Source organism: Cherax quadricarinatus, chromosome 82, assembly GCF_038502225.1.
Source record: "Cherax quadricarinatus isolate ZL_2023a chromosome 82, ASM3850222v1, whole genome shotgun sequence".
NCBI lineage: Eukaryota > Metazoa > Arthropoda > Malacostraca > Decapoda > Parastacidae > Cherax > Cherax quadricarinatus.
Window position 1 is genome coordinate 17,765,278 of NC_091373.1, and position 66,218 is coordinate 17,831,495.

At 39.7% G+C, this 66,218-nt stretch overlaps 1 protein-coding gene and 1 long non-coding RNA gene across 2 annotated transcripts; one reads left to right on the top strand and one right to left on the bottom strand.

Annotated features, from left to right (window-relative positions):
• The first annotated feature begins 36,355 nt into the window (after nucleotides 1–36,355).
• Nucleotides 36,356–41,003, top strand: LOC138855141 (uncharacterized). The gene is made up of 2 exons (XR_011394300.1): nucleotides 36,356–37,072; nucleotides 40,234–41,003. It is a non-coding gene; the product is annotated as an uncharacterized lncRNA (long non-coding RNA).
• A 2,047-nt stretch (nucleotides 41,004–43,050) lies between these two features.
• Nucleotides 43,051–56,374, bottom strand: LOC138855140 (long-chain fatty acid transport protein 1-like). The gene is made up of 4 exons (XM_070102619.1): nucleotides 54,730–56,374; nucleotides 48,305–48,422; nucleotides 47,155–47,298; nucleotides 43,051–43,315 (listed from the first exon to the last, which is right to left on the bottom strand). Exons 1-4 carry the CDS (start codon nucleotides 54,829–54,831, stop codon nucleotides 43,161–43,163), a joined length of 519 nt encoding a protein of 172 aa, XP_069958720.1. The 5' UTR covers nucleotides 54,832–56,374; the 3' UTR covers nucleotides 43,051–43,160.
• Between the last annotated feature and the right edge of the window lie 9,844 nt (nucleotides 56,375–66,218).

Below are 66,218 nucleotides of genomic sequence, written 5' to 3' on the forward strand. Positions count from 1 at the left end.
CCTTGAAATTGAGCTCAAAGTAGCAGAAATGTTTGATTTTTACCAAACTTCAAAAGTAAACAAATCGTGCCAAGCGTGCAATACACGTCAACTGGTGAGTCTAATATTCTTTCACAAGTGCAACAATAATATTTATACCATTTTTTACACTAATGCAGTAGTCTGCATAACAGTAAATCTTATATTTTTTGTGAGAATAAAAATTCAAAGTGGAAAGCAAAAGAATATAAGAGGGGCCTTGAGACGTGACTAATGACTAGAGGAAATGTCATTTTAGTGCCACGAATGTCTTTCTTGTTTATTCTGGACCCTATTCGGAAATTGGCATCTTTTGAAATTTGTGTGAAATTGGCAAAATTGCTAAATTCTGACCACTGTACTGGATAGTTGAATTTCATAAATGGGTGGTTTCTTGCACCCATTCGATAGAAAAAATGGAGTTCTAGCGAAATATTCATGTTTTTTGTCGACTAGTACAGTGAAATTGGCCGAAAATGGGGCTCAAAGTGGGCAAAATCACCGACCAGTATGTTTTAAATAAGTGACCCACTGATCAGAGCAGATCGACTGGTCCGGACCCTTGACTGGTCCGAACCCTTGACTGGTCTGAACCCGGGACTGGTTTCAAACAGTTTCGTTGGACAATAAAGCAGACTGTAAACGGATGGGGTTGTAGGCGCCCTTATAAACACAAACATTAAAAATCAGGAACGTGACGGTAAGCTGTCCAATATACAAAAAGAGTTAGAAACAGAAATACAAATAGCTAGAGCTTCATTTAAGGTTATTAATATAATATTCAAGAGGTTGCTAGTAGAATTGCAGTAAATCAACCATTCAAATCATTATGAAGCTGTGTGTAGTCTGTGGTCAGTCAAACAAACGGGCTTCCACATGGATAAATTGTCATTTTTGTGGAAATTGGTGTCACGCCCCTTGTGCAGATATCCCAGAACTAGCTACAAGCAGTATTAAAACAGAGAAGTGTTTCTGGGTATGCCCAAATGAGGAAAATCTGTGGACTAAAATCACAAGGGTATTAAAAGAGGACAACATCAAAGCTGCTTTCATAGAAAACCTGGAAGCTTTCTACAACAGATGGGAACATAAAAAGTCTGGGCTGAATGGTACTGCCCTTGATACTGGCCATGTAGTCACAAACTGTAAGGCTGGAGGTGATGTCCTGGGAGACAGTAATAGTAAAGCTGGAGGTGCTGTCCTGGGAGACAGTAATGGTGAAGCTGGAGGTGCTGTCCTGGGAGACAGAAATGGTGAAGCTGGAGATACTGTCCTGGGAGACAGTAATGGTGAAGCTGGAGATTTTGTCCAGGTAGTCCGGAATTATACGCAGGAAGGAATACATATAAATGACCTCATAGGGGACAGGAGCCATAGTAGGGAAACAAGTGTAGTCAAAGATAAGATAAAACCAATATTGCAAACTAGAAATACCGCAGGAAATAGCAAACAAGAGGACTCCAATAGCAATAGTGAGGATAAATTACCAAAAACAACTGGTGGGAGCTCCATTGTTGGTGCTAGGGAGGATAGAAGTAAGACAGGGAAACATGCACCAACAGGGAATACAGTCACAGAAACCCAAGGCAAGCGGAAACCAAGCCTGTGCACATACTATGCACTTGGTATCTGCTGGCATGGGATATCTGGAAAAACAGATGGGACGTGCAACTATGACCACCCTAGAAAATGCCATGCCCATATGACAACAGGAAAATGCAAACTCCCTTCCTGTAAGCTTTTTCACCCTGAAATGTGTACCTCTTCAGTACAGGAAAGACTGTGCTATAACTTAAATTGCCAGGCATACCATCTAAAGGGGACAAAAAGATACAAAACATCCAGGCCATGGGAAAACCTGGGTAGCCACAGCCACTCAAGAGGGAGAGGTTTTTTAGTGCCAGGAAGGAAAAAAAACTGGCAGGAAATGGCAGAAATCGTACACCAAATCCAGTCATTCCTGGAGTGGAACCACAGTCGATGGCCTCCACTCCAAACCAACAGATACAGATACTAATGCCGGAAAAAAAATCCCCCCCCAGTACCAACAATACCACCAGTCCGATAACATTCTTCTTTGCAAATATACAGGGTCTAAAGCCAGCAACAAACAACAAAATACCTTTCATCCGTGGACTGCTTGCAGAGGCAAAGGCAATGTTCGCGGCTTTCACTGAGACCCACATAAAGGATCACTTGGACAATGAAATATGGATCCCAGGTTACAACCTATACAGATGTGACAGAGTGAACAGGCAAAAGGGGGGGGTTGGCCTGTACATTGCAGAGTCACTTGTTTGCACAGAACTGCTTAATGCCTCAAATGACGTAGTGGAAGTTTTAGCAGTAAAGGTCGAGAACCAAAACCTAGTCATTGTGGTAGTCTACAAGCCTCCGGATGCAACATCCCAGCAATTCCAGGAACAGCTGTTAAAAACTGACCACTGTCTGGAAAATCTTCCAGCTCCTGCACCCAACATCTTGCTCCTGGGGGATTTCAACTTAAGGCACCTAAAATGGAGGAATATAGCAAATAATATTGTTGCAGTAATAACACCAGGAGGCAGCTCTGATGAAAACTCACACTCACACGAGCTTTTAAATCTCTGCACAAAATTCAATTTAAACCAGCAAATAATAGAGCCTACTAGACTGGAGAATACACTAGACCTCATATTCACTAACAATGATGATCTGATAAGAAATGTCACCATATCAAAAACAATATACTCAGATCACAACATAATTGAGGTTCAGACATGTATGCGAGGAGCCCCAGACCGACAAAATGAGACTAGTCACGAGGGAGCATTCACCAAATTCAACTTCAATAACAAAAACATAAAGTGGGACCAAGTAAACCAAGTCCTAACCGATATAAGCTGGGAAGATATACTAAGCAACACAGACCCAAACTTATGCCTAGAACAGATTAACTCGGTGGCACTCGATGTATGCACAAGGCTTATTCCTCTAAGAAAAAGGAGGAGTAGATGTAAAATAGAAAGAGACAGGCGCTCCCTTTACAGGCGACGGAAAAGAATAACAGAGCGGCTAAAAGAGGTCAATATATCTGAAATGCGCAGGGAGACACTGGTCAGAGAAATAGCAAGCATCGAACTTAAGCTAAAAGAATCCTTTAGGAGTCAGGAATCGCGGGAAGAACTAAAAGCTATAAATGAAATCGAAAGAAACCCAAAGTATTTCTTCTCCTATGCCAAATCAAAATCGAGAACAACGCCCAGTATTGGGCCCCTACTTAAACAAGATGGGTCCTACACAGATGACAGCAAGGAAATGAGTGAGCTACTCAAGTCCCAATATGACTCAGTTTTTAGCAAGCCGCTAACCAGACTGAGAGTCGAAGATCAAAATGAATTTTTTATGAGAGAGCCACAAAATTTGATTAACACAAGCCTATCCGATGTTATCCTGACGCCAAATGACTTCGAACAGGCGATAAATGACATGCCCATGCACTCTGCCCCAGGGCCAGACTCATGGAACTCTGTGTTCATCAAGAACTGCAAGAAGCCCCTATCACGAGCCTTTTCCATCCTATGGAGAGGGAGCATGGACACGGGGGTCGTCCCTCAGTTACTAAAAACAACAGACATAGCCCCACTCCACAAAGGGGGCAGTAAAGCAACAGCAAAGAACTACAGACCAATAGCACTAACATCCCATATCATAAAAATCTTTGAAAGGGTCCTAAGAAGCAAGATCACCACCCATCTAGAAACCCATCAGTTACACAACCCAGGGCAACATGGGTTTAGAACAGGTCGCTCCTGTCTGTCTCAACTACTGGATCACTACGACAAGGTCCTAAATGCACTAGAAGACAAAAAGAATGCAGATGTAATATATACAGACTTTGCAAAAGCCTTCGACAAGTGTGACCATGGCGTAATAGCGCACAAAATGCGCGCTAAAGGAATAACAGGAAAAGTCGGTCGATGGATCTATAATTTCCTCACTAACAGAACACAGAGAGTAGTCGTCAACAGAGTAAAGTCCGAGGCAGCTACGGTGAAAAGCTCTGTTCCACAAGGCACAGTACTAGCTCCCATCTTGTTCCTCATCCTCATATCCGACATAGACAAGGATGTCAGCCACAGCACCGTGTCTTCCTTTACAGATGACACCCGAATCTGCATGACAGTGTCTTCCATTGCAGACACTGCAAGGCTCCAGGCGGACATCAACCAAATCTTTCAGTGGGCTGCAGAAAACAATATGAAGTTCAACGATGAGAAATTTCAATTACTCAGATATGGTAAACATGAGGAAATTAAATCTTCATCAGAGTACAAAACAAATTCTGGCCACGAAATAGAGCGAAACACCAACGTCAAAGACCTGGGAGTGATTATGTCGGAGGATCTCACCTTCAAGGACCATAACATTGTATCAATCGCATCTGCTAGAAAAATGACAGGATGGATAATGAGAACCTTCAAAACTAGGGAGGCCAAGCCCATGATGACACTCTTCAGGTCACTTGTTCTATCTAGGCTGGAATATTGCTGCACTCTAACAGCACCTTTCAAGGCAGGTGAAATTGCCGACCTAGAAAATGTACAGAGAACTTTCACGGCGCGCATAACGGAGATAAAACACCTCAATTACTGGGAGCGCTTGAGGTTTCTAAACCTGTATTCCCTGGAACGCAGGAGGGAGAGATACATGATTATATACACCTGGAAAATCCTAGAGGGACTAGTACCGAACTTGCACACGAAAATCACTCACTACGAAAGCAAAAGACTTGGCAGACGATGCACCATCCCCCCAATGAAAAGCAGGGGTGTCACTAGCACGTTAAGAGACCATACAATAAGTGTCAGGGGCCCGAGACTGTTCAACTGCCTCCCAGCACACATAAGGGGGATTACCAACAAACCCCTGGCAGTCTTCAAGCTGGCACTGGACAAGCACCTAAAGTCAGTTCCTGATCAGCCGGGCTGTGGCTCGTACGTTGGTTTGCGTGCAGCCAGCAGCAACAGCCTGGTTCATCAGGCGCTGATCCACCAGGAGGCCTGGTCACAGACCGGGCCGCGGGGGCGTTGACCCCCGAAACTCTCTCCAGGTAAACTCCAGGTCCAGGTAATGCGTAAACATCGCCGAGACCGCTAACTTTGCGAGAGCATAATTCCGTAAGTTTTCTATCAAATTTTAAACTTTTGGTGTCTTTATGATCGGGAAAAGATTCTCTATCTTTTCATCAGAGAATTTTTTTTTTTTTTTTAAATTTGGCCGACCCTGAGAACGAGTTTCGGAGAGGGCCTGTCGACCCTCAATTCTTCACTGTCTATGTACTCCTTGAATTCCTTCACATATTTTTCAGCCGCTTTTTGGTCCGAACTGGCAGCCTCACTATGCCTTATCACACTATGTATGCCACTACAATTCTTAAATCTTTCAAACCAACCTTTGCTGGCCTTAAATTCACTCACATCACTAGTTGCAGGCATTTTTCTAATTAAATCATCATGCAACTTCCTAGCCTTTTCACATAGGATTGCTTGAGAGATGCTATCTCCTGCTATCTGTTTTTCATTTATCCACACCAGTAACAGTCTCTCAACATCTTCTATCACTTGCAATCTCTGTTTCAAAAACAAACTTGCATCTTTTGCAAGAACAGCTTCCTTGATTGCCGTTTTGTTGGCCAAGATAATAGCGATGGTTGATTGGGGTTTGGTATACAACCTGGCCAGCTCCGAGACACACACTCCACTTTCATACTTAGCAATTATCTCTTTCTTCATTTCCATAGTAATTTTCACCCTTTTTACCACAGGGTTGGCACTAGAAGCTTTCTTGGGGCCCATGGTGACTTATTTTGCAGTTAAAAGCACTAAAAACACTGTGATAATATGAAATGTACCGAATGTATGCTTAGATGCGACTGCACTGGCTGTTTTGTAAACACTGGCACCCACGGGGCAGCTGAGGCCACGCGTGGGACGCGTCACAGACAAATCACGTAAGGCAAGTTTTTTATCGTGAGGCGAGGCAAAATTTTGCGTTCAAATGCTTCGTATGGCGGATTTAATGTAATGCGATGTGTTCATAAGGTGGGGTCCACTGTATTCACTTTTAATTTTCTTCTTTTACATGCCCTACCAAATTCATCCACCAACCTCTGCAACTTCTCTTCAGAATCTCCCAGAAGCACAGTGTCATCAGGAAAGAGCAACTGTGACAACTCCCACTTTGTGTTAGATTCTTTATCTTTTAACCCCATACCGCTTTCCAACACCTGAGCATTCACTTCTCTTACTACTCCATCTGTAAATATAATGAGCAACATGATGACATCACACATCCCTGTCTAAGGCCTACTTTTACTGGGAAATAATCTCCCTCTCACCTACATACTCTAACCTGAGCCTCACTATCCTCATAAAAACTTTTCACTGCTTTCAATAACCTACCTCCTGTTCCATACATTTGCACATCTGCCACATTGCATCCCCTATCCATCCTCTCATATGCCTTTTCCAAATCCATAAATGCCACAAAAACCTCTTTACCCTTATCTAAATACTGTTCACCTATATGTTTCACTGTAAACACTTGGTCTACACACCCCCTACCTTTCCTAAAGCCTCCTTGTTCATCTGCTCTCCGTCTTACTCTTAATTCAATAATAACTCTACCATACACTTTACCAGGTATACTCAACAGACTTATTCCCCTATAATTTTTGCACTCTCTCTTTTATCCCTTTTGCCTTTATACAAAGGAACTATGCATGCTCTCTGCCAATCCCTAGGTACCTTACCCTCTTCCATACATTCAGGGCCAGATTAAGAAGTCTCCGGGCCCTAGGCTATTCAGATTGGCGGGGCCCCTTTGAGTTACGGGTAAGTGAAGCGACCCCTTCCAGCTTGGGGGTGGGGGGGTCGGTGTGAGCCTGTTTAAGGTCTAATTAAATACATTCTGGCTATTTAGATTAAATTTAATAGGGAAAGTACATCAAGACAACCAAAACCATTTACCAACAGCCATCATAACTATATTGTTAAATCATGCATTTTAAAGAGAATAAACTCAAGACAGCATAGTATTACTAGATTAGGCTATTAAAGTAGTGACATCATGTACCTATTATATTCAGCATAACCACTACAGCACTATTATTCCCTTTATAAATCACTGACCATTATTGTTATCATTGCATCATGCATAAGACTATCAAATCATATAAACTACAGAAAATTGGAGAGGAATCATCCATACTCACCCATTAACAGGAAAACACAGCTGTTCTGATGTAAACAAAGGCGTGTTGAGTGTTGCCATCTACGGTTAGGTTTATTTATTTTTATTTTATTTTATTTCATTATTTATTTTTGTTTTGATTTATTTTTAAAAATAAATTTTACTCTCCAAACACTTGAACTTTTTAGGTAGGAACCCCTTTGCACTTGCACCATGTGCGCAGTCTTGGATGAGCCTCTGAACCCCTTGGACCGCGGGGCCCCCAAATGCACGGGGCCCTAGGCAAATGCCTAGTTTGCCTATGCGGTAATACAGCCCTGCATACATTTATTAAATAATTGCACCAACCACTCCAAAACTATATCCCCACCTGCTTTTAACATTTCTATCTTTATCCCATCACTCCCAGCTGCCTTACCCCTTTTCATTCTACCCACTGCCTCATGAATTTCCCCCACACTCACAACTGGCTCTTCCTCACTCCTACAAGATGTTATTTCTCCTTGCCCTATACACGAAATTACAGCTTCTTTATCTTCATCAACATTTAACAATTCCTCAAAATATTCCCTCCATCTTCCCGATTCCTCTAACTCTCCTCTCCTATTTTTAACAGTTAAATCCATTTGTTCCCTAGGCTTCAACTGACATGTAAGTATAATTATCAGAGCATATATAAAATATGAAATAACTTTTAAAAACACTTGAAATTTTGGAGTTCCAGACATAATGTAGAGACATAGTGCTTACAGAGCTCACGGAGAATGTAAACAAACCGGGTGGGGAGTGGTAACTGTATTAGAAAGTCAGGTGGGGGAGCCGTATAGAGAGTTTTGGTCATAATTTGAAATGAGTGCATTAGCAGAATGCCGTAAAGCGAAACGCTGTAATGCGGGGCCCTACAGTATACAGCGGAACCTGTTTCTGTATGCCCTGGTTTTTGCAGAATTTGGTTTTTGAAAAGCTGCAAGACCTTCAACTGGAACAGCAACAGACCACAGCTGAGGAAACTCCTTCAGAGAAGGAAGAGGAGAGAGGAAAGAATGTGACTTCTTCAGTGATTAAGGACATGTGCACAAAGTGGAATGAGTTCCAAAATTTTGTGGAGAAATATCACTAAGAAAGTTGTTGCAAGCCGTGTCTGCAGCATGTTCAATGACAATACCTTGTCTCATTTTAGGCATATCTGGACCTCTCTGGACAGATTTTTTTGTGCAACAGGGGTCCAGTGACTCTCAAGCTGGTCCTAGTGCCAGTAAAAGACAAAGAAGGGAAGTAACCCTAGATAGGGCCTTGATATCTGAAGTCCTTATGGAGAGGGATTCCCCTTCCAAACAATAACCTCTCCTCCTCCCTATCCCCTCCTCACCATCTTCCATATTCTAACAAGAGTCTTCAATAAAGGTAAAAGTGATGTTAAATGTTCATTTATCCATTACATCAGTCATTTATATTTATTTCTCATTGTTTTTGGTATGTAAAGCTATAGTTATTCTCTATAAAATGTATCTCTTGTAAATATTTTTGGGTGTCTGGAACGGATTAATTATAATAATAATAATAATATCTTTATTTACTACAAGTACATGTACAAGGTATACAGTCCTAGCTGACAACAATGATAATACTACTATATAGAAACTCCCTTGTTATGCTCTGCATTTCGGGCAAATTAGGTCAGTGTCCCAGGATGCGACCTACACCAGTCGACTAACACCCAGGTACCCATTTTACTGATGGGGAACATAGACAACAGGTGGAAAGAAACACGTCCAATGTTTCTACTCTGGCTGGGAATCGAACCCGGGCCCTCGCCGTGTGAAGCGAGAGCGTTAGCCACCATGGGAAATATTGCTTCAGTTTTTGTACAATTCAGTTTTTGTCAGACTTTCTGGAATGAATTAATCACAAAAACCAAGGTTCCAGTGTGTGTGTGTGTGTGTGTGTGTGTGTGTGAGTGTGTCTATATATATATATATATATATATATATATATATATATATATATATATATATATATATATATATATATATGTCGTGCCGAATAGGCAGAACTTGCGATCTTGGCTTAAATAGCAACGCTCATCTTGCCATATAGGACAATTGAAAATTTGTGTATGCAATAATTTCGCCAATATCATTCTGAACCTAACGAAAAAAATATATTTCACTGTGTTTGTTTAGTATTAAATTATTGTAAACAAATCTAAAATATATTTAGTTGGGTTAGGCTAAAATAAATTGCGCTTGTTATAATAAGGTTAGGTAAGTTTTCTAAGTTCCTTTTGGTGCAAAATTATAAATTTTTACATCAACATTAATGAAAAAAATATATCTTTATACGTATAAGAGAAAATTTTAGAAAGGACTTAATTTTAAATGAGTTCTTCCTAATTGACCAGTTTTACATATTCGGCACGACATATTATATATATATATATTATATATATATATATATATTATATATATATATATTATGTATATATATATTATATATATATTATATATATATATATTATAAACACGCTAGATAACAGGGATATCTTGCTACTCCTACTTACACTTTGGTCACACTTCACAGACACGCACATGCATATATATATACATACATCTAGGTTTTTCTCCTTTTTCTAAATAGCTCTTGTTCTTCTTTATTTCTTCTATTGTCCATGGGGAAGTGGAAAAGAATCTTTCCTCCGTAAGCCATGCGTGTCGTATGAGGCGACTAAAATGCCGGGAGCAATGGGCTAGTAACCCCTTCTCCTGTAGACACTTACTAAAAAAGAGAAGAAGAAAAACTTTATAAAACTGAGATGCTTAAATGTGCGTGGATGTAGTGCGGATGACAAGAAACAGATGATTGCTGATGTTATGAATGAAAAGAAGTTGGATGTCCTGGCCCTAAGCGAAACAAAGCTGAAGGGGGTAGGAGAGTTTCAGTGGGGGGAAATAAATGGGATTAAATCTGGAGTATCTGAGAGAGTTAGAGCAAAGGAAGGGGTAGCAGTAATGTTAAATGATCAGTTATGGAAGGAGAAAAGAGAATATGAATGTGTAAATTCAAGAATTATGTGGATTAAAGTAAAGGTTGGATGCGAGAAGTGGGTCATAATAAGCGTGTATGCACCTGGAGAAGAGAGGAATGCAGAGGAGAGAGAGAGATTTTGGGAGATGTTAAGTGAATGTATAGGAGCCTTTGAACCAAGTGAAAGAGTAATTGTGGTAGGGGACCTGAATGCTAAAGTAGGAGAAACTTTTAGAGAGGGTGTGGTAGGTAAGTTTGGGGTGCCAGGTGTAAATGATAATGGGAGCCCTTTGATTGAACTTTGTATAGAAAGGGGTTTAGTTATAGGTAATACATATTTTAAGAAAAAGAGGATAAATAAGTATACAAGATATGATGTAGGGCGAAATGACAGTAGTTTGTTGGATTATGTATAGGTAGATAAAAGACTGTTGAGTAGACTTCAGGATGTACATGTTTATAGAGGGGCCACAGATATATCAGATCACTTTCTAGTTGTAGCTACACTGAGAGTAAAAGGTAGATGGGATACAAGGAGAATAGAAGCATCAGGGAAGAGAGAGGTGAAGGTTTATAAACTAAAAGAGGAAGCAGTTAGGGTAAGATATAAACAGCTATTGGAGGATAGATGGGCTAATGAGAGCATAGGCAATGGGGTCGAAGAGGTATGGGGTAGGTTTAAAAATGTAGTGTTAGAGTGTTCAGCAGAAGTTTGTGGTTACAGGAAAGTGGGTGCGGGAGGGAAGAGGAGCGATTGGTGGAATGATGATGTAAAGAGAGTAGTAAGGGAGAAAAAGTTAGCATATGAGAAGTTTTTACAAAGTAGAAGTGATGCAAGGAGGGAAGAGTATATGGAGAAAAAGAGAGAGGTTAAGAGAGTGGTGAAGCAATGTAAAAAGAGAGCAAATGAGAGAGTGGGTGAGATGTTATCAACAAATTTTGTTGAAAATAAGAAAAAGTTTTGGAGTGAGATTAACAAGTTAAGAAAGCCTAGAGAACAAATGGATTTGTCAGTTAAAAATAGGAGAGGAGAGTTATTAAATGGAGAGTTAGAGGTATTGGGAAGATGGAGGGAATATTTTGAGGAATTGTTAAATGTTGATGAAGATAGGGAAGCTGTGATTTCGTGTATAGGGCAAGGAGGAATAACATCTTGTAGGAGTGAGGAAGAGCCAGTTGTGAGTGTGGGGGAAGTTCGTGAGGCAGTAGGTAAAATGAAAGGGGGTAAGGCAGCCGGGATTGATGGGATAAAGATAGAAATGTTAAAAGCAGGTGGGGATATAGTTTTGGAGTGGTTGGTGCAATTATTTAATAAATGTATAGAAGAGGGTAAGGTACCTAGGGATTGGCAGAGAGCATGCATAGTTCCTTTGTATAAAGGCAAAGGGGATAAAAGAGAGTGCAAAAATTATAGGGGGATAAGTCTGCTGAGTATACCTGGTAAAGTGTATGGTAGAGTTATTATTGAAAGAATTAAGAGTAAGACGGAGAATAGGATAGCAGATATACAAGGAGGCTTTAGGAAAGGTAGGGGGTGTGTGGACCAGGTGTTTACAGTGAAACATATAAGTGAACAGTATTTAGATAAGGCTAAAGAGGTCTTTGTGGCATTTATGGATTTGGAAAAGGCGTATGACAGGGTGGATAGGGGGGCAATGTGGCAGATGTTGCAAGTGTATGGTGTAGGAGGTAGGTTACTGAAAGCAGTGAAGAGTTTTTACGAGGATAGTGAGGCTCAAGTTAGAGTATGTAGGAAAGAGGGAAATTATTTCCCAGTAAAAGTAGGCCTTAGACAAGGATGTGTGATGTCACCGTGGTTGTTTAATATATTTATAGATGGGGTTGTAAGAGAAGTAAATGCGAGGGTCTTGACAAGAGGCGTGGAGTTAAAAGATAAAGAATCACACACAAAGTGGGAGTTGTCACAGCTGCTCTTTGCTGATGACACTGTGCTCTTGGGAGATTCTGAAGAGAAGTTGCAGAGATTGGTGGATGAATTTGGTAGGGTGTGCAAAAGAAGAAAATTAAAGGTGAATACAGGAAAGAGTAAGGTTATGAGGATAACAAAAAGATTAGGTGACGAAAGATTGAATATCAGATTGGAGGGAGAGAGTATGGAGGAGGTGAATGTATTCAGATATTTGGGAGTGGACGTGTCAGTGGATGGGTCTATGAAAGATGAGGTGAATCATAGAATTGATGAGGGAAAAAGAGTGAGTGGTGCACTTAGGAGCCTGTGGAGACAAAGAACTTTGTCCTTGGAGGCAAAGAGGGGAATGTATGAGAGTATAGTTTTACCAACGCTCTTATATGGGTGTGAAGCATGGGTGATGAATGTTGCAGCGAGGAGAAGGCTGGAGGCCTTGGAGATGTCATGTCTGAGGGCAATGTGTGGTGTGAATATAATGCAGAGAATTCGTAGTTTGGAAGTTAGGAGGAGGTGCGGGATTACCAAAACTGTTGTCCAGAGGGCTGAGGAAGGGTTGTTGAGGTGGTTCGGACATGTAGAGAGAATGGAGCAAAACAGAATGACTTCAAGAGTGTATCAGTCTGTAGTGGAAGGAAGGCGGGGTAGGGGTCGGCCTAGGAAAGGTTGGAGAGAGGGGGTAAAGGAGGTTTTGTGTGCGAGGGGCTTGGACTTCCAGCAGGTATGCATGAGCGTGTTTGATAGGAGTGAATGGAGACAAATGGTTTTTAATACTTGATGTGCTGTTGGAGTGTGAGCAAAGTAACATTTATGAAGGGGTTCAGGGAAACCGGCAGGCCGGACTTGAGTCCTGGAGATGGGAAGTACAGTGCCTGCACTCTGAAGGAGGGGTGTTAATGTTGCAGTTTAAAAACTGGAGTGTAAAGCACCCTTCTGGCAAGACAGTGATGGAGTGAATGATGGTGAAAGTTTTTCTTTTTCGGGCCACCCTGCCTTGGTGGGAATCGGCCAGTGTGATAATAAATAAAAAAATATACAGTGGATCCTCGGGTAACGCCTTTAATCCGTTCCAGGGAGCTAGCCTTTAGCCGATTTAGCCTGTAGCTGAATTAATTTTCCCCATAAGAAATATTGGAAATCGAATTAATCCGTTCCAGACGCCCAAAAGTATTAAATAAAATAATTGTTTTTTTTACATGAAATATACATTTCCCTACAGAGAAAACAATGATACATGCACAATAAACAATACTGAAATGACACTTACCTTTATTGTGGACTTGTTGATGAGTGATGAGATGGGACATTGTTTTTATTGAACACTCTGGGACATGCAGGGAGTGTAGCTGGCATGCAGGGAGTGTAGCAGGCATGCAGGGAGTGTAGCTGACATGCAGGGAGTGTAGCATGCATGCAGGGAGTGTAGCAGGCATGCAGGAAGTGTAGCAGGCATGCAGGGAATGTAGCTACGAGTTTTTCCTTGAATTTTATTGTGTTTCTTTCCTTCCTTATCACAGGGCTGGCACTAGAAACTTTGTTTGGGCCCATGGTGGATTATTTAGCAGTTACAAGCACTAAAAACAATGGAATAATAAAAAATACATATCACACGTATGCGTGGAATCATTTGCAACGGCTTGTTAACAATGGCACACTGGCTGTACATGAGTCATGGAGTTTTCGGGCCGCTCAGGCAGCACGGACACATTCGGGACGAAAGCCCTTAACTGAGTTATTTGGTGTTAGCCGAGCCAATATTTTCAAGCCAAAGTGAGCCATTATCCGATTTTGGCACTAACCGATGACACCTTTACCCAAGGGTTCATTGTATGTATAAGTATATATATATAAGAACATTAGAACATAAGAATGGAGGTACACTGCAGAAGGCCTACTGGCCCATGCAGGGCAGGTCCTCATCAAAACAACCTCTACCTACAACTACTCAAGAAATAACTCCCATACATAAGAACATAAGAATGGAGGAGCACTACAGAAGGCCTATTGGCCCATGTGAGGCAGGTCCTTATCAAAACGACCTCTACCTTAAGCTACCCAAGAAATAACTCCCGTACCCAATGACACCAATCAAACCCAGCCCCTCCCACTCATATATTTGTCCAGTCTCTTCTTAAAGCTACCCAAGGTCCTAGCCTCTATCACCCCACTGGGAAGACTGTAGATGAATGGTTCAGAGAACCGACATGTTGATAAATTAGACACATGTGCAACTCTTGGGTATCTTTATTGAGGAAACGTTTCGCCACACAGTAGCTTCATCAGTCCATACGTAGGAGAAACTTGAAGAACAGGAGGAGAATGAGGTAATCATTCCCTCAACCTTGAGTCGATGTGTTCAGTCCATCAATCTTGAATAGATTGATGGACTGAACACATCGACTCAAGGTTGAGGGACTGATTACCTCATTCTCCTCCTGTTCTTCAAGTTTCTCCTACGTATGGACTGATGAAGCCACTGTGTGGCGAAACGTTTCCTCAATAAAGATACCCAAGAGTTGCACATGTGTCTAATTTATCAACTGGGAAGACTGTTCCACACATCTACAACTCTGTTAGAAAAGCAATACTTACCTTTGTCCTTTCTAGATCTAAATTTATCCAACTTAAATCCATTATTTCTGGTTCTTACCTGGTTCAACACATTCAGTACTTTATTAATATCTCCTTTGTTTATACCCGTCATCCACTTATACACTTCAATGATGTCTCCCCTCATTCTATGCCTCTCCAGAGAGTGGAGATTTAAGGCTTTAAGTCTATCTTCATACGGGAGGTTCCTTACACAGTAAATCATTTTAGTCATTCTTCTCTGTATATTCTCTAATGAGTCTATATTTATCCTGTAGTAAGGGGACCAAAACTGAACAACATAATCTAAATGAGGCCTCACTAGTGATGTATAGAGCTGTAAAACAACTTTTGGACTTCTGTTACTTATACTTCTTAAGATAAATCCAAGTAATCTGTTGGCCTTGTTGCGCACACTAAGGCACTGCTGTCTTGGCTTTAGATTTCTGCTTACCATGACTCCCAAGTCTTTTTGACATTCTGTATGATCAAGCTCTACTTCACCTAGATTATAGGTTTGAGGGTTATTTTCATTACCAAGGACTAGTACTTTACAGTTATCGACATTGAACTTCATCTGCCATTTTTCAGACCAAGACATTAATTTGTCCAAATCCTCCTGGAGTTCATTGCTATCCTCCTCAGAGTGAATTATACGGCCTATCTTTGTATCTTCAGCAAACTTACTCATGTCACTCATATTCCCTTCATCAAGGTCATTAATGTAAATTATGAACAAGAGAGGGCCTAAAACTGATCCTTGTGGAATGCCACTAGTGACTAATCCCCATTCAGATTTCACTCCATTAATGGTAACTCTGCTTTCTATTGGTAAGCCATGCCTCTATCTATGCTAGAACTTTACCTCCTATACCATGAGCTGCCACTTTTCTTAAGAGTCTCTTGTGAGGTACTCTATCGAAGGCTTTACTAAAATCCAAATAAACAATATCATATTCCTTATCACTGTCAACTGCCTCAAATGTTCTATTGAAGAACGTCAGTAAGTTTGCCAGGCAGGAATGACCTCTCATGAATCCATGCTGAGATTCATTTATCAAGTTATGCTCTTCAAGGTGACTTCTAATAATGTCAGCTATAATTGATTCTAATAACTTGCCCACTATAGATGTCAGGCTTATTGGACGGTAATTTGAAGGAACAGACTTATCCCCTGATTTGAATATAGGAACCACATTAGCCATCTTCCACAACTCTGGCACAACACCGGTAAGGATGGACGCATTAAACACACTTGTTAATGGCTGACCAAGCTCCATTGTGAAAATTTGTCTGGACTGCCTCCAAGTGAGTCGCCTACCCTGGCAAACTCTGTTGACACCGAGCTCTGAGGTCAGTACCTCAGCCTCACAAGTGACTTATAGGACAGATTTTCACAAATGATTGATGTTGCAAGAAACTCGCCTGCATGCACGTATAAAGGACTAACTTACTTGGTGTTGCAGCATATATCCTGATCTTCAACCTCCCTAAGCTTAGCCCCTTTGGACTTCCCCTCAGAAACCACGTGCAACCGGGAGCCTTAATTCCTGCAATATTCAATCATATTAGTGACCTGCCTGCACCTCAGAAATTCCTATATCCAAGAGGGTGTGTATCCCCTAGTATAACTATGCAGGAATGGACACTAGCTTCTAAGTAGACAAGAGATGCTGGTATGTACTGGGCATGCACTGCCAGCTGCACAAAGGCCTACAGTTCAACTCACTCACAGCTTTCCCCAGAGACTGGCCAGAATCCTACGAAAGAGTGGAGGTCTTGTCTTACTGTATGGGCCTGATGGAGGAGGTCATCTACGGTACATTGAGGTGCCTCTACCAGATTTCCCCAGGTCTCAAATGTGAAGACACGTGGGGGGTGCCATCTGCTGATCACGGCACGTGTTGTCCAGTTGGTGTCTGTCTAAAGAAGAATGAGCTGGTCTCTTCCAGACCCACGCCTCGTCATTCAAACTAGGGCTGCCAGTTCTCCCTATCTAACTTAACCTAGTGTTTGCCTACATTATCGGCCTATTACTACCTATGTTAAGGTCTTAGGTCTACATTATTATCTACAGTTGCCTTAATAATCCTAATACATGTATTAGTGTACTAACAGTGACAAATGAAAAGACTCTGTCTCCCTACGACCCCCGTTGGGGAGGGGAACCTTTACCAGCGTTGTCATCGCCTTGACTTACACGATGAGCTATGCAAATCGTGTAAAGATCAAACCAAGAAATGGAACCGTTGATGATTCAACGAAGATTGCTCTTGCAACTGTTGTTCAGGGAGCACTAGAAGTAAAATTCAATACCATATTGTCACTGAAAGAAGCATTCATTGTTGTGTGTCACGATGATGCTGAAGCAGAGAAGCTACTCACTACAGAAGCCATCACTACTCTTACTACTCAAGGGTTTACTGTTACGTCATCTGCCCTCAGGGCAAGGAAATCAGTACAGTGGACCCCCGGTTAACGAACTTTTTTCATGCCAGTAGTATGTTCGGGTGCCAGTACTGACCGAATTTTTTCCCATAAGGAATATTGTGAAGTAGATTAGTCCATTTCAGACCCCCAAACATACACGTACAAACGCACTTACATAAATACACTTACATAATTGGTCGCATTTGGAGGTGATCGTTAAGCGGGGGTCCACTGTATTCCTAAAAAACTGGACAAGATTCTGACGTCTCAAACACCTGCTGAACTCAAGTCATCCATCGAGATGCAAAATACTTGGGCTACTGTTGACAGCATTACAAAAATCCCAAATGCAACGTCCATGATCAAGGTCACCTTCACCAACGTGAACATGGCTGCCACTGCACTGAACGAAGGTCTTGCTGTCTACTACTACTACATCAGCCCTACCTACATTGAAGCAGAGAGATATCACTACATCCAACATTGCTGGAACTGTTATTCATACCATCACACCACTAAAGCATGTCCAGTAAAAGACAAGAAGTTCTGCACTACATGTGGTAGTGAGGGACACACCTTCAGTTCCTGCACCGCTGCTGCTCCAACACAACCAGCGTGCTTAACCCTTTGACTGTCACAACCCCCAATCCTGAGGTGTCTCCTGGTGTCGCAAAATTTAAAAAAAAAAAAAATTATTTTTTCTTATGAAATGATAGAGAATCTTTTCCTGATTGTAATGACACCAAAAAAACGAAATTTGATGGAAAACTGACGGAATTATGCTCTCGCGAAGTTAGCGACCTCGGCGCTGTTTACAAATCGGCGATTTCGCCCACTTTGAGCCCTATTTTCAGCTAATTCCATTATTCCAGTCGCCCAAACTCATAGCTATTTCTTTAGAACTCTATTTTTTCTATCAATTGAGTACAAGAAACTGCCCATTTACCGATTTCAACTACCTAATAATGTGGTCAGAAATTTGCAATTTGGCCAATTTCACGAAAACTAAAAAATATGACAATTTCAAAATAAGGTCCAGAATGAACAATGCAGACATTCCTGGCTCTAAAATAACATTTTCTTTGTTCATCAGTCATGTCTCCAGGCCCCTCTGATCTTACTCTTGCTTTCTATTTTGAATTTTTATTCAAACAAAATATAGAAGACTTACTATTATGCAGACTACTGCAATACTGTAATAATTGTATAAATAACATCAACCCATTCATGACTGCATATTAGAATGGCTAGTTGGACATTTATTGGACAATGGCATCATTTGTTTACTTTTGAACATTGGCAAAAATCAAACATTTCCCCAACTTTGAGCTCCATTTCTAGGTTCTTTTTATAGTAAAATCAATCAAAATCACCTCTATTTCTATAATATGTTTTCCATTCTATCAAATGAGACCAAGAAAACGAGAATACAACAATAAATACTATACGAAAATAGACCACAAAGTCGGCATTTTAATTAAAAAAAACGGTCGGAGTTTTTTTTTTCTCATTATGCACTGCTTGCTCCAGGATTTTTTTAATATGGTGCACACTGACCACACAGACCCATTCTCTCACATGTGGGCCTACCAGCTTTCTCCTGCTTGATTTGAAGCCGCTAGAATTTATGAGTATAAATACATCAAACACGGTACCTCGTAAGACGTATATATACGGCCGCGACAGTCAAAGGGTTAAACTGCAAGAGTAATGATCACCATACACTGGCAGCAAAATGTCCTACAAGAAAGGATATTATGAAGAAAACACAAGATGCAGCAAAGAAAAAACCTACTAGCAACACTCCAAAGTATGCAGCAATTGCAAAAATACAAGCAGACACTACAAAATTACTTCAAGCATCTACTCAGCCCGCCTCCACCACCACCACTACCATCACTCCTCCAACATGTGACGTAACGAAGATTCACTACTGTCTACTATACGCTCATATGCAAAACATGGCTGTACCTGGATCATTTAACTCTACCATCAACGAGTTATTTGCATTAAATAACATGCCTTCATTTACATTTCCAGCATCTCCACCTTCTGAAGAAATTCTCAAATTCACCAAAAACTTAATCGCCAACTCTTCTGCAGAAGTTCCATCAACACCACCAACTAGTGACGTCAATCCAACAATGACCAATGAGAAGCCTCCACCGCCACCACCTCTCACTGAATCCAACCAATCAGAAGCCTTACCACCAGAAACATCTTCTAATTCGTCTACTGAAGTTGAAAACGAAGCAACACCACCTTCCTCTACTCCACCACCGCCTTCTCTACTTAGCTCACGTCGATTACCTGGAACACCATGGGTTAAACACAAAGGACTCATATTCTACACCACGAGGCTATACCCTGCAAGCATGACTCGCCTAGAACTCATCCAACATCTCCAAGACAACACTGTATCGTACCAAAGCGAAGAAAGACCATTCCCTACCTACAACCAGATACTCCAACTCCAAACCAACGAATACTACGACAGCTCTCCCATAAGTGTGATACAACTCTCTTGAAAACAATTTACCGCACTGATAAACGGTTTAAGACCATAACCAACTCATCCTGCTTGCTGCCTTCTGACACTCCCAGCTCCTGCTGCTGCCTTCGCCATCCTCTCCTAGTGAGCCAAGCAATGACATCAGTCAAGCCTCTCTATCTACGTCTCCAGTACTTTTGTACCACATGTCCCAAAGTGGTTGGGCCACTTGCCTTGATTCCTCCTCTTCCCCTCCTCACCATCCTTTTCCAGTTATTTCCATCCTTCCTTATCCTTCTTCCTTCCCATCTTACGACAGCTCTCGTCGTCCTCGATTCAATTCGATTCGTACTAACAGTAAACTACCTACTTCTTCCCTGAAGGGTAAATCTATAAATTAAAAGGTACCTGCCATCCACGCCAAACCGGGAGAGAATGTTTGTGTTTGGGGTTGGGTGTAAGGGCCACCCAGCTCAGCCGTTCCATAACGGCCATGCTGGGACCCCTTTGTATGCCGTGTCTGTCCTGTGGAGCTTTAGGGACCAAATAAATTTCCACATCCATCTTGCATTCCTTAAGTACCCTGGAAAACAGCTCATCGGGTCCCGGGGACTTATTTTGCTTCAGTTTGTCTGTTTAATAACCATGTCCCTCGTGACAGTAATATTAGTTAATTTAAATTCATCAGGAACTAAATAATTGTTAATTACTGGAATCTCATTCACATCTTCCTGTGTAAAAACTGACAAAAAATAGTCATTAAATAAGGAACACATTTCCAGTTCGTTATCCGTCAGCTGTCCATTCCCAATTTTCAGAGGTCCTACTTTTTCCTTCATCTTCGTCCTATACACTTGAAAGAACCCCTTTGGATTAGTCTTTGATTCATTAGCAACTCTAATTTCATAGTCACTTTTAGCCTTTCTAATTTCCTTTTTTATTTCTCTTTTAAGCTGAACATATTGGTCAGTAAGGTTAACCTCTCCTCTTCTTATGTGCCTATAAATTCCCCTTTTCTCCCCTAATAGATGCTTTAGCCTACTGTTAACCCATTTGGGATCGTTATTATTAGACCTAATTTCTCTCTGGGGAATGTATATACTCTGGGCACGGTGTACATTATTAAGAAAAAAATCATAAAAGCAGATCCCTTCATAATCATAAGTATGATCATCGTCAATAAAATCATTAACTAGATAACCCCAATGAAGATTAGACAGGTGTTCCCTAAGTCCATTATAATCGGCAGAATGGAAATCAGGGATTTTTACTGTATTATCATTATTCTTGCATTCCCAGTTAATGCTAAAAGTGATGGATTTGTGATCACTTGCACCAAGCTCTTCAGTGATCTCCAGATTATTTACAAGTGTTTCCTTATTTGACAAGACTAGGTCTAGCAAATTATTACCCCTGGTAGGCTCTGTTACACACTGCTTCAGAAAACAGTCCTGAACTGTTTCCATAAAGTCACTGGACTCTAGATTACCTGTCAAAGAATTCCAGTCAATTTGGCTAAAGTTGAAGTCCCCTACAATCACTATGTTATTGTGTCTAGAAGCCCTAACAATTTCGTCCCAAAGAAGTCTCCCTCTATCGTGATCCAAGCCAGGAGGTCGGTATATTACACCTAGAATTAGTTTTTCTTGACCCTCTACAAACTCTACCCAAACAGATTCTGTTACTGTTCCATCTATTTTTATACCAGTTTTTATGCAACAATTAATATTTTCTCGAACATATAATGCAACTCCTCCCCCCTTCCCATTGCATCTATCCACATGGAACAACTTAACCCTTGAATATTACACTCAGCAATGATATCCCGACTCTTTAAATCATACCACGTTTCAGTTAATGCAATGATATCAAAGTTCCCAGCACATGCTACCAAACGTAGTTCATTAATTTTATTTCTTGCACTTCGACCGTTAGCATAAAATACCATCATATGTTTTTTCTTCTGCACATTTTTCCTATTCAACTTTGTTTTTACACAATTTCTGAAATTATCATTATCCAGAGTTACTCCATGACAGTTACTATTAAGATTCTTAATATCAGAGCGTAAGTCAATATATCCATACTCATTATTTATCATTTCTAAACCCATACCTCTAACTAATCCTAGTTTAAAGTCCTAACAACCCCCTCAACTGAGCTAGCAAGAAAATCCACACCTGCCCTGGATAAGTGAACCCCATCCCTGGCATACATGTCATTTCGGCCATAGAAGTTGTCCCATTTGTCAATGAATGGTACTGCATTATCCTTACAGTATTTATCCAGCCAACAATTAATACCAATTGCTCTGGACAACCATTCATTACCAACACCTCTTCTTGGCAAAATGCCACATATAACAGGGTGTCCCCCTTCTTCCTAATTATGTCTATAGCTGTCCTGAACTTTCTAACTAAATCCTCACTTCTACGCTTGCCTACATCATTGCTTCCAGCACTGAGGCAAATAATAGGATTGATCCCATTACTGTTCATGATGTTGTCAAGCCAGCTAACAATGTCCTCCATTGTGAAAATTTGTGTGGACTGCCTCCAAGTGAGTCGCCTACCCTGGCAAACTCTGTTGACACCGAGCTCTGAGGTGGGTACCTCAGCCTCACAAGTGGCTTATAGGATAGATTTTCACAAATGATTGATGTTGCAAGAAACTTCTCTGCATGCACGTATAAAGGACTAACTTACTTGGTGTTGCAGCATATAACCTGATCTTCAACTTCCCTAAGCTTAGCCTTAGCCCCTCTGGACTTCCCCTCAGAACCACGTGCAACCGGGAGCCTAATTCCTGCAATATTCAATCGTTATTAGTGTCCTGCCTGCACCTCAGAAATTCCTATATCCAAGAGGGTATGTATCCCATAGTATAACTATGCAGACACGGACACTAGCTTCCAGACTGCCCTGAGACACTGGTACTTACTGGGCATGCACTGCCTGTTGCATACCGGGCCCACAGATCAACTCACTCACAATCTCCCCAGACACTGGCCAGAAATCTATGAGATAAAGTGGAGGTCTTGTCTTACTGTATGGGCCTGACGGAGGAGGTCATCTACTGTACATCGAGGTGCCTCTACCAGATTTCCCCAGGTCTCAAATGTGAAGACACGTGGGGGGCGCCGTCTGCTGATCACAGCACGTCTTGTCCAGCTGGTGTCTGTCTTAAGAAGGACGCTATTGTGTCTTTGAGACCCGCGCCTCGTCATTCAAGCTAGGGCTGCCAGTTCTCCCTAGCTAACTTAACCTAGTGTTTGCCTACATTATCGGCCTATTACTACCTATGTTAAGGTCTTAGGTCTACATTATTATTATCTACAGTTGCCTCAATAATCCTAATATTAGTGTACTACCAGTAAAACTACCTACTCCTTCCCTGAAGAGTAAATCTATAAATTAAATAAATGCCTACCAACAATCGCCACCCCCCGGGGAGAGAAATGTGTTTGTTTGGGAGGGTTTAAGGGCCACCCAGCTCAGCCGTTCTATTACGGTCATGCCGGATCTGTCCTGTGGAACTTTAGGGACAAAATAAATTTCCACATCCTTCCACCAGCGAAGGTAGGCGCTAAGTCTAAATCAAGTTCACCTTCCGCGAGCCCCCACAGCGGACCCTGGACATGAGTGCCATCCGGCCACTCTCGTCGAGCAGACTCCGGTCTAACTTCATCCGTCCAGTTTCCCCTGTGTGGACCTCTGGGGGTGTAAACTTGTTGGTTCCGGTGGTCTTAGCACCCTTTCCTTTAACTTTAATGTCTTTCGTATGTCTAGCCTTGACTGAGCGGCTCTGTACTTTCCCACCCAGTGGCCCACATGCCTTGGTAGCCTTTCCTCCCACTGTTACGGGGTTCCCTGGATTTAAAGGCAATCTATCTCCCTCTTTACGTACCCTGTAAAAGTGTTTTCCCAAGGTGGCCGAGTGTTCGTCACTCCCTACCTGGTTCAGCTTCCCTGGCGGTTCATCGTGTATACTGGTATTCATTATCACTACTCCCCCAGCTATCATGGGGACAGCTTCTCCTCTATCTGGCATGGCAGGGAATTCAGGTGGAATCCTGCTGCCTATGATGTATCCTACTGGGGATCTGTATAAACCAATTCCTTCCTTAAACGTCCGTCGTGTAGACAGGAAGTCATCTATATGATTGGCTCCCACCAGGATACCTACATTTCTGACTGTGTCAGTGGTAATTCCCTGGTCTGCCAGCTTCACGTCAAGGTCTTTCAATCGCTTAGCTGCTGCAGCAAGACCTCTTGCTGTAATTGCCGTGGGTAATGTCTCTACCACCAAGGCTGTAATGTCTCTGCGATGTCCACCTAATTTGACTCTGACATCCACCACATCATAAGATTTGGGTGGGACCTGACTTATAGCCCCTCCCAACATCATACTAACTTTCTTTGTGGCCTTCAACTTTAATTTAGCCACCAACTTCTTTGTTATCAAGGATACTTGTGCTCCTGGGTCAAAGAATAATCGGGTTGTTTCGGACCTGTGCCCATTCACAACCTTTGCCATGACTGTAGGTAGGGCAGCACCTCCGTGATTCTCACTCGGATTAGAGACTTCACTCCCACTAATCACGCTGGCTACCATTTCAGGCTCGGACTCACTTTCTATCTCTACCTGAGAGATATCCCTACTAGCCTGGGGTTCCCTTAAATTATTGGGACATAGTGCAGTATGGTGCTTACCTTTGCAACAGACTCGACACTCACTGAGCTGGGTGCCACAGTCTCTCGCAAAGTGTTCCCCACAACACTTGAAACAGAGTCTCAACTCCCTTAGTCTCTGTTGCCTACTGCTCAGTGTTATATACTCCGAGCAACTCGTGCTAGTGTGTTCGCCTTCGCAGAACACATATTCTGGCATGAGCACCTCTGAAGTTCTGCTTAGAGGTTCTTACCTTAGAAACTTCTTTACCATAGTACACTCCAACGTTAGTCGTATGAACTTTAGACTGATCTCTCGAGATCTTTGAGTGACTGTCTTGGTTTTTATGTGGTGATGGTGGTGGCTCTTCTCTCACACCTATACTCAAATAAGAAACGAGATCTCCCAACCCATCAACAATTTGTTTTACCATGAACCTATTCGTCCGATATTTTAAGTGTAATTCATGCACTGTAGTGCTAGCCAGTTTCCTCTGAATCACCTGGCTAAGGACCCATTCTGAATCATCCTCATCATGCAAATCTCTGAAACTGTTTGTCAAGCTCATAATTTCAATACGGAACTTCTCTAGGCTTTGACGGTCATGTCAGCAAGCCTCTAGATTCAACAACCTATAAAGTATAGCTACCTTTATCTCCTTAGTGTTGCCAAACATGTCTTCTAATTGGTCTTTGGCATGTTGGTAATTAGTGTCAGTAATCTGGTAGTGCCGGACCAGGTCTAAGGCTTTACCCTTGAGCTGCGACCGCAAATACTGCAACTTGACGGCATCTGACAAATCGTTCCTGTCATCTATCTGGGCTTTAAACTGATCCCAGAAAGCAATGTACTCAGGGTTCCGTCAAATGTCGGTAAATTCAACTGGGGCAACCTGGGCAACATATTGACAGGTGTGTGGCTGTTTGGGGTACCTGCGGTGTTCAACACCACCCTTGGAATACTAGCCTTTAATGTACTTAACTTATCTTTGTACATATTCATCTCCTGATGACAATCTACATCATCCTTAGTGAATTCGTCCAGAGCCTGCTGAAGACTACCCTGGGATTCATTATCCTCAATAGCCTGTAGCTCATATGCTGAGAATGCTTGTTCATAGGCTTCCCATTTTTCCCCCAAACTCTTCAAGCAGTCTTGCAAATCATCGCAGTCTACATTACTGCGTTGGCAAGTAGCCTTGCACCTGTTACGCGTTCTGTTCAGATGCCCTTTGTATGCCGCTACTGATCGTTTTAATTTTGTTAACACTGAACCAGACTCTCCTGAACTCCCATCTGCCATTGTCGAAGTTTAATGAGTGTGACACTAATTGTACCTTACCCAGTCCACCCCACAGCACGTCACAGTGTTAGGTAGGAATGAACGAGTCTCAAGGCCTCTCAACAAGCTTAACAATTCCCTTTGTTATATTGACTCTACTCTGACTTAAAATGTACACTGTTAGCTCTCAAATCCCAATCAAAATGTGTATCGATGTGAAAGCTTAACCTAGCACTTTCCTGTACAATGCCAGCAAATAATTACAGGACTTAACCTAGTCTCAGGTACAATTCACAAATCCCACATTAACATGAATCAAAGACAATGAAAATCACACAATAAAAAGTGCAGTATACAAATTAAAATCACTTGGTTAACACAAATAAATTCAACAAATCAACTTGTGAAACAGTAAATGAATAATGTATGTAAACAGCTTGGCCTAACTGCCCAGTTTACTCTGTCTAGCATGGATGGTTGGATAAGGTAAATCCTAACCTAGCTAGTGTGCTATAGCTTAAACCTGGCTTTATAACTCCCTGTAAATAATAACTAGGTTAAATCTGTCCTAGCTACTATAACTGTTGTAAATATTGCACAAGCCTAGCCTAACTGTGGCTACCTTGCAAATCCACTGGAAGTAATCAACACACAAGTCTCCTACTCTGGATTACTTGTAATCACTGTAAATAATTAAATTCACAAGCTTCTCTAGCCTACCTGGCCTGCCTGTAAATTACTGCAAATAACAACTTCTGTGTATAGTCAGCTTGGCCTAGCCTCTGTGTAACTCTGGGCCTAAGTGTGCTAACTTAACCTAACTCTGTTAAACTGGTTCCTAACTGTGGCCTAGCTATGATAGCTTAACCTAGCTATTCCACATCACGGTTTTCGAAGGACCACTTTTTTGAAAATTTGTGTGGACTGCCTCCAAGTGAGTCGCCTACCCTGGCAAACTCTGTTGACACCGAGCTCTGAGGTGGGTACCTCAGCCTCACAAGTGGCTTATAGGATAGATTTTCACAAGTGATTGATGTTGCAAGAAACTCGCCTGCATGCACGTATAAAGGACTAACTTACTTGGTGTTGCAGCATATAACCTGATCTTCAACTTCCCTAAGCTTAGCCTTAGCCCCTCTGGACTTCCCCTCAGAACCACGTGCAACCGGGAGCCTTAATTCCTGCAATATTCAATCGTTATTAGTGTCCTGCCTGCACCTCAGAAATTCCTATATCCAAGAGGGTATGTATCCCCTAGTATAACTATGCAGACACGGACACTAGCTTCCAGACTGCCCTGAGACTCTGGTACTTACTGGGCATGCACTGCCTGTTGCACACCGGGCCCACAGATCAACTCACTCACAATCTCCCCAGACACTGGCCAGAAATCTACAAGATAAAGTGGAGGTCTTGTCTTACTGTATGGGCCTGACGGAGGAGGTCATCTACGGTACATCGAGGTGCCTCTACCAGATTTCCCCAGGTCTCAAATGTGAAGACACGTGGGGGGCGCCGTCTGCTGATCACTGCACGTCTTGTCCAGTTGGTGTCTGTCTTAAGAAGGACGCTATTGTGTCTTTGAGACCCGCGCCTCGTCATTCAAGCTAGGGCTGCCAGTTCTCCCTAGCTAACTTAACCTAGTGTTTGCCTACATTATCGGCCTATTACTACCTATGTTAAGGTCTTAGGTCTACATTATTATTATCTGCAGTTGCCTCAATAATCCTAATATTAGTGTACTACCAGTAAAACTACCTACTCCTTCCCTGAAGAGTAAATCTATAAAATGCCTACCATCAATCGCCATCCCCCGGGGAGAGAAATGTGTTTGTTTGGGAGGGTTTAAGGGCCACCCAGCTCAGCTGTTCTATTACGGCCATGCCGGATCTGTCCTGTGGAACTTTAGGGACCAAATAAATTTCCACATCCATCCCAGCCCCAGGAAAGCAAACCCTCTGTCTCCTAGTCATATCCTTCAAGCAGAACGCCCTATCCATGTATCTAACCTGGCTGTCCCCAACAACAACAATATTCTTACCTTCCTTGGTGTCATTCGTCGTGACATTCCCAGTAGTCGACTCACATTTGTCGGGTAGCATGGAGAATGCATTAGATGTTTCCACAGCAGTCTCTTCCTTCTTCATCGTTTCTGTCTTTCCATTCTTCTTGATCGTCAACTTCGTTCCATGCTGTCCAGCCACTGACCATGTTCCCTTCTTGACCTGAGGACTCAAAACAGGAGGACTACTACGAATCCTCTTGTTTTCCTCAGTCAATCGCCGTATCTCCATCTTCGCTACTCTCAATTCTTCCTTAAGTTGCTGGTAAAGTTGCTCAACAGAGGGCATCTTGGTTCAGTCCACGGAGAGCACACAAGACACTTCTTCACAGAGTTAAGTACAGGTCACCACTGAGTTAAGTACAGGTCACCAATCAAACCCAGCCCCTCCCACTCATATATTTGTCCAATCTCTTCTTAAAGCTACTCAAGGTCCTAGCCTCTATCACTCAACTGGGAAGATTGTTCCACGCATCTACAACTCTGTTAGAAAACCGGTACTTACCTATGTCCTTTCTAAATCTAAATTTATCCAACTTAAATCCATTATTTCTGGTTTTTACCTGGTTCGACACCCTCAGTACTGTATTAATATCTCCTTTGTTCATGCCCATCATCCACTTATACACTTCAATGATATCTCTCCTCATTCTACGTCTCTCCAGAGAGTGGAGATTTAAGGCTTTAAATCTATCTTCATACGGTAGATTCCTTACACTGTAAATCATTTTAGTCATTCTTCTCTGTATATTCTCTAATGAGTCTATATCCATCCTGTAGTAAGGGGACCAAAACCGAGCAGCATAATCTAAATGAGGCCTCACTAGTGATGTATAGAGCTGTAAAATAACTTTTGAACTTCTGTTACTTATACTTCTTGAGATAAATCCAAGTAATCTGTTAGCCTTGTTGCACACACTAAGGCACTGCTGTCTTGGCTTTAGATTTCTGCTTACCATGACTCCCAAGTCTTTTTCACATTTTGTATGATCAAGCTCTACTTCACCTACATTATTCGCTCGAGGGTTATTTTCATTACCAAGTACTAGTACCTTACAGTTATCGACATTGAACTTCATCTGCCATTTTGCAGACCAAGACATTAATTTGTGTGTGTGTGTATATATATATATATATATATATATATATATATATATATATATATATATATATATATATATATATATATATATAGTGTTAGAGTGTTCAGCAGAAGTTTGTGGTTACAGGAAGGTGGGTGCGGAGGAAGAGGAGCGATTGGTGGAATGATGATGTAAAGAGAGTAGTAAGGGAGAAAAAGTTAGCATATGAAGTTTTTACAAAGTAGAAGTGATGCAAGGAGGAAGAGTATATGGAGAAAAGAGAGAGTTAGAGAGTGGTGAAGCAATGTAAAAGAGAGCAAATGAGAGAGTGGGTGAGATGTTATCAACAAATTTTGTTGAAAATAAGAAAAAGTTTTGGAGTGAGATTAACAAGTTAAGAAGCCTAGAGAACAAATGGATTTGTCAGTTAAAAATAGGAGAGGAGAGTTATTAAATGGAGTTAGAGGTATTGGGAAGATGGAGGAATATTTTGAGGAATTGTTAAATGTTGATGAAGATAGGAAGCTGTGATTTCGTGTATAGGGCAGGAGGAATAACATCTTGTAGGAGTGAGGAAGGCCAGTTGTGAGTGTGGGGAAGTTCGTGAGGCAGTAGGTAAAATGAAGGGGTAAGGCAGCCGGGATTGATGGGATAAAGATAGAAATGTTAAAAGCAGGTGGGGATATAGTTTTGGAGTGGTTGGTGCAATTATTTAATAAATGTATGGAAGAGGGTAAGGTACCTAGGGATTGGCAGAGAGCATGCATAGTTCCTTTGTATAAAGGCAAAGGGATAAAGAGAGTGCAAAAATTATAGGGGATAAGTCTGTTGAGTATACCTGGTAAAGTGTATGGTAGAGTTATATTGAAAGAATTAAAGTAAGACGGAGAATAGGATAGCAGATGAACAAGGAGGCTTTAGGAAGGTAGGGGTGTGGACCAGGTGTTTACAGTGAAACATATAAGTGAACAGTATTTAGATAAGGCTAAAGAGGTCTTTGTGGCATTTATGGATTTGGAAAAGGCGTATGACAGGGTGGATAGGGGCAATGTGGCAGATGTTGCAGGTGTATGGTGTAGGAGGTAGGTTACTGAAAGCAGTGAAGAGTTTTTCTGAGGATAGTGAGGCTCAAGTTAGAGTATGTAGGAAAGGAAATTTTTCCCAGTAAAAGATGAGCCTTAGACAAGGATGTGTGATGTCACCGTGGTTGTTTAATATATTTATAGATGGGGTTGTAAGAGAAGTAAATCCGGGGGTCTTGGCAGGCGTGGATTTAAAAAGAAAAAAAGAATCACACATAAAGTGGGAGTTGTCACGTTCCTTTTTGCTAAAGTGACATTGTGTTTTGGGGAAATTCGGGAAAGAAGTTCAAAAATTATTGGAGGGAATTTGGTGGGTTGCAAAAAAAAAATTAAAAGTGAATACGGGAAAAAAAGGGAAGTAATTTTTGGAGGATAAAAAAAATTAGGGAATAAAAGATTGGATATCAGATTGGAGGAAATATGGGGGGGTGGAATGTTTTCCCAGATTTTTTTGGGAGGGGAAGGTTAGGGATGAGTCTAAAGTTTGGGTGAATCATAGAATTGATGAGGGAAAAGGGTGAGTGGTGCGCAGGCCAGACTTGAGTCCTGGAGATGGGAAGTACAGTGCCTGCACTCTGAAGGAGGGGTGTTAATGTTGCAGTTTAAAAACTGTAGTGTAAAGCACCCTTCTGGCAAGACAGTGATGGAGTGAATGATGGTGAAAGTTTTTCTTTTTCGGGCCACCCTGCCTTGGTGGGAATCGGCCAGTGTGATAATAAAAAAAAATTCTGTAATAAATCTTCCATTCTATCAAAAGAGACCAAGAAATCGTGAATAAAACTGTATTTAACATACGAAGAACACTGCAATATCATTGTTTTGATCCAAAATTATGGTCGCGTTTTTTTTCTCATTATGCACTGCATGCTGCAGTATTTGTTTTATGTGGTGCACACTTACCACACAGATGTATTCTCTCATATCTAGGCCCAAATTTACCACTCACAGTTATCTGAGTGAGATGAGCTCAAGCCATAGTTCTACAGCTTGGACCCAGTCTTCAAAGCCTTAGAACTACGGGATGTACCCTCAAAGGGTTAAGAGATCTTCATATGACAACAATTATACATATTTTTTCCTAGTACAGTGGGCCCCCGCATACCGTTGGCATCACATAACGTTAAATCCGCATACCGATACATTTTATCGCTAAGATTTTGCCTCGCATACCGCTAAAAAATCCGCTCAACGCTATTCGTCCGAGACGCGTCTAATGTGCGGCCTGAGCCAGCCTCACATGTTCCGCTGGTGGCATTGTTTACAAGCCAGCCTCCGCGGTAACATCCAAGCATACAATCAGAACATTTCATATTATTACAGCGTTTTTGGTGATTTTATCTGCAAAATAAGTGACCATGGGCCCCAAGAAAGCTTCTAGTGCCAACCCAGTGGTAAAAAGGGTGAGAAATATTATCGAAATACTGTGGTACCATGGTCAACTGCTGATGCTGCTGCTGCTGTAGCACTGTCAGCTGCTGCTGCTGTAGCACCGTCAGCTGCTGCTGCTGTACCACCGTCAGCTGCTGCTGCTGCTGTAGTACCGTCTGCTGCTGCTGTAGCACCGTCTGCTGCTGCTGCTGCTGTACCACCGTCAGCTGCTACTGCTGCTGCAGTACTGTCTGCTGCTGCTGTAGCACCATCTGCTGCTGCTGTAGCACTGTCAGCTGCTGCTGTAGCACTGTTAGCTGCTGCTGCTGTAGCACTGTCAGCTGCTGCTGCTGCTGCTGCTGCTGTAGCACTGTCAGCTGCTGCTGCTGCTGTACCACCGTCAGCTGCTGCTGCTGCTGTAGTACCATCTGCTGCTGCTGTAGCACCATCTGCTGCTGTGGTAGCACTGTCAGCTGCTGCTGCTGTAGCACTGTTGTTGGTGTGGCTTATTGAGAATACCAAGAAACAATTAACCCCAGAGGGTTAGCCACCCAGGATAACCCAAAAAAGTCAGTGTCATCAAAGACTGTCTAACTTATTTCCATTGGGGTCCTTAATCTTGTCTCCCAGGATTCAACCCACACCAGTCGACTAACACCCAGGTGAACAGGGAAAAATGCCTGGAACTAGTGCTCATATTGGTGAATTTAAAGCCAGCAAAGGTTGGTTTGAGAGATTTAAGAATCGTAGTGGCATACACAGTGTGATAAGGCATGTTCTGGAAGAAAATGCCAAACAGGACCTACAGTACTCAGGAGGAAAAGGCACTCCCAGGACACAGTGTCTCATCAGTCATTGCTGCATCTTCAATAAGGTAAGTGTCATTTATTCTTCATTTAGTAGAGTAGTACATGCACAATATATATTGTGCATGTACTACTCTACTATTGTGCATGTATCCTTCTCTTTGTGTATAGGAAAATGTATATTTCATGTGGTAAAATTTTTTTTTTCATACATTTGGGTGTCTTGCATGGATTAATTTGATTTCTATTATTTCTAATGGGGAAAATTCATTTGCATAACGATAATTTCGCACAACAATGGGCCCTCAGGAACGGATTAATATCGTTATGCGGGGGTCCACTGTATAGAGTATCTGTATAATGAATTTAATATGCATAAATAGCAGATTATTTATTAATTAGCTTTGAAACCCATTGTAGCAAATACAGTGGACCCTTGGTTTTCGTGTTTAACCCTTTTGAGGTTTCGGCCGTACTAGTACGGCTTACGCACCAATGCTTTTGATGTATTAGTACGCATAAATTCTAGCACCTTCAAATCTCGCGGGAAAAGGCTGGTAGGCCTAGATGTCAGAGAATGGGTGTATGGTCAGTGTGCGCGGTAGAAAAAAAAAACTGGGACCTAGTGGCGAATTGTGGGAACGCCATTTTAGTAGACCTTGTTCACCATGCCTTGCCGTAAGAAGCTCCTCACTCCTCGGCGAATTGGGACAGTTTTGTCTCCCAGTGACAGTTCTAATACAGATGGAAGTGCCAGTGAAGATGAGTTTCAAGGTTTTGGTGAGGTTGTGACCGAAACTAATGACCATAATATCAGTAATAGTGAGGAAAACCCAGACGACCCTCAGCCTTCCACCTCTGCTGCTGGGCCGTCTTGTTCACGTTCAGTTGTACCAGAATCAAAGAGGAAACTCCTATTTTCCCAAATCCTGGACTCAGATGTGTGCATTGGTGATGATAGTGATAGTGAATATGAACTACAAGCTCTTGAAACCAGTTCCTGTAGTGATAGTGAAGTGGAATATTCTCCAGTGAAGCATCAGCATATACGACGATATATGCACTCTGGTAGTGTGCCATATGCTATTCCAAGGGGAAGGAGTACATCTCGGAGTACATCCTGTGGCTGTACAACAGGAAAAGACAGTGAAAATGACGATAATAGTGTTGCAATTGGGATGGAAAATGTGAAGGGTGGTGGTAGTGGTGGTGCCGGCTCTGAGGCACGAGCAGTCGGCCATGCTGCCACCCACACCGCTGCTTCAGCTGGTCTACAACAAAAGCCACCATCCCCCACCCACCCACCACACCAGCCTCCACAACCACAGCCACAACCACCTGTCAATGTCCAGTACCCACCAGCAGACCGCACCTGGGACTGGCAGGAAGCTGCCAATTTTGTTCCAAATCCCCACCAGTTTGATGAAAGCCAAAGTGGAATACAGCCATGTTGTACACTGGGGAACAATGCCACTGAACTGGAATGTTTCGAGTTATTCTTTGACGAACCCGATGGAAATTATTGTCAGGGAAAGCAACAGATACTACGAGTACACCATGGAAAACACATTACTTTCACCAAAATCACGTCTACACCAGTGGAAGGAGACAACTGTGGCTGAGATGTATCTTTTCTTTGCCACAATAATGCTTATGCCACACGTGTATAAGCACAGAGTGAAATCATACTGGTCAACAGACCGCCTGATTGCAACCCCAGGTTTCAGTGATATAATGGGAGTGAATCGATTTGTGTTACTGTTACGTATGCTTCACTTCTCAGACAAAACCAGGCCTGACAGAAACGGCAGGTTATATAAGATTAGGAATGTGTTTGTGTATCTGAAAGAGAAATTCAATATGTATTTTTATCCCTTTAGGAAGCTTGTAATTGACGAGTCTTTGATTCTGTTCAAAGGAAGATTCTCTTTCAAGCAGTACATACCAAGCAAGAAGAAATGCTTCGGTATGAAGTTGTTTGTGCTTGTTACAGTGGTCTGGTATTGGATATTACTGTGTACACTGGAAGTTATACATTGCAAAATACCAGGAAGTTATTGGGCATCTCTGGTGATGTGGTTAGAATAATGATGGAACCATACCTTGTTAAGCGGCATATATATATATACTGATAACTGGTACATAAATTCTTCCTCCGTAAGCCATGCGTGTTGTAAGAGGCGACTAAAATGCCAGGAGCAAGGGGCTAGTAACCTCTTCTCCTGTATACATTACTAAATGTAAAAGGAGAAACTTTTGTTTTTCCCTTTGGGCCACCTCGCCTCGGTGGGATACGGCTGGTGTGTTGAAAGAAAGAAGAACTCGTACACAAACCCCTCACTCAGTGATTTTTTGCGAGTGAACATTACAGATGTGTGTGGCACAGTGCATGCAAATTGTAAGCACATGCCCAGGTTTGACGCTGGCACTTGCAGAGGTGAGGTGCAGGCGTTTGCTGCCAATGACATCATGGCATTTCAGTGGCATGACAAACGAGATGTCACACTGTTGTCATAAGTTCACCCTAATGAAATGGCAGACACTGGCAGGCAGCATAGAGAAAGCAATAAACCCATTCTAAAACCTACAGCTGTGATTGATTACACCCTCAATATGCGCTCAGTGGACAAATGTGATATGCAGATTGGGTTTGCTGATTGTGTTCGCATGAGGTAAAAGTGGTACATAAAACTCTTTTTCCATCTTCTGGACATTTCCATGCTCAATGCTTATAATATGTACAAGATGAGGACCAGAAACAAACCATCATATGGCAAATTCTGTTTGTCTGTCATCAGACAAATAGTATTCAAGTACCAAGGAACAACACCTGCAATAGACCACCCACTAAATTATCAACAACTACCTTCTCGTCTGAAGCATGGTGATCACTTCCTAGTAAAACTGCCTGCTACTGCTTTCAAGAAAAAGGCTCAGAAGAGGTGTTACGTCTGTGCACATACAAAAAAAACGCCCACAACAACGCAGAGACACTCGTTTTATGTGTGAGGAATGTAAAACACCACTGTGCATGACACCATGTTTCAAAGACTTCCACAGGCTGCAGAACTTCTAGAAACATTCTCTGTAACTGTATATGTGTATATAAAATATAGAAAAATAGTAATAAACAACATTTTATATCGTTTGTGTGTGAAAACAACAATTATAAACAATATAAGGACAACAGTGTTTGTGCAGTTATTGTGTAGTAAATAAAGAGAAAAAAATTATAAAATAGTGCTAATATTGGTCTCAGGCCATAAAAGTAACTTGTAAAACAAAATTAAAATAGAAAATAGCACCTAAAAAACAAAAACACACAATTCCGGGTGACAGCAGTCGGCGATGATACCATACATGGGGCATTTTCTGTCAACTTCAAGCCTCCATATCTCGATAAGTATTGATGGTAAAATTTTTTTGTTTAGCCTATAATGTTTAGGAAAAAAAAAAAAACTATTTTTCATAAGAAAAAATCATTTTTTTTTTTTTTTAAATTTGGGCGACCCTGAGAACAAGTCTCTGAGAGGGCCTGCCGACCCTCAAAGCGTTAATCCGGTTCCAGAGCCATCGGCCAAAACTGATATTGGCCAAAACCGAAACCATTTTCCCCATAAGAAATAATGTGAATGGAATTAATCCATTCCAGACACCCAGAAGTATCAACAAAAAATTTTTTTTTAACTTAAAAGATAGATTTACATGCACAAAAGAATGAACATTACACATGACACTTACCTTCATTGAAGGCTGTTGTTGCTGGAAGGAAGAGAGGGAGGAGGGGAGAGGGAAGAGAAGTTATTCCTTGGAAGGGGAATCCCCCTCCATAAGGACTGTAGGTACCAAGTCCTTATCCGGGGTCACTTCCCTCCTTTGTTTTTTAATGCCACTAGGACCAGCTTGAGAGTCACTGGATCCCTGTCGCACAAAAAATCTGTCCAGATATGTCTGTTTCTGGTGTCTCTTTAAAATTTCCCTAAAATGGGACATGGTATTGTCATTGTAAAAGTCGCCAGCACGGATTGCAACGCTTTCTCAGGGTGATGTTGCTACACAAATGACTGCACCCTAGTCCACAATGCACAAATCTCCTGAATCTCTGAAGATGGCACCTGCTTCCATCTCTCTTCCTCCTCCTCTGCATCAATTTCCTGTGCTGTGGTCTGCTGTTGTTGCAGATGAAGCTCTTTCAGTTTATCAATGGTTAGCTCTTGATTGTGGTCATCCACCAACTCTTCCATATCCTGGCCATTCACATCCAACCCCATGGAACTTCCCAATTCCACAGTTGATTGCACAACAGGTGTAGGGTCAACAGGGTCAGCCTCAAACCCTTCAAAATCCTTCTTTCAGAAACAATCTGGCCACAATTTTCCCCAAGCAGAGTTCATCGTCTTGGAATTCACTCCCTGCCAAGCCTTATAGATAAGGCCTATGCACTGGATGTTATGTTTTTCACATTCTTTACCAAAGCAGTGGCACTAGGAGCTCTCTTTGGGGCCATGGTCACTTATTTAGCAGTCACACACAATAAACAAGTGGCAAAAACAATGGACTATTACGAAATGTTTCACATGACCTGGCAGGATATGTTCACACACTGGCTGAGAATGCGTGTGGGAGGCAGTTTTGTCTGCATGCTGGGCACTGGACAGGTTCCGTAAAATTGACGAAAACGGAAATAAAAAATTGATGAAAATTTTGGCCAAAACCGAAATTGGCGATAAAGGAGATAAACGAAAACGGAGGGTCCACTGTATTTCCTATGTAATTTTATTCTATTTAATCCTAAAATGTAATGAATATGGACTATATGGTATATTATTTCTTATAAGAGGAAGTCTGTGCCACTAATGTACACACAAAAATTATTTTTCAGGAAGAATGGCCAAGGAGCTGATCTTAAGCCACAATAACATTACAACCCTCAACCAAGAGACATTTGCGGCCATCCTTGATCAGATGTTTTTAGAGTATGGCTCAGATGCTTACATACTTTTAGATAGTGAGTATCAAGAGTTCAGGTAAGTACAGCCTCTCCTCACTTAACGACGGAGTTCCGTTCCTGAGACCACGTCGTTAAACAAATTCGTCGCTAGGTGAGGAGCATACTATAATGGCAGTGAGTTTGTGTCAACCATCTTAGATATTGTTTTAATGTCACCTTTGCACCATTTACAACATTTCTGGTATATTTTTAAATGTTTATACAGTAGTGTACTGTATATCAAAATAAAAAGAATAGAGGAAATCAGCTCTAATATATACATTATTTAGGTATGAATACTGGTCAGATAGCCCATCGTAAGTCTGAGGCATTGGTAAATGAGTATGTCACTAAGTGAGGAGAGGACGTATGCTATAAAAATTAAAAAAAAAAAAAAAAAAATTGGATAGTACTTTATACTAAACATTGAAACCATCAATAATACATTAGGCAAGTACCTCACCCTCTAAATACTCATCACCAAGATGTCCACAACACACACATCATGGGTTAAAGAAAGAAATGGCATAAGACACAATGGAAGAAATGGTGGAACGAAAGAATCTAATGAAATAATTCTCAATACAAGATGTATGCACATGCACACACAGTCTTATTTTTTCTTTTCTTTTTTACCTCAATGGCCATCTCCAGCCAAGGCAGGCTTACCCAAAAAAGTAACACAGTCACCATCATTCATTCAGTCACTGTCTTGTTAAAAGTGTGCTGACATCACAATTCAGATTACCTTTCGACTGCAACAACATCCTCACCCTACCCTCAGAGTGCAGACACTGCCCTACTTACGATCAGGCTCCATGTCTGGCTTACCAGTTTCTCTGAATTCCTTCATAAATGTTGCCTTGCTTACACTTCAGCATGCCCATTAAAAATCATTCTGGATGCTCAAGCCCCTAACACTCGAAACTACCTTAAAATTCCACTGAAGGTTTATACTTCTTGTTCATCATATTCTGCTCCATCCTCTCTAAATGCCCTATCCACCTCAATAGCTCCTTCTCAGCCTTCTGAATGATAATTTTGGAAGCCCCACTCAGTCTTTAATTTCTATGCTTTGTAATATTTTGCTGTGATTGAAACTGTTAAGGACAATTCTGTAACCAATTCCATTTGTGTGATGTCTGCATATTTCTCGCAAGACAATTATTGGCTGAATGATGGTGAAAGTGTTTTCTCTGTTTTTATGGGGAAAGGCTGCCCTATATAGCTGTTGTTTCCCATAATCCTTTGATAAATGTTACCTTACTCACAATCCAAAGCATATCAAATATCCACTCTGATCTAAAACACTCATATGAGCCCACTGAATGTTCAAAGCCCCTATCACTCAAAGCCTCCTTTACCACTTCTCACTAGCTTCCCTTGGAATAACCCCTACCCCCTCCTTCCTTGGTCATCCCACTCAGCCCTCTCCTTTCTAAAGAATATAATGAAAATGAGATGACTGTCTATTTTAAGTTAAAAGCAAATGGTATACTGCATAATTTTTTTTTTTTTTCAACAAGTCGGTCGTCTCCCACCAAGGCAGGGTGACCCAAAAAAGAAAGAAAATCCCCAAAAAGAAAATACTTTCATCATCATTCAACATTTTCACCACACTCACACATTATCACTGCTTTTGCAGAGGTGCTCAGAATACAACAGTTTAGAAGCATATACATATAAAGATACACAACATATCCCTCCAAACTGCCAATATCCCAAACCCCTCCTTTAAAGTGCAGGCATTGTACTTCCCATTTCCAGGACTCAAGTCCGACTATATGAAAATAACCGGTTTCCCTGAATCCCTTCACTAAATATTACCCTGCTCACACTCCAACAGATCGTCAGGTCCCAAGTATCATTCGTCTCCATTCACTCCTATCTAACACGCTCATGCACGCTTGCTGGAAGTCCAAGCCCCTCGCCCACAAAACCTCCTTTACCCCCTCTTTCCAACCCTTTCGAGGACGACCCCTACCCCTCTTTCCTTCCCCTATAGATTTATATGCTTTCCATGTCATTCTACTTTGATCCATTCTCTCTAAATGACCAAACCACCTCAACAACCCCTCTTCTGCCCTCTGACTAATGCTTTTATTAACTCCACACCTTCTCCTAATTTCCACACTCCGAATTTTCTGCATAATATTTACACCACACTTTCCCTTAGACAGGACATATCCACTGCCTCTAACCGTCTCCTCGCTGCTGCATTTACCACCCAAGCTTCACATCTATATAAGAGTGTTGGTACTACTATACTTTCATACATTCCCTTCTTTGCCTCCATAGATAACGTTTTTTGACTCCACATATACCTCAACGCACCACTCACCTTTTTTCCCTCAATTCTATGATTAACCTCATCCTTCATAAATCCATCCGCCGACACGTCAACTCCCAAGTATCTGAAAACATTCACTTCTTCCATACTCCTCCTCCCCAATTTGATATCCAATTTTTCTTTATCTAAATCATTTGATACCCTCATCACCTTACTCTTTTCTATGTTCACTTTCAACTTTCTACCTTTACACACATTCTCAAACTCATCCACTGACCTTTGCAATTTTTCTTTAGAATCTCCCATAAGCACAGTATCATCAGCAAAAAGTAACTGTGTCAATTCCCATTTTGAATTTGATTCCCCATAATTTAATCCCACCCCTCTCCCAAACACCCTAGCATTTACTTCTTTTACAACCCCATCTATAAATATATTAAACAACCATGGTGACATTACACATCCCTGTCTAAGACCTATCCTCATAAAAGCTCTTTACAGCATTTAGTAACTTACCACCTATTCCATAAACTTGCAACATCTGCCACATTGCTCCTCTAACCACTCTATCATATGCCTTTTCTAAATCCATAAATGCAATAAATGCATAAAATTATTAAGAGCAATTGTATGGTAAACTGTCTAAAAATGAAAGAATAATGTATAAAAATAAAGATGATAAATATAGGTTACATAACTTGATTTTTGTAGAGTGGCCGCAAAGGAGGATAAATTAAAAGGAAGAAGAGCGTACGTATGGAAAATAGTCTAGACATTACAATCACTTCAAAGTTTTGCAAAAGTTAGATACTGCAACTACACTGAAACAGTCTCAAAATCCAGATTCGGTCTGTGTATGAAATGTAACTGTAGTGTACCTTTCTTCTAGGTAATGAGTTGGGATGTGACTGTGACATGTCGTGGGTTGTGTCACACACAGCTCGTGGTTTACTTCAACAGGCAGAGTGTACTGATGGTCGCCTTGTGTCTGGCCTTACTGTGCAAGACTTTCAAAACTGTTAGTGAAAAAAAGTTTTTTTTTGCACTTCAGCCATTTCCAATTAAGGTAGAGTGACCCAAAGAAGGAAACTCTATTCACCAAAATTAATTTCCTGGATATTCTCAAAGTGCGTGGACATTATAACTTGAATCATAGTTTCATTAATTCATATACTGTACCACTTATACCATTTTTATAAATAGAAAAATAAACAGTAAACTGTTGGTAGAAGGCTCAAGTGAAGTATAAAGTGATCCTTTTCTTGATATTTTGGCTATGCAGTGGCTTTACTGTGTTAGAAACAGAGTCCGTAACTTGATAAAAGTTCAATGCATGGGCTTTATCAAGTTAATGAATATCATTAATTATGCTGCATTTTTCTTTAATCATCATGTTGGTATTTTATACCCTTTGCTCTCCACAATATGTTGTTATATGCACCAACTGTACTGCTACTGCTATAAAATCAAATAGGAAATGAACGAAGCTCAATTGAATTCATACAACAGTCAGCTACAAATCCGGCTTTACTTGCACCATAAGCTAGCATATGTTGAATTCATTTCGACTTTATAATTTAGATTACACTCACCGAATAAATTATAAGAAACATAGTGTCGCTGGCAAAGCATTAATTCATTAAACTATGTAATAAACAATGTAAAGTTGTTGTTTTTAACCTCAAGGCTTGTTAGAATTTTTTATGGCGCATGTTAAATCTTTTAATGTCAAAAACTGATTCTGATAAAGGAATAACCACTTATTTCACACTTACAAAAAAAAAAAAAAAAAAAAAAAAAAAATATATATATATATATATTCTCCTTAATAAGTACCAGCTTCTACACCAAGTTATTCCAAATTCTGCCATTTGCTACTTACACAGATTTCTATACATGTATGCTACATTCAGTCATTCTTCTATGTGATTATGGTGTTTATAAAGTATCATAAAATAATATCAATTTCATTCATATGGTAGTCTGCCTTCCATAATGTACTGTATAAGAATTATGATATTGTAATGCTACTGCAATTTATCTAGTAATGTATAAATTAGATCTAGGTAGTAGGTTGGTACACAGCAACCGCCCAGGGAGGTACTACCGTCCTGCCAAGTGAGTATAAAATGTAAGCCTGTAATTGTTTTACATGATGGTAGGATTGCTGGTGTCCATTTTTCTGTCTCATAAACATGCAAGGTTTCAGGTATGTCTTGCTACTTCTACTCACACTTAGGTCACACTACACATGCATGTACAAGCATATATATATACACCCCTCTGGGTTTCCTCCTATTTTCTTTCTAGTTCTTGTTCTTGTTTATTTCCTCTTATCTCCATGGGGAAGTGGAACAGAATTCTTCCTCCGTAAGCCATGCGTGTTGTAAGAGGCAACTAAAATGCCAGGAGCAAGGGGTTAGTAACCCCTTCTCCTGTATATATTACTAAATGTACAAGGAGAAACTTTTGTTTTTCCTTTTGGGCCACCCCGCCTCGGTGGGATACGGCCGGTGTGTTGAAAGAAAGTATAAATTAGACAAAAGCAAGGGTGCTACAAAGTTTGTAGAAAAGGCAAAATCAAAGACGAGAGTACAAATGGTATTCTTCTTGCCTGAAATATCTCTTGACTTTCATGAACATGAAGAGACAGACTTCTCCAAGTCTAATGGTGTGAACAATTCGGGATACTTAATATTATTAACACAATGACTAGCCATCACTGTTTACCATGACTTACATAACCACTTTAACCCTTTGAGGGTTTCGGACGTACTAGTACGGCTTACGACCCAGGGTTTTTGACGTACTAGTATGCCTAAATTCTAGCGCCCTCAAATCTAGTGGGAGAAAGCTGGTAGGCCTCCATATGAAAGAATGGGTCTATGTGGTCAGTGTGCATGGTATAAAAAAAAATCCTGCAGCACACAGTGCATAATGAGAAAAAAAAAAACTTTGACGTTTTTTTTGGAATAAAACAGCGACTTTGCACTGTATTTTCGTATGGTATTTATTGTTGTATTCTAGTTTTCTTGGTCTCATTTTATAGAATGGAAGGCATATCATAGAAATTGAGATGATTTTGACTGGTTTTACAATGAAAAGTACCTTGAAATTGAGCTCAAAGTAGCAGAAATGTTCAATTTTTACCAAAGTTCAAAAATAAACAAATCATGCCAAGCGTCCAATACACGTCAACTGGCGAGTCTAATATTCTTTTGCAAGTGCGCCAATATGATTCATACCATTTTTTACACTAATGCAGTAGTCTGCATAACAGTAAATCTTCTATTTTTTGCGAGAATAAAAATTCAAAGTGGAAAGCAAAAGAATGTAAGAGGGGCCTTGAGACGTGACTAATGAACAGAGGAAATGTCATTTTAGTGCCAGGAATGTATTTCTTGTTTGTTCTGGACCCTATTCGGAAATTGGCATCTTTTGAAATTTGTGTGAAATTGGCAAAATTGCTAAATTCTGACCACTGTACTGGATAGCTGAAATTGGTAAATGGGTGGTTTCTTGCACTCATTCAATAGAAAAATGGAGTTCTAGCGAAATATTCATGTTTTTTGTCGACTAGTACAGTGGAACTGGCCGAAAATGGGGCTCAAAGTGGGCAAAATCGCCGATCCGTAAACATCGCCGAGACCGCTAACTTCGCGAGAGCATAATTCCATAAGTTTTCCTTCAAATTTCATATTTTTAGTGTCATTATGATCGGGAAAAGATTCTCTATCTTTTCATAAGAAAAAATTATTATTTTTTTTTAAATTTGGCCGACCCTAAGAACGAGTCTCGGAGAGGTCCTGTCGACCCTCAAAGGGTTAACTCACCTGAGAGAAAGGCATAATCTCCCTTCTTGAAGACATCCCTCACAATCTTTTTCTTTGTTGCACTGTCATCAGCATAACCATGGAAGTCTCGGACAGGATCATCCCGTACTATCTTGCCAATGAACTCACCAGGTTCACCTATACAATGAACCATATCAAAAGTTACAAACATCTTACAGAATAATAGAGATGGGAAAATACATCAAATATAAAAAATATTCACATAAAAAATTTATAAGAGAAATTAAAAAAAAATAACTAAAATGCTCACAAATAAAATCTCCAGATATGCAGTAAAAATAAAACAAAAAAAAATACAATAGGTACCCTATTAAGGTGATTCAACCAGCAATGTTCTGTACTTATAACACTGGTCCTTGAGAACTAATTAATAACTTATGAATGCTGATCTGTAGGAAAGATTACTGCAAAAATTCAAACTAATTCCAATAAACAGGATGTTCTTGGCTATTTTTTCACCAAATGGAATTATATTTTTTTTTCAACAGGTCAGCTGTCTCCCACTGAGGCAGGGTGACCCAAAAAAGAAAGAAAATCCCCAAAAAGAAAATACTTTCATTATCATTCAACACTTTCACCTCACTCATACATACTCACTGTTTTTTGCAGAGGTGCCCAGATACAACAGTTCAGAAGCATATATAAAGATATATAACACATCTCTCCAAACTGCCAATATCCCAAACCCCTCCTTCAAAGTGCAGGCATTGTACTTTCCATTTCCAGTACTCAAGCCTGGCTATATAAAAATAATCGGTTTCTCTGAATCCTTTCACTAAATATTACCCTGCTCACACTCAAACAGCTTGTCAGGTTCCAAAAAAATTTGGCTCCATTCACTTCTATCTAACACGCTCACGCAAGCTTGTTGGAAGTCCAAGCCCCTCGCCCACAAAACCTCCTTTACCCCTTCCTCCAACCTTTTCGAGGATGACCTCTACCCTGCCTTCCCTTCCCTACAGATTTATATGCTCTCCATGTCATTCTACTTTGATCCATTCTCTCTAAATGACCAAACCACCTCAACAACCCCTCCTCATCCTTCTGACTAATACTTTTATTAACTCCACACCTTCTCCTAATTTCCACACTCCGAATTTTCTGCATAACATTTACACCACATTTTGCCCTTAGACAAGACATCTCCACTGCCTCCAACCGCCTCCTCGCTGCAGCATTTACAACCCCATTGCCTCCATAGTTAACGTTTTTTATCTCCACATATACCTCAATGCACCACTCACCTTTTTTCCTTCATCAATTCTATGGTTAACCTCATCCTTCATCAACCCATCCGCTGACGCATAAATTCCCAAATATCTGAAAACATTCATTTCTTCCATACTCCCTCTCTCCAATGTGATATCCAATTTTTCTTTATCTAAATCATTTTATACCCTCATTACCTTACTCTTATCTATGTTCACTTTCAACTTTCTACCTTTACACATGTACAGTATATTCATTTTATAAAAGTGTGAAGAATCTGTATTCTGTTGGTAGATATCTGCAAATAACTGTAGATTCAATAATACTGGTAAAAATTTTGTTAAGCTGAAAATGCATTTTTGCATAACTTTTTTCTGTTATTGTTTCACCATAAGCACTGATATTTTGTGTACTGTATGTTCATTGTTACTCATAGGCATTGGGCTCACATTAGTTTAGTAAAAATTGGTAAAGAAATGTAAATACAAAAAATAGGTTTCTTCTTTAGAAAGTTGTTTATTCACAGTATGTGAGTGAAGTGGCAACTGTTTACACCACCACCTTCCCTCCCCACAAGTGAATGTCATGGGAAGGGGTGGAGTGAATAGCATGAGGTGGAAAACAGCATGGGGGAGGTGTGGGTCAAACTACATTGTGGGGAAGGAGTACAGTGTGGGTAGCGCAGTACAGAAGCGATGTATAATATTTTAGTTGAGTACAGTTAGGGGTAGAGTCTGTGGGGCTAGAATACAGTCGGATGGGGTTTAGAGAACAAGTGTAAAGCGTGTCAAATATAAGGAGGGAGGGAGGTAAAAAAATATGAAAAGGGGGGGGAAATGGGAGGAAGGAAAAGAAGAGGGAAGAGAGAAGGGCTCTTCCAAGCACCATGTTCCAACTCCCAATCATAACACAACTGTAGGTGTATTTTGGTATGCATAGAAATATACCTAGCTGGGTGAATCTCGTCAGGCTGGCATGGTACAGTGGAAAAATGCACTGACCTGCCAGTTTAAGGATTGGCTTACCACGGGTTCAAACCCAACTCATTTTGTAGTAAGAAGTACAATGAACATATTTTTTTAACTTCACTGAATGAATGAAATTAAAAACAAAACATTACAGTTCAGGAATGCATTTTCTATTATAATACTGATGTCTGTGTTAGATAGGTTCTAAACCATACCACGGGCGGGACTGAACCCGCGGTCATAGAGTCTCAAAACTCCAGACCGTCACGTTAGCCACTGGACCAGCTAGCCACAATAAGATTCGTCCAACTAGGTATATTTCTACACCATAGGAAGGTTAGCATAGGCACCACTGTGACCACAAATGCAAGTTTTTACAGACGAATCTCCAGCTAGCGTGGCCATGACGAACTCTAGCTCAAGTCCCCTTGATGCCGTAAACATGACTCATGAAATCGTAATGACACGATTGCAAACAAACCATACCATGGGTGGGATTGAACCCGCGGTCAGAGTCTCAAAACTCCAGACCATCGCGTTAGCCACTGGACCAGCTAGCCACAATAAGATTCATCCAACTAGGTATAGGTGTGGTATGGTTTGTTTGCAATCACGTCATTACGATTTCGTGAGTCATGTTGACGGCATTGAGGGGACTTAAGCTAGAGTTCGTCACGGCCACGCTAGCTGGAGATTCGTCTGTAAAAACTTGCATTTGTGGTCAAAGTGGTGCCTATGCTAACCTTCCTATGGTGTAGAAATATACATAGTTGGATGAATCTTATTGTGGCTAGCTGGTCCAGTGGCTAACGCGACAGTCTGGGGTTTTGAGACTCTGATCGCGGGTTCAATCCCGCCCATGGTATGGTTTGTTTGCAATCGTGTCATTACGATTTCGTGAGTCAAGATAGGTTCTAAGTTTCGAGCCACAACTTGCAAACAACTTTCAGAAATACATTAACACTAAGTGGTGGACCTATTGTATACATAAAAATAAAATTAACAGATGATGAAATAAATAAAACTAACAATATTCACAAATAAAATTCTTAATGTAGCTTTACTTATACAATAATCTAAAAATACAGTATCAACACTCTGCAATAAACAATATAGCAAATAAGAAAATACCTATTGTACAGTACCACAACAAAGCAATTGTTGTGGTACTGTAAATTATTTTATATATTAAATGCTAGTACACCTACCATCCGACTTACGACCTGCTCGACTTACGATCACTCGACTTACGACCGTGTTTTTTATGCCAAATTTCTGGGAAATAAACAACTATTTGTGTTGTACACAGTGTTTATCCTAAACCTTACAGTATAAAATACAGTACTAACAGCATAAAAAGTAAAGTAAAACATGAAATACCAAAATAAAACAATAAAATAAAGTCATTACAAAAAATGTTTTGTTGATATTCAGTAGTAAAGTTCGACTTAAGACCGGTTTCTCAGAACCGAACTCGGTCGTAAGTCGGATGGTAGGTGTATTATATCTCTATGAATTTTTTTTAACACTTTGGCCATTTCCCACCAAGGAAGGATAACTATCATACATTTTATATCTGTCTTTCTAGACAAGCATGAACATCACACTTCAAGTAAGACACTGAACCACAACATCCATGCATGTGTGATATCCATTTTTGTTTTCTAAAGAAATGCGCGTTACTTTCCATGTGAAAATATAAACACCAAAATTGTGAACAAAAATGCTATAGAAAATATTGTAGATGATATAGTCCCTAAGACTTAAGCTATAATTTACCTGGCTTGCACATAATGCACATTCCATTAGCATCCCGGACAATTTCTTTAGTTTCCTCATCAACTTTAATGAGAGCCACGGGGTACACACTAGGAAACAGCACAGATACAAAGCCAACTGCTCCAATTTTGCCATCCATATTGACTGTAAGATAAAAGTAAAAATTTTCCTTCAAACATTTTATAATTTATTAACAGAAGATTCAAATGCTTTTGTCATATTAACTGTACATAATCATAAAAACACCTCTACATATGAACTACAAGAATAAATATCTTTCTTTCTTTCAACACACCGGCCGTATCCCACCGAGGCAGGGTGGCCCAAAAAGAAAAACAAAAGTTTCTCTTTTTAAATTTAGTAATTTATACAGGAGAAGGGTTACTAGCTCCTTGCTCCCAAGAATAAAAATATTAATCAAAATAATTAATGATATTCAGTATTGCAGGAGAAGTAATGATAACTCTTGCTCTCCATGTTGACAATGTTAAGAAATCATTCTTATTTATTCTTTCATATTCTTTTATTATCTTTATGTGCTCACCTGGTTACCTCTTTTTCCTTCTACTCTGCCTCAACCTCTCCCTTCAGAGTGCAGGCACAGTTCTGAGTTAAACTTTTGGTAATTCCACACCATCTTCTAATTTTTATGTTTCAAATCCTCTGCATAATATTCATCCCATGGATGCAAAAATCTTAATTAAGGAATCTTATGATACCTCTGGATTCCAGATAAGGAATCTTATGATATCTCCAGATATTCTCTGTCTGAGAAATTTCTGTCTACTATAAATAAATTTACCACTCTTAACAGCTCTCATTTCTTATACTAGACTTTTTCCTAGTCTCCCAACACCTTTTTCTATGTGACTGTGCCACTTCATTTCTACACTGTGAACAATACTGTAGTGTAATTTTCTAACTTTACAATCTATCCAAATACCAAACCCCATCTCATTACATCCATTTTATTTACTTGTAATCTACATGCTCAGTTGTGGTACAATACTCATTTATAGGAACTATCATCCTAGATTCAAATATGTAATAAAAATAGCTACAGCATCAAAAGTGCATTTGATAACCCCCAAGAATATTGCTGGAAATAAGTAACTGCAAACTTGCACAAAAGCTAATTGAAAAGACTTACTAATATTAGCATTCCCTTCAGTTGAGCCGTAGAACTCACTAATCCTGGGGATATTAAACCTTGTCTGGAAGTCTTTCCAGAGGTTAGGCCGCAGCCCATTACCAAACATTAAGCGGATCTAGGAAAAGGTAAACATTAAAAGGGTAAGGAAAATGGGATATCATCATTCCAAAGTACAAACAAATTAAAAGAAACTACACCAACTTTGTTCTAAGTCAACATACTGACATTCTTAAAGTAATGTAACATTTGTTTATTATAAGCAGCTCCACATTCTCTAAGAAAATACTAAACTATATAAATTTGTATACTACAAAAGCATTCTCTAGCATCAAAATCCTGATGTGTTCCACAGGCTATTTCAATTTTATAGCAGCTAGAACAAAAATGTTGAACTATGGAACAGTTACAGAAGAGTCTACACAAATTAAATAACTGGATCAAAAACATGACAGACTGGTATAGATTCCTGAAAGTGTACTTTAGCAGAAATAATATATGCATATGACCAGCATAACCACAACACAACTAACCACCACACTAAGTAATTTAATGAGTTGCAATGAGTTTGAGGTACATTTGTTTCAATGGCTTCTAAATAATTTTTGATTATATGCTGCAAAATCTAAAAATCTATTACATGTTTTGTAGAACTATTAATGAAAATTGATCAATAATTAATCAAAGTTGATCCAAAAAGGTGTTTCAAAACAGTTATGGTATGTACAGTAGACCCTTGAATAACAATGTAATTCCCTTCCTGAAAATGCCATGTTACACAAATTATGTTCAGCAAACTGAAGAACACTTAGAAAAATAAGGGTACATGCTTGACATCGTCAAAAGCCAAACTTTTTTGAGTTCCTTATTTCGTAAAAAATAATGAAGTTTTTGACACCTTATACTGTAGATTGGGTTGACTGATGAACTCAAAATACAAGTTATGTACTCAAATCATAAATAAGAAATTACCAAATAAATTCATTAAGGCATAGGAGAAGCTGGCACTTAATGCATTATACTGTCTAGTTCTTAAAAAAAATGGGCATGGTTTTCCCAGCTAATATGCCACCAGTGACTATTAATAGTTTAATATACAATCTTCTTCTTTCAAAAAACCGACCGTATCCCACCAAGGCAGGGTGACCCAAAAGGAAAAACAAAAGCTTCTCCTTTTAAATTTAGTAATATATAGGAGAGAAGGGGTTACTAGCCCCTTACTCCCAGCATTGTAGTCGCCTCTTACGACGTGTGGCTTACGGAGGAAGAATAATACACAATCTTATCAGTGTAAAATATGCAAAGAAATGGAAAGAATAAATTTTACCCTACCTTAAATTCTTTCTTTTTCTTGCCTGTAGATGAAGAATTGTTTGAGAATGGTTATGTAGCTCAAGTGAGCAGTAGACTTCTGCTGGTCATCTGTTTAATTAGCTGATGCTACACATATATTTCACTATGCAATTTTCTCATTTATAATACATAGTATGAGGGAATTTTTTTTTTCAACATGTCAGTCGTCTCCCACCGAGGCAGGGTGACCCAAAAACAAAGAAACTCCCCAAAAAGAAAATACTTTCATCATCATTCAACACTTTTAACCCACTCATACATAATCACTGTCTCTGCAGAGGCGCTCAGATATGACAATTTAGAAGTCCCTCCAAACTGCCAATACGTATCCCAAACCCCTCCTCTGAAGTGCAGGCATTGTACTTCCCATTTCCAGGACTCAAGTTTGGTTAACCAGTTTCCCTGAATTCTACCTTAAATTCCTTGTTCTCCTGCTTGTTGATAAGCACTAGTTATGTGACTACTGAGCAGTAAACAGCAGAGAGTCATCCATTTGTTTTATCAGCTGATGACTGTGGGTCAGTCTTGTTTAGGTTGAGAGCCACTACAGCACATGCCATACTGGGCCAGACTTAGCAACTGGCTTTCCACAGGACATAAATCTCTGAATAGAAAAGTTTTCTTCTTTATCTTTCAACAAACCAGCCATATCCCACTGAGGCAGAGTGGCCCAAAGAGAAAAATGAAAGCTTCTCTTTTTAACTTCAGTAATATATACAGGAGAAAGGGTTACTAGTTTCTTATGAAAAGTTTTAATGTCTGAAACTGATGCTGCAATTTTTCAGCAACTGTCATCACAAAAACACACTGTTCAACCACATTTTAATCAAGGGTCTACTGTATTTTAGAAATCTTCAGATTTTTTAGTTATCAAATATTAACTACAGTACAAATTTACCAAACTAATTAGATAAAAATTTCTATGGTATATCAATGTTATTATCATAAATCTTCTTTTTCCTATCAACAAACTGGCCATATCCCACTGAGGCAGAGTGGCCCAAAAAGAAAAATGAAAGATCAGTGATAGTATTGGAAATACAGTAAAGAATTATTTTTGTATCTTATTTATTCAAGATGCAAAGCATTTTCTCAAAGTTTCCTTGAAATATCAATGCTATTAGGTTATCGTATATAAAATTTCATTTTGGTCAAAACAAATTTTGGAATTTTAATTCTTTTTTTTTTTTTTTTTTTTTCAAAAATGTTCAAAATGGTCAACAGGTATTTTCCAAACTAACATAAATTTTTGCTTTAAATAAAACTTGTGAACAATCCCAAGTACAGCTCCAGAAAGATTCACAAATAACCTACATATCAGAGAAGAAAACTTGAGACACTGTTTTCATTCAAGATCAAAATTTCATCTAGTGTACTGAAGCCATTTGACACTTGCAAACATTTATGGCAAGTCATTTTCTTTTTTTAAAAATTCATTTTTCAATAATGCAGTGAGATATTCTCAAGGTCCTGAAAATACTGCTCTGTTTTTTTTGTTGTTGTTGTTTTTTGAAAACCATCCCGAACCCCCTTAGTTGATCAAGACAAATTCATCTTTCTCCACAGTCTGTATTTTGCTTAGGTCACATTTGTCAACTGCTATCAAAGAATAAAGTTGGTGCAAATTTACAGGTCTAGAAACAATAAAACATGGTTGTATTAATATTTTGTACATATCTAAATATTGTATCCATCTATATCATGCTACCTTTCCTGCTCTTATTGTAAGGTGACACAATAATTAAGTTGTAGAACAGCTAGTCATTAACTCTTAAATAACAAATTGCAGTATTATTCAAGGAGTTGTGAGCCTTTCAACCCTGTGTGAAGATAAGTTAATACATTATGAAAATGAAGCTCTGTAAGGAGGGTGGAACTGTACAGACAGCAAGCTATCCAGATGTATAGGTACAAGGAGGCTGCATTACTCCTGCACAACTAACACAAAATTAAAGTCAAAACTCTTATGAAATTCTAAGACTGTGATAGATTCAACTGTTGCCTCGAATCACATTTTACAGAACTCATGAGGCTAACTGAGGTACCTGGTAACACTTATTCATGCAACCCTAGAATCTTGTCGCTACAAACTGAAATTTCATACTATTCTAATTGCAGCAAAATTTTAAGACCTTTTTTTTTAACCCCTTGACTGTCGCAACCCCAGATCCTGAGGTGTCTCCTGGTGTCGCAAAATTTAAAAAAAAAAAAAAATTTTTTTTTATGAAATGATAGAGAATCTTTTCCCGATTGTAATGACACCCAAAAAAAACGTAATTTGATGGAAAACTGACGGAATTATGCTCTCGCGAAGTTAGCGACCTCGGCGATATTTACGAATTGGTGATTTCGCCCACTTTGAGCCCTATTTTCGGCTAATTCCATTGTTCCAGTCGACCAACCTCATAGCTATTTCTTTAGAACTCCATTTTTCCTATCGACTGAGTACAAGAAACTTACCGATTTCAACTACCCAATAACTTGGTCAGAAATTTGCAATTTGGCCAATTTCACGAAAATTAAAAAGTATGACAATTTCAAAATGGGGCCAGAATGAACAATGCAGACATTCCTGGCTCTAAAATAACATTTTCATTGTTCATCAGTCATGTCTCCAGGTCCCTCTGATATTACTCTTGCTTTTTATTTCAAATTTTAATTCAAACAAAAAATAGAAAATTTACTGTTATGCAGACTACTGCAATGTGTACGAAATGGTATATAATACCGACAAGATGAGAGTAAGACACATGTGCAACATCTGGGTATCTTTATTGTAGACGTTTCGCCATCCAGTGGCTTTATCAATACAAATTCTAGGACATAACTTGAAGACAGTAGAACTATGTACAGAAGATGAGGTAATCAGTCCCTCAACCTAGGAGTAGGTGCGAACAGCACCATAGTCGTGGAGATTCTGAATCTCCACGACTATGGTGCTGTTCGCACCTACTCCTAGGTTGAGGGACTGATTACCTCATCTTCTGTACATAGTTCTACTGTCTTCAAGTTATGTCCTAGAATTTGTATTGATAAAGCCACTGGATGGCGAAACGTCTACAATAAAGATACCCAGATGTTGCACATGTGTCTTACTCTCAGACTACTGCAATATTGTAATAATTGTATAAATAATGTCAACCTATTCATGACTGCATATTAGAATGGCTAGTTGGACATTTATTGGACAATGACATCATTTGTTTACTTTTGAACATTGGCAAAAATCAAACATTTCCCCTACTTTGAGCTCCATTCCAAGGTTCTTTTCATAGTAAAACCAATCAAAATCACCTCTATTTCTATAATATGTTTTCCATTCTATCAAATGAGACCAAGAAAACGAGAACATAACCATAAATACTATACGAAATTGACCACAAAGATGGCATTTTAATTATATAAAAAAAAAAAAAAGGTCGGAGTTTTTTTTTCTCATTATGCACTGTGTGCTGCAGGATTTTTTTTATATGGTGCACAATGACCACACAGACCCATTCTCTCACATGTGGGCCTACCAGCTTTCTACTGCTTGATTTGAAGCCGCTAGAATTTATGAGTATACAGTATATACGTCAAAAACGGTGGCTTGCAAGACGTATATATACGACCAAAACAGTCAAAGAGTTAAGTTAAGCACTAACTGAGAGTATACCTTGTACTTCTGGCCACTATTATCATGCATGTGCTACACTGAATAAAAACATTTAAGAATACTTTACACAACTTTTAGCAAACAAGTGTCAGTACTTCAACAAAAATCAAAGGGTTGAAAAATGCAAGAAAATGTTAGAAAACAAATTTAATGGTGGTTTGACTAAAAAAATTAAGTTAGTCAGTTACCACCAAAGTGATTAAAAAAAAATTTGTATACAGAAAATAATTTTTATTTATGTATTTGTTTCAAGAGTAATAGAAGCTTTTGCAAGTTTACATGGAAGACATAAGGTGATAAGGTAAAGGCTGCAGTGTGAGAAGTGGGGATAATAAAGATTGAAAATTAAATACATGTGAGGCATAAAAATAAATAGCATGCCACCATGTCATCTGTAGTGTGAGTGGTACTTCAGAATATGTAATTATGTTAACAGTAAAAAATGATGATCAATTATTTCTTTATACAGTAGACCCTCGAATTTCATCATCCCTTTTCTGTAAAACTATAGTTATTCTCTATAAAATGTATTTTTTGTTAATATTTTTGGGAGTCTGGAATGGATTAACTGGATTTACATTATTTCTTATGGGAAATCTTAAAAAAAAAATACATTTTATATAGAATAGCTTTAGTTTTACATACAGAAAAGGGATGATGAAATTTAAGGGTCCTCTGTACTTGTAAAAATTAGTTTGGTAATATATTTTTACTAATTTAAATCTCTCACTCATAGATAGCTTTGATTAAATGCTAAGTATGCATTCATAGACCTTTTTTAAAAACACTTCCTAGTTGCTTAGACAGAACACATTCACACCCGAGGCAGGTTTATTGGTGGCATCAGGTCTGGCAAATATGTATCACTAACACTGCTCCAATTACAAACATGCATGTTTGTCAATGTCTTCCAACTAAGAACTAGCTGCTCCATTTACATCCTGTATGAGTTCAAGTCTCATGCTAATTACAGTTTATACCATCCATAATAATATTTTTTAAGTGCATCCATTTCATAATGAATGTTTTATGTGCTATTTTTGTGTTATTCATTCTTAATGGGAGTGTGCTTAATTTTCCTGTATAAGAAAAGGTTTCTATTTGTCACCACCCTGAGTGAAGGAAAAGCTACTCATGATATAGAAAGATGCAACATTATTTTCTGGTAAATTTGAGCTGGACACAGCAATTACACTGAAATAAAAATAACATTAGCTGAGGGAAGAGAGGAAACATTAAAGTCATTAACACTCCACATGAAGCTGCACAATGAACACCACACTATCAAAATAACTATATATATAAGTAAATAAGAGCAAAATGTCTTGTTAATTTTTTTGACAGCAACCCTAACACTTATACTTAAAGAACATCATCATATTAATAAATTTCCTTAACACAAGGAAGCCTAATTTACCTGATGACCTTTATCTTCGGACTTTTCCGGCATGTTATAGAGGTAACGGCAGATCTCACCGATGTACTGTGCAACCTGCAGATTTTTAGAGATTACAGTCATTAATTAAAATACTGAAATATTTGGTTTGTAATTCAAAATTTATTACAAATTACTATACTGTATTCCAAATTAAATATTTTATAGTTTAAATAGTTAAACCTAGTGAACTGACTATACTTTAGCTTAACTAAAATCATTAATTCTAATACATAGTAAACAAACAGAAAAGTGTTTTAATAATTTTCTAGCAAGACTGAAAAATAGTTATCATCATATTTAGTAAATGCTAAGCTGTATATAAGTACATGATGTATAGATACATATATTATGCAATGTATGTATTTATATAAATTCACGAAATGAAGTGATAAGGGCTCAAACCTGTAGCCTGGCATTTACCAAGAGCATACACTACCACAAGACCAAGGATAATCGAGTGTGAAGCCCCAGACTGGTGCTTGAACTCACATTTTACAGAGATCTTGATGCTAACTTGGAGCACAGGTTCAAGCCCCCTACCATTTCATTTTACTCATGTTATATATAATACTGTGAAAGATCAGTTTGTATATATGAGGTACAAATATAGTGTGCTTTGATGGCAGAGCATGCAATCTTTGTTTATAAAGCAATGATCCTGTTCCCAAACAAGCAGTGTAAATTGACTGTTGCAAAAACTTGTCAAGTAACAGTCTGAACATCACTAAATTAATATTAGGCCATACTAACTAAAGTTAAGCCAAAATCAGACTGCATAGGAACAAGCTAAATTATACTGAATTCATTTTATTAGGTAGAGAAGCTAGTTTTGGTGCAAAACAAATTTTTTTGTTTATGTTGTGCCATGTTAATTCACAAAAATATATCTATTAATGCATAAGAAAACATTTCCAAAAAGACTTACTTTTAGGGTAATTTGGTTTATTTGACCAGTATACAGTGGACCCCCGGTTAACGATATTTTTTCATTCCAGAAGTATGCTCAGGTGCCACTACTGACCGAATTTGTTCCCATAAGGAATATTGTGAAGTAGATTAGTCCATTTCAGACCCCCAAACATACACGTACAAACGCACTTATATAAATACACTTACATAACTGGTCGCATTGAGAGGTGATCGTTAAGTGGGGGTCCACTGTATATATATGTCAAGGGTGTGCATATGTATGTATATAGTGTGGTTTTGTGTATGTATTTCATCACAGAAATAGCTTTTGTCAAACAAATGTTAAAGCTATCCTAAATTTTTAAAAATATGTAATATTAAAGAAAGCATCTTAACTTATTGGAATAATGCATTTTTAGAAAAAGTATGAATCAGCTACTGTCACTCCAGGTATACTCAGCAAAGCAATTTTATTTAAAATATCACACATATCTACAAATTCTTTAGAATTATATCAAAGCAGAAAACTAAATTCTACACCTAATGTGAAAAACAAGATACAAAAGCACTCAAAGATACAAACACAGAAGTAAAAGCTAAAATAATGCAACCAAAGACTACAGTAAAAGAACTAATGATACTGTGAATACAAATGGCAACTCCATAAACAGTATTATGTAAATCTACATAAAAAGATTTAGTTAAAAAACACACTTAAATTTAAACTACTTTTACCTGCATCAGCAATGTTCCAATGAACTTTTGATATATTTTGTAGCTGTCATTTCTTTAAAAAATACTGTATTGGTGCAATAAAATACTATTTAAAAATTATTTTTTTAATGTGTCAATTTGATGATAATTTAGTCTCTTATTGTTGCAGCCTACTGATATTTGACTTGAATTATAGTATAATTTATCTTTATCAGCATACAAATTACTTCATAAAAATACTAAACACCTTCACTCATACATTTACTAACAAGTAAGAGTGCACTCCCAATTACTCAATGGCATAAAGATAAGTACTTAGCAACCCATTTTTTTTGACCTAAATTGCAGGTATTTTTCCCCTTTAGTTAGAATTTGATATGACTTATCGCCTGTGACATGGAACAAACTACAAATATGGTCTGGAGTGTGATAATGAACAAACTTGCTTTCATTAACCCTTTCAGGGTTCGTGCTGTAGATCTACAGCTTTACGTTGAGGGTCCAAACCGTAGATCTACGCCATGAGCTCAGCTCACTCTGATAAGCTGTGAGTAGTAAATTTGGGCCTAGATATGAGAGAATACATCTATGTGGTATGTGTGCACCACATAAAACAAATCCTGCAACACACAGTGTATAATGAGAGAGAAAAAAACTGAGACTGTGATTTTCGATTAAAATAGCGACTTTGCAGTGTTTTTTCATATGTTTTTATAGTTGTATTTGTGATTTCCTGGTTTCATTTGATAGAATGGAAGACATGTTACAGAAACAGAGATGATTTTGATTGGTTTTAGCACTGGAAATGGCTTGAAACTGAGCTCAAAGTAGCGGAAATATTAAATTTTTGCCGATGTTCAAGAGTAAACAAACGACCTCACACGTCTAATACATACCAGCTGGTGGGTCTAATATACATTCACAAATGTGGTGATGATATTTATACAATTATTACAATATTTCATAACAGTAAATCTTCTATTTTTTTGGTTTAAATAAAAATTCATTATGTGAATAAAAAATCAAAATGAAATTCATTTGTAAAAGCCTCAAAATGTAACTAATGAACAGAGGAAATGTTAGTTTAGTGCCAGGAATACCTACATTGTTTATTCTGGACCCTATTTCGAAATTTGAATATTTTGAATTGAGTTAAATTGGCCAAATTACCAATTTCCGATCACTTTATTTTGTAGTTGAAACAGTTGACTTTGCGATTTCTTGTGCTCAATCGATAGAATAGAAGTAATACTAGTGAAATAGCTAAGAATTTGGTCGACTGGAATAATGCAATTGGCCTAAAATGGGAGTCAAAGTTGGCAAAAATCGCTGATTCGTAAATATCGCTGACACATCAAAATTCGCGAGAGCATAATTTCGTCAATTTTCCATCAAATTTCGTACTTTTTGTTTTATTACCTTCGGAAAAAAATTCTCTACCATTTCATTAGAAAAAATAACAAAATTTTTTTTTGAAAATTCTTGGAACCTGGTGTGCACTTTGAAATTTGGCCTCTGAACCCTGAAAGGTTTAAACTATACAGTATTTTGTTTATACAGTGGTCCCTCAATTATCGTCCTTAATCCGTTCCTGGAAGTGGGACTGTTATCAAAATAGACGATTTTTGAATAAATTTTCCCCATAAGAAATAATGTAAATACAATTAATTCGTTCCTGACACCCAGAAGTATTAAAACAAAAATTTTTTTTACATGAAATATAGATGTAGTACATAAATAATACAAAGGGACATGATGAATGAAACATTAGCAGCATAACACTTACCTTTACTGGCGATTCTTCTTAGTGTATGGAAGACTGGAGGAAGAAATCCCCACTAGCATTAGCACAGAACATGAGCGTCAGCCTGTGTTTCATAGGCTTGTGTCCTGGCAGTGCCTTTTCTTCCTGAGTACTGTAGGTCCTCTTTGGCATTTTCTTCCAAAAGAGGCCTGTTTCGTCACAATTGAACACTTGTTCAGGTTTCAGTCTTTCAGCCTCTATGTACTCCTTGAATTCCTGCACATATTTTTCAGCCGCTTTTTGGTCCGAACTGGCAGCCTCACCATCCATTATCACACTGTGTATGCCAGTATGCTTCTTAAATCTCTCAAACCAGCCTTTGCTGGCTTAACCCTTTGGGGGTTTCAGACGTACTAGTACGGCTTACGCGCAGGGGTTTTTGACGTACTAGTACGCATAAATTCTAGCGCCGTCAAATCACGCGGGAAAAGGATGGTAGGCCTAGATGTGAGAGAATGGGTCTGTGTGGTCGGTGTGCGCGGTAGAAAAAAATCTGGGACCCAGTGGTGCATTGTGGGAATGCCATCTTAGTACACAATGTCCACCATGCCTCACAGTAAGAAGTTCCTCACTCCTCGGCGAATTGGGACACTTTTGTTCCCCAGTGACAGTTCTAATACAGATGGAAGTGCCAGTGAAGATGAGTTTCAAGGTTTTGGTGAGGTTTTGACTGAAACTAATTACCATAATATTGGTAATAGTGAGGAAAACCCAGACAACCCTCAGCCTTCCACCTCTGCTGCTGGGCTGTCTTGTTCACGTTCAGTTGTACCAGAATCAAAGAGGAAACTCCTATTTTCCCAAATCCCAGACTCAGATGTGAGCATTTGTGATGATAGTGATAGTGAATATGAACTACATGCTCTTGAAACTAGTTCCAGTAGAGATAGGTAAGTGCAATATTCCCCAGTGAAGCGACAGTATATATGATGATTTATGCGCTCTGGTAGTGTGCCATATGCTATTCCAAGGGGAATGAGTACATCTCGGAGTACATCCCGTGGCTGTACAACAGGAACAGACAGTGAAAATGACGATGATAGTGTTGCAATTGGGATGGAAAATGTGCATGGTGGTGGTAGCGGTGGTGCCGGCCGTGAGGCACCAGCAGTGGGCCATGCTGTCACCCACACTGCTGCCTCAGCTGATCTACAACAAAGGCCACCATCCCCCACCCACCCACCACCAGCCTCCACAACCACAACCTCCACAACCACAACCACCTGTCAATGTCCAGTACCCACAAGCAGACCGCACCTGGGATTGGCAGGAAGCTGTCAATTTTGTTCCAAATCCCCACCAGTTTGATGACAGCCAAAGTGGAATATGGCATTCTTGTACACTCGGGAACAATGCCACTGAACTGGAATGTTTCGCGTTATTCTTTGACGAACCCGATGGAAAGAATTGTCATGGAAAGCAACACATACTACGAGTACACCATGGCAAACACAATACTTTCACCAAAATCCCGTCTACACCAGTGGAAGGAGGCAACTGTGGCTGAGATGTATCTTTTCTTTGCCACAATAATGCTTATGCCACATGTGTATAAGCACAAAGTGAAATCATACTGGTCAACAGACTGCCTGATTGCAACCCCAGGTTTCAGTGATATAATGCCAGTGAATCAATTTGTGCTAATGTTATGTATGCTTCACTTCTCAGACAAAACCAGGCCTGACAGAAACGACAGGTTATATAAAATTAGGAATGTGTTTGTGTATCCGAAAGAGAAATTCAATATGTATTTTTATCCCTTCAGGAAGCTTGTAATTGACGAGTCTTTGATTCTGTTCAAAGGAAGACTCTTTCAAGCAGTACATACCAAGCAAGAGGAAACGCTTTGGAATAAAGTTGTTTGTGCTTTGTGATTGTTACAGTGGTCTGGTATTGGATATTATTGTGTACACTGGAAGTTATACATTGCAAAATACAGTGGAACCCCGCTTAACGAGCACCTCCCAATGCGACCAATTATGTAAGTGTATTTATGTAAGTGCGTTTTTACGTGTATGTTTGGGGGTCTGAAATGGACTAATCTACTTCACAATATTCGTTATGGGAACAAATTCGGTCAGTACTGGCACCTGAACATACTTCTGGAATGAAAAAATATCGTTAACTGGGGGTCCACTGTACCAGGAAGTTATTGGGCATCTCTGGTGATGTGGTTAGAACAATGATGGAACCATACCTTGGTAAGGGGTATATATTACATACTGATAACTGGTACACAAGCCCCTCACTCAGTGATTTTTTGCGAGTGAACATGACAGATGTGTGGCACAGTGTGTGCAAATTGGAAACATAGGCCCAGGTTTGACGCTGGCACTTGCAGAGGTGAGGTGCAGGCGTTTGCTGCCAATGACATCATGGCATTTCGGTGGCATGACAAACGAGATGTCACACTGTTGTCATCAGTTCACCCTAATGAAATGGCAGACACTGGCAGGCAGCATAGAGAGAGCAATGAATACATTCTAAAACCTGCAGCTGTGATTGATTACACCTTCAATATGCATTCAGTGGACAAATGCGACATGCAGATTTGGTTTGCTGATTGTGTTCACAAGAGTTATAAGTGGTACATAAAACTCTTTTTCCATCTTCTGGACCTTTCGATGCTCAATGCTTATAATATGTATAAGATGAGGACCAGAAACAAACCACAATACGGTGAATTTTGTTTGTCTGTCATCAGACAAATAGTATTCTTGTCTGTCATCAGACAAATAGTATTCAAGTACCAAGGAACAACACCTGCAATAGACCGCCCACCAAATTATCAACAACTACCTTCTCGTCTGAAGCATGGTGATCACTTCCTAGTAAAACTGCCTGCTACTGCTTTCAAGAAAAAGGCTCAGAAGAGGTGTTACGTCTGTGCACATACAACGAAGCCAACAACAACGCAGAGACACTCGTTTTATGTGTGAGGAGTGTAAAACACCACTGTGCATGACACCATGTTTCAAAGACTTCCACAGGCTGCAGAACTTCTAGAAACATTCCCTGTGACTGTATATGTGTATATAAAATATAGAAAAATAGTAATAAACAACATTTCATATCGTTTGTGTAAATATTTTCTATAAACAAAACAATGACAATAGTGTTTACGCCCTTATTGTGCAGTATTGAAAAAGAAATAACTTATGAAATACTGATCATATTGGTCTCACAGTCCATAAAAGTTACTTGGAAAAAGAAAAATTAAAAAATAATAGAAAATAGTACATAAAACAGTAAATAAAAGAATACCGGGTGATGGCAGTCGGCGATGTTGCCACATTGTGCCCCTTTTTCATCAACTTCACGCCTCCATATCTCGGTAAGTATTGATGGTAATAATGTTTTGTTTAGCCTATAATGTTTAGAAAAAAAACTATTTTTTCATAAGAAAAAATAATTTTTTTTTTTTTTTGAAATTTGGCCGACCCTGAGAACAAGTCTCTGAGCTGCTTTGGGGATTAGCGTGGACGGTTACAAAGCATGGCTTGCTTCTGCAGTGATTTAAAAATTGAGGTTGGAGAGTTGAAGGAGGAGGTCTTGCTTCTCCAGGAGGAGATTAGGAGGCTGAAGGTCCACCTCAATGGGTCTGGGAGAGAGTGTGAGGTGGCTGGAATTGTGGGGAATGAGGCTTCTAGCAGTGAGGTGCAGTCTGTCTCTCACTGTGAGGAAGCTGTAAGTGGGGAGGTAGCAACGGCTACCAGCAGTGAGGTGCAGTCCAGCACCTGCTACAAGTGGCGAGTGGTAACCAGTAATGGGAGGAGAATCAGAATTAGGAAAGTTAAGAGTGAAGATCTGAAGGTAGGTAATCACTTCTCTGTTCTTCAGGATGAATGTACTTCAGTGGCCAGTGAAGGTAAGGGTACTACTGCCCCTGCTAACAGAGGTAAGCGCATTCTTGTGGTTGGTGACTCTCAGGTAAGATATATTGACCGTGCTTTTTGTAATAGGAATAAGAAGATGAGAGATAGAGTGTGCTTCCCTGGAGCTGGTGTTGAGGACATAGTTAACAGGCTTGATAATATCAAGTCAGGTAATGGGAACAAGCCCATTATCTGTCTCAGTGCTGGTGGAAATGATATTGGGAAGGGTAGGAGAGAAGAGCTGCTAGATAAGTACAGGTCAGCTATAGATTTCATTAAGTCTAAGGGAGGGGTCCCAACCATATGCAGCATCTTGCCTAGAAAGGGAGTAGGAAATGAATGGTTGTCTAGGACAATTGGTGTAAATTGCTGGCTAAACAGATACTGCAAGGAACTTGCAATCCCATTCATTGACAACTGGAACAACTTTTATGGCAAACATGATATGTATGCAAGGGATGGGGTACATCTCTCTGGGGCTGGGGTGGTAGCACTTGCAAGCTCAATTGAGAAGGCCATTGGTGAAATGCCTATGATTTTAAACTGATAGAAGATAGAGGTATGGGTGTGTGTGGAAACAAGCAGGTTGCAACACTAGGGTTGGAAACAGTAAATGTATAAAAGGCATTCAGCATGAAGTTATAAATAAAGACAATAGATCAGGTCAGCAAACAAAGGGGGACAGCAGAGGGCAGCAAGGGACTAGCTCCCTTAAGGTTTACTATACTAATAGCAGGAGTGTAAGAAATAAGATAGATGAGCTAAGATTAATTGCAAGTGCAGGAAACATAGATATTATTGCTATAACAGAGACCTGGCTCAATCTGAAAGATAGAGAGATGCCCTCTGAATGTCACATACAAGGCTATAAATTATTCCACACTGACAGGGTCAACAGGAAGGGTGGTGGAGTAGCGATGTATGTCAGAGACAATTTAAATTGTTGTGTTAGACAAGATATAAAATTAGAAGCGTCAGCCACTGAATCTGTTTGGTTACAGCTTCTCGAGGGCCGAGACAAACTAATTTTGGGTGTGATTTACAGGGCCCCAAATCTTGATAGGGAGTGCAGTAAACTTCTATGGGACGAAATTCGTAAGGCATCTACATACGAAAATGTTGTGCTAATGGGAGATTTCAACTATAGACAGATTGACTCGAGCAATTTGACAGGAAATTTAGAGTCAGGTGACTTTCTTGATACGATCCAGGATTGTTTTTTAAAACAGTTTGTGACAGAGCCAACTAGGGGAAATAACCTCCTTGACTTGGTTCTTGCCAGTAGGGAAACACTAATTAATAATCTTGAGGTTAATGATGAGCTTGGGGAAAGTGATCACAAATCACTCAGTTTTAATATATCATGGAATTCCCCTAATAATGGCAATCAAGTCTCCGTCCCTGACTTTCGCTTGGCTGATTTCATAGGACTGAAAAATTACTTAGGTGGGCTGAACTGGAATGACCTGACTAAGGGTCAGGTAGGTGGTGATGGTTGCCGATATGACGCTTTCCAGGGCATAGTTCTAGCTGCTCAGTCAAATTATGTTCCAAATAGGGAAATCAGATCAAACAAAAATGATCCTAAATGGATGAACAATAGATTAAAATATCTGATTGGTCAAAAGAGAGGCATATATAAGCAAATCAAAAGAGGAGAGGGGCAATTAAGAAATTAATATATTCAGTTAGAGAGAGAAATAAAAAAGGGAATTAGAAAAGCAAAAAGAGATTATGAGGTTAAAGTTGCAAGAGAATCGAAGACTAACCCAAAAGGATTCTTTCAGGTATACAGAAGTAAGATCAGGGACAAGATAGGCCCACTCAAAAGTTCCTCGGGTCAGCTCACTGACAGTGATAAGGAAATGTGTAGAATTTTTAACACATACTTCCTCTCAGTTTTTACACAGGAGGATACCAGCGATATTCCAGAAATGATAAATTATGTAGAACAGGACGATAATAAACTGTGCACGATTAGGGTCACAAGTGACATGGTCCTTAGGCAAATAGATAAATTAAAACCTAACAAATCCCCAGGCCCTGATGAACTGTATGCAAGGGTTCTAAAGGAATGTAAAGAGGAGCTTAGCAAACCTTTGGCTAATCTTTTCAACATATCACTACAAACTGGCATGGTGCCAGATAAGTGGAAAATGGCAAATGTGATACCTATTTTCAAAGCAGGTGACAGGTCCTTAGCTTCGAACTATAGACCAATAAGCCTAACCTCCATAGTGGGAAAATTTATGGAATCAATAATTGCCGAGGCAGTTCGTAGCCACCTTGAAAAGCATAAATTAATCAACGAATCTCAGCATGGTTTTACAAAGGGGCGTTCCTGCCTTACGAATTTATTAACTTTTTTCACTAAGGTATTTGAGGAGGTAGATCATGGTAATGAATATGATATTGTGTATATGGACTTCAGTAAGGCTTTTGACAGGGTCCCACATCAGAGACTATTGAGGAAAATTAAGGCACATGGAATAGGAGGAGAAAATTTTTTCCTGGATAGAGGCATGGTTGACAAATAGGCAGCAGAGAGTTTGCATAAATAGGGAGAAATCAGAGTGGGGAAGCGTCACGAGCGGTGTTCCACAGGGGTCAGTGTTGGGCCCCCTGCTGTTCACAATCTACATAAACGACATAGATGAGGGCATAAAGAGCGACATCAGCAAGTTTGCCGATGACACCAAAATAGGCCGTCGAATTCATTCTGACGAGGACATTAGAGCACTCCAGGAAGATTTGAATAGACTGATGCAGTGGTCGGAGAAGTGGCAGATGCAGTTTAATATAGACAAATGCAAAGTTCTAAATGTTGGACAGGACAATAACCATGCCACATATAAACTAAATAATGTAGATCTTAATATTACGGATTGCGAAAAAGATTTAGGAGTTCTGGTTAGCAGTAATCTGAAACCAAGACAACAGTGCATAAGTGTTCGCAATAAAGCTAATAGAATCCTTGGCTTCATATCAAGAAGCATAAATAATAGGAGTCCTCAGGTTGTTCTTCAACTCTATACATCCTTGGTTAGGCCTCATTTAGATTATGCTGCACAGTTTTGGTCACCGTATTACAGAATGGATATAAATGCTCTGGAAAATGTACAAAGGAGGATGACAAAGTTGATCCCATGTATCAGAAACCTTCCCTATGAGGATAGACTAAGGGCCCTGAATCTGCACTCTCTAGAAAGACGTAGAATTAGGGGGGATATGATTGAGGTGTATAAATGGAAGACAGGAATAAATAAAGGGGATGTAAATAGTGTGCTGAAAATATCTAGCCTAGACAGGACTCGCAGCAATGGTTTTAAGTTGGAAAAATTCAGATTCAGGAAGGATATAGGAAAGTACTGGTTTGGTAATAGAGTTGTGGATGAGTGGAACAAACTCCCAAGTACAGTTATAGAGGCCAGAACGTTGTGTAGCTTTAAAAATAGGTTGGATAAATACATGAGTGGATGTGGGTGGGTGTGAGTTGGACCTGATAGCTTGTGCTACCAGGTCGGTTGCCGTGTTCCTCCCTTAAGTCAATGTGACCTGACCTGACTAGGTTGGGTGCATTGGCTTAAGCCGGTAGGAGACTTGGACCTGCCTCGCATGGGCCAGTAGGCCTTCTGCAGTGTTCCTTCGTTCTTATGTTCTTATGAGAATAAGCGACATCATAAGACTATCTCCTGCTAATTGTTTCACGTTTATTCACACCAGTAATAACTTCTCAACATCTTCGAGTACTGGTGATCTCATTTTTGTCAGTACATTTACCCCCTTTGCAACAACAGCTTCCTTGATTTCCTTTTTCTTGGCCATGATGAAAGATATGGTTGTACGGGATTTGTTATACATCCTGGCCAGTTCGCCCACACGTACGCCACTTTCATATTGCTCAATGATGTTTTTCTAAAATTCAATCGTATTTCTCACATTCTTTACCAAAGGCTTGGCACTAGGAGCTTCCTTTGGAGCCATGGTAGCTTATTTAGCACTTGCAAGCACTAAAATGAATGGAATATTATGAAATATTTCGTATGAACACATGAGGGGACCGTCGCTCACTGGTAAGCAATGGCACACTGGCTGGGAAGGGAGGCAGAGGCGGCTCAGATCTGTGAGTACGCGTCCAGGACGAAGGACGATTAGCGAGTTAACGG

Excerpts from the sequence above, each read along its gene's own strand:
- LOC138855140 (XM_070102619.1), bottom strand. The coding sequence starts at position 54,831 with ATGACTGTAATCTCTAAAAATCTGCAGGTTGCACAGTACATCGGTGAG. Across the intron at positions 47,299-48,304 it reads TGAAGGGAATGCTAATATTA|TCAATATGGATGGCAAAATT; the intron begins GTAAGTCTTTTC and ends TTTATCTTACAG. Across the intron at positions 43,316-47,154 it reads GTGCATTATGTGCAAGCCAG|GTGAACCTGGTGAGTTCATT; the intron begins GTAAATTATAGC and ends TTCATTGTATAG.